Below are 72,089 nucleotides of genomic sequence, written 5' to 3'. Positions count from 1 at the left end.
CGAGTGTATATATATACTCTTAGGGTTTTGCGATAAGGGTTAATTGTTAAGTGTTCTGGAAACATCGAGTGAGAATCTAATTAGGGTTTGATTGTTGGATTGTAGATTCGGAGCGAAAAGGCATTCGGGCTAGGAAAGGGAAAAGTGTATTAGGTGCCAGTAGTTCAACCCTTGTGAAACAGGAAAGCGAATTCAGGAAAGTAACTCTGTTTACCTGTATAAACTGTTTATAGAGAGGATATTGTTCATGCCATGATAGACTATTAAACTTTTATAGTACTTGTGAGCCTGTTATTGATTCTTGAACCTTGATAATGAATTCTTGTACCATACCAGATATTGATTCTTTGAAACACCCTGTTATTATTCTCGTAATGATTTGATATGCTTATTGTTCAAACCCTTGTAATAACCTTGTCGATTCATATTCCATTTACCTACCGATTCCTTTGAATACCCTGAATGTTTGTGATCCTTATAAGAACCTTTATCAATTCCCATGCGTATTGTTGGTTAATCTTTCTTTTGTATACCTTATTCTGTAATGATCCTTAGAACTGTTTTGATTCCCTATCCTATATACCTTTTTTATCTTTTGATCAAGATCATTGATATGGATCTTCGCTTACCTTTGATATAATCACTTTCTTTGAATTCTTGAATTGAACTTAAGAATGATTTTCGACTTGAAAGAGTCTGAATGATTTCATATTCTTGGTAATGATAAAATGAACTTAGTAAGACCTTTCTTTTCCACTACAAAGGTTTTCCAAATGAATCCGTGATGGATCGGATTGAGACGTTCTTGTAGGACTAGTCCATTCATATTAAGAGACTAGCGGGGCTAGTCCAATTTAAGGCTGAAATTATGCCATAGGTACCTTAAAGACCAGATTGAGGTCCTACGGGCTGATCACCCATATTATTTATAAAAGTGAAATTACTCCAATCAAGGGTTCCCTATCATTTAAAAAAGAGAAATTGAATACTTTTATTCAGCAATTGATTCTTTGAAAATGAAATAATTTAAATTGATTTGTGATGAGTTGATTGAGATTTTGTTTGGTATACAGCTTTGAGAACCCTGATTCTATTCTGAAATTGATATCAATCATATAATTGATTTCCAGAGTTAGATATATTCTTGATTTCCTGGTGAGAGATCCTTTGAGATCTAAATGTTGATTTGTGATGAATATCAGATTTCAGCCCATCTTGAGCCTTTATTCCTGAAAGCCCCAAATATTTTTCATAACCCTTTCATAGCCCAAAGACAGAAATCTGCCACCTAGAAATTTTAAAGTAGAATGCCTTAAAAGCCGTAATGTTATATTGTTATTATTTTATCGTAGAACTGTCATTTAGTTACTTGCTGAGTTTTACACTCATATATTATACTTTATTCTAACCATGGCAGTTAAGCAAGAGGATGGCCAAACTTAGGCGCACTGCTCGTAAGAGCGTACCTGGTGGCCCCTACCATGTTGTAAGCTTCCAGATGCCAGAGCAGGTTTATGTGTGAGCAAGCGCTTAGTCGGAATGTTTGTAAAGATACAATGGGTTATCTGTCGGTTCCAAGTCGGAATCGATTGTGTAAATTTGGTATTATTTTGGGTTGTAATTTATATATTATGGTTGGTAGTTGTAATCTCGTCTCAAACTTTATCATGTTAGAACATGTTAGTAGTTAATCGGGGTTTATGCTTATTTATTGTTAGTTTAATGTTATGTGGGTCCTTATTTCCTAACCTCGAGATTGAGGGCGTCGCAAGTTGGTATCAGAGCTACAGGATCTAGTTCCTGAGACAAGTTAGGATAAAAGCATATTTTGGGTATATATATATATATATATATATATATCACGAGAGTGTTCGACTCATATGGAGTTGAGTTAGACTATTAGGTATAGTCTAAGGAAAGTGAATGAGCTAAAGTAGCAACTAGAGTTAGGGTGTGAGTTAGTTGGAAGTTTTATCAACCCTAACGCTATTTCTTGGTTGTTCTTTTATGTTTTCTCTCAGGACCCCAGTAGTGGTAGTGATTCAGATTCAGAGATTAGTTTGACCGGTACCTCCAGTGGACCCAATTCCACCCTCTTTAGAGGAGCATGTGTATGTTAGTTCTGATCCAGAGGAGGATCCATCTGAGAGTAGTGAGATTCCTATGCAGGTATCACCCTTGAGGCCAGAGTCAGAGACCCCATCCCCTGAGCCAGAGTCTGAGATGCCTAATATTGTGCATGTTAGTGTTGGTGGCAAGTTAGCCCAGGATCGAGACTTTGTTTATTCCCGCATTCCTGAGTTGGGAGCTTTGGTGGATAGGTTAATTCGAGAATCTAGGCAGAGGAATTCAGTTGTGGAGGAAGAGTGGAGAGCTAAGATTCAGTTGGTGGAGCAGGTTGCCCAGAGGAGATTAGATGAGGGACCATCCACTAGTGATGCTGATGCTAAGGCCTGGAGGCTGCATAAGATCATTCGTTGGATGTTGGTTGTGTTGAGAGAGATTCTGGATGATTAGATGATAGAGTTGATCAGGTGGGACATTTGGTGGTTGTTTCCTTTCAGCGCCAGTAGGATTGGGATACTTGGTCAGATGTCGGGATCCCTTTTTCAGTTGTTATGTTATATTGTATCTCAGGACTTTGTAGTAGTAGTTGTTAGAAGTTAGGGGTAGATAGGGGGATGTTTTCCAGTTTTTCCTCTATTTAACCCTGTTATACTATTGTACCTTATTTTCGGAACTTGTTGTAATCAAACCTTTATTTATGAACCTTTGGCTGGTTGAATCAACCACATATCTTGTTTCCTATTTTGCACCATGGGAATCTTTATAATTGTTTTGCATACTATATTTTTATACAACCGTGTTTAATCTTTTCATAAGAATTCAACCATGTGCCATGAGAAAACACAACTGATAAGAGAAATTATGAAGTAATAGGATTGCATGTCAAAATTGGGTAAAGCTTAAAACCCGCAAAAGTGATTTCGTAGTAAAATATTGTTATATATATTAATGCCATGCTATCGTATTGATAAATAATTGCTCAATCAGGTTTGTAAGAAATGACCAACTCACCAGATCACCAAGAAGAAGAAATTCAAACCCAAGACCAAGAACTGAACAAAGATACCACTATGATGAGCTGACTTGCTCAGCTTTTGCAACAACCCATAGCCCCTAAAGTTGGAAACTTCAAACACTTTCAGTCTGTTCATCCCTCAGGTTTGTTAGGTTTTCCAGACCCGATAAAATCCCAGTCGTGGTTAAGAGAAATGGAGAAAGCATTTGAGTTAGCAGAAGTTAAGGATGAAAAGAAAGCCCAATATGCGAGTTATTACCTTAAGGACAGGGCGAGTTTCTGGTGGGAATCTTCTAAACCTTTGCTTGAAGAGAAAGATTTATCATGGGAAAAGTTTACTGAGATGTTTCTGGAGAAGTATTTGCCAAGCTATATGCAAGATCAGTTGGAGATGAAGTTTTTGGACCTTAGACAAGAAGATATGTCGGTAGCAGAATATGAGGTGAAATTTTTGGAGTTGTCTAGATTTGTACCTGAATATGTGAATACGGAGGCGAAGAAGGCCAAAAGGTTCCAACAGGGACTTAGTCCATGGATTCGGAGTCATGTGGCACTTCTAGAGATCAAGAACTATGCTACCCTGGTGCAGAAGGCAATGATAGTGGAAAGAGAATATAAAGCTGTAAAAAGAGAAAATGAAAGTAGAAAAAGGAAGTTTGAGAGCCCAGAGCAAGAGCAAGGAAGTTCGAAGTTTAGAGGGAAGTTTGGAAAGAATGGTGGAGGTCAGAACCAAAAGTATCAGAAGTTCAAACCCGGGAACGGAGCTCAGAAGAACCGTTTCCAGAAGGCAGGACAACCGGGAAAGGATAGTAGACCTCAGATTCAAGAGTGTAAAGTTTATGGGAAGAGACACCCGGGAAGGTGTAACAAGCTGGATGTGACCTGTTTTAGGTGTAAGCAGAAAGGGCATTATTCATCCGAGTGCCCAAGTGGAGTAAAGAAGCCTGAATTAACCTGTTTTAAGTGTGGAAAAGTGGGTCATATGGCCAGAAACTGCAAAAATCCTGTTCAAAAGGCCAATGTTCTTAGAATTGCTAGACCGTCGCTTCCCCCAGCACCAACAGCTCAACCTAGAGCTAGAACCTTCAATATGACAATGAAAGATGTTGTGCAAGATCTGGATGTGGTGGCAGGTATGCTCGTTATTAACTCAGTAGAAGTTAAAGTATTAATGGATTCTGGAGCAACTAGATCCTTTATTGCTGAAAGTATTCTTGATAAAGTAAAATGTGTTGCGTACCCTCTTGAACCCAATTTGATTATAGAAGTAGTAAATCAAGAAAAAGTCATTGTTAATAAGGTCTGTCTCGATTGTGATGTGGTTATAGAAGGTCGGCACTTTTCTACTGACGTATTTCCTTTTAAGTTAGGAGAAGTTAACGTTATATTAGGAATGGATTGGTTGTCAAACTACGAGGCGCAAATCAAGTGTAAAAGCAAGCAGGTGAAGTTAAAGACCAAGGATGGTGTTGAAGTGATATTCAAGGGGAAAAGATAAGAGAAAAAGTTTTTAACGGCTATTCAGATAAAGAGATTGTTATGACAAGGATGCGAGGCTTATTTGGCTAACGTCAAAGATGTAGAGAAAGAACCCGTAAGGATTGAGGATATTCCGGTAGCAAGAGATTTTCCCGATGTATTTCCAGATGAATTACTTGGATTACCTCCGGATAGAGAGATCGAGTTTCCGATTGATATGGCAATTGGAACGGAACCAGTATCAAAAGCTCCCTATCGAATGGCACCAGTCGAGATGAAGGAATTAGCAGTGCAATTACAAGAATTATTAGATAAAGGAGTAATACACCCAAGTGTATCCCCGTGGGGTGCACCGGTGTTATTTGTGAAGAAGAAAGATGGAAGTATGAGGTTGTGCATTGACTATCGTGAATTAAATAAGTTGACGATTAAGAATAAGTACCCTCTACCATGAATTGACAACTTGTTTGTTCAGTTAAAAGGAGCTACTTGTTTTTCCAAGATTGATTTAAGATCTGGTATCATTAGCTAAAGATTAAAGCGGAAGATATATCCAAGACAGCATTTCGAACGAGATATGGACATTATGAGTTTTTGGTAATGGTATTCGGTTTAACAAACGCGCCATCCATATTTATGGATCTTATGAACAGAGTGTTCAAGCAGTATTTGGATAAGTTCGTTATAGTGTTTATCGATGATATTTTGATATACTCCAAGACGAAGGAAGACCATATGGAGCATTTGAGGATTTCCTTAGAAATCTTGAGAAAAAAAAGTTATATGCCAAGTTTTCAAAGTGTGAGTTTTGGCTGAAGGAAGTACAGTTTCTTGGACATGTAGTCAATAGAGAAGGAGTCAAAGTAGATCCAGCTAAGATAGAAGCTTTGATAAATTGGGAAAGGCCCAAGACTCCTACGGAGGTCAAAAGTTTTCTAGGATTAGCAGGATACTATAGACGGATTGTGCAAGATTTATCTAAGATTGTTGTCCCATTGACTAAGTTGACAAGGAAGAACGAGAAGTTTGTATGGTCGGATAAGTGCGAGGAAAGTTTCCAAGAATTGAAGAAGCGATTGGTAACCGCCCCAGTTTTAGTGTTACCAGATGAAAAAGGAGAGTATGTGATCTTCAGTGATGCTTCGTATAAAGGATTGGGATGTGTGTTAATGTAACACGGGAAAGTAATAGCGTATGCATCAAGGCAGCTAAAGCCGCATGAACAGAAGTATCCCTCGCATGATTTGGAATTAGCAGCGATTGTGTTTGCTCTTAAAATTTAGAGACATTATTTATATGGGGAAAAGTGCGAGATCTATACAGATTATAAGAGTTAAAGTATATTTTCACGCAGAATGAGTTGAATATGAGACATAGAAGATGGTTAGAATTGATCAAAGATTACGACTGTACGATAAATTATCATCCTGGAAAGGTGAATGTGGTAGCAGATGCTTTAAGTCGCAAGGAAAGATTTAATATGTTAACTTCATTAGAGGAATTGATCAAGGATTTTGAAAAGATGGAAATAGAGGTGCAGACTCCAGAATTTGGAGGGTATGCAATGTCATTTTAACCTGAAATTTTGGAAAAGATTCAATATTGTCAAGAGCAAGTGATGAACCGCGAAAAAGATAAGTTGACAGGAGAGGAAGTTAAAGCTCAAAAGGATTGAAAAGAAATATATCGCGTTAACTCACGCATTTGGATACCTAACATTGTGGAGCTAAAGCATGAGATTTTGCACGAAGCGCATAACTCAAGATTTTTAATTCACCCTGGAAATATAAAAATGTACAAGGACTTAAAAGGGAATTATTGGTGGCCAAACATGAAAAAGGAAATCGCTAAATGGATAAGAAAGTGTTATACGTGCCAAAGAGTAAAAGCGGAACATCAGCGACCGAGTGGATTGCTTCAACTACTAGACATACCAGAATGGAAATGGGAACATATCACGATGGATTTCGTGGTAGGATTGCCAAAGACCAAGTCTAATCATGATACGATTTGGGTGATAGTCGATCGACTGACGAAATCAGCACATTTCTTGCCTATCAACGAAAGATTTTCATTGGAAAAGTTGGTCAAGTTGTATTTGGACGAGATTATGATATGACACGGAGTTCCAGTATCTATCGTGTCTGATAGAGATCCGAGATTTAAATCGAGATTTTGGCACCAATTTCATGATCATTTGGGGACTAAGTTGAAAATGAGTACGGCATATCATCCGCAAATTGACGGACAAAGTGAAAGGACAATTCAAATGATCGAGGATATGTTGCGAACCTGTGTAATAGATTTCAAAGGAAATTGGGATGATCATTTTCCATTGATTGATTTTTCCTACAATAACAGTTATCACGCGAGTATTGGCATGCCGCCTTATAAAGCGTTGTATGGAAGAAAATGCAGATCCCCTACATACTGGGACGAGATTGGTGAGCGCGGACTAATTGGGCCAGAACTAGTTCAACAAATGAAAGAGAAAGTGGAAATGATTCATAAGAGATTAATTTCTGCTCAAGATCGACAAAAGAAGTACGCGGATCGAGACCGAACCGATATGCAATTCGAGCCTGGGGACAAAGTGTTGATAAAGATATCTCCCTAGAAAGGTTTATCCCGATTTTGGAAGAAATGAAAATTGAGTCCTAGATATATTGGACCATTCGAAGTACTTAGACAAGTTGGAAAGGTGGCTTATGAATTAGCGTTACCTCCGCAGATGTAACATCTTCATAACGTGTTTCACGTTTCTCTTCTAAAGAAATATAATGTTGATACAAGCCATGTAATCGAATTAAAACCAGTGGAAATTCAGCAAGATATGTCATATGTGGAGCAACCAGTGCGAATCTTAAATCGTAAAGAGAAGACGCTCAGAAATAAAGTTGTACCTTTAGTTAGAGTACTGTGGAGAAATCCTAAAGTAGAGGAGTCAACCTGGGAATTAGAAAGTGAAATGCAAGAAAATTATCCCCATCTATTTGCTTAGACTAGATTTTGGGGATAGAATCCTTTTAAGGGGGTAGATTGTAACGACTGGGAATTTCGCGACGTGATTAAGTGAATAAAGTATGATTATGTGGTGTATTTATAAATTATGTGATTTAATAAAGGGTTAAATGATTTTTTTTGGTTAATTGTCTTCATTGTATATTAGTAACTGCAAACGTAAAATGACCCGTTCTAGTTTGATGAGTCGGCTTAGGGGATAAGCTGTGTTGTCAGGCCGTCAGGTAGAACGGAACCCGTCCTAAAAGGGGATTAAAGTGTTTTAATATGAACTATGTGCTATTATGTGAATTAGGGATGTTTAAGTGAATATTATATTCCAGTGATGTAACATTTGATATAAAGGATAGATCGTGAAAGCATAGCAGAAAACGCTCAGCGCCGGGCCGTCAAACAGGACGCGATCCGTTACACGAAAAAAAAGGGAAATAATAATAATAATAACAAAAAGGGGAAATTTTGTGAATGATTATGAGTTGTGATGTGTGAATATATGTGTTTGCCTGTCTGTATGCATGACTACGTGATCTGGATAATTTTAATTGATTTTATAGAATTGATTTGATTTAATTAATGTATATTTAACCTTTATTCATTTTTATAAAATCATCTGAGTATGTTCGAGGTGTGAAAGTTGTAGTGTTATTTTCAAAATAGTCTCAGAGACTTTACAAAAATGATAGATGAAATTATTTAATGATCGATGTATTTTAAAATGATTTTATCGAGCCATAATTCCATTTTGAGCGCAATCTTGTAAAATCCGTATTAAATGAACCATACGCTCAAAAATTATTTTTAAAAATATCGTTGGAAAGCTAATTTAGAACTCTATATATTAAAATTAATATTCCTTTTATTTTCATCTTTCTGAGAGAGCTATGTAATATTTAATTTCATTTTTAAGCTTAGGAATAAAAAGAAGAGAAAAGAAGAAAGAAACTTTGCAAATTACTAAAGTACCCCTGCCCCTTATTATATAATCTCACCCTCCCCTTTCTTTTTCTGTCTTCACCCGTCCACTCTCTCTTTCTCCTCTCTCACTTTCTCCCATCTCTTTTTTTCTCTCTCCCACTTTCGAAGCTCTCTCTCTTTTTTTCTCTCGGTACAACCATCTTCTCTCATTGATTTCTATGGATTCATCCATAAAACTTCATGCTTATTCCATATATATACTTTAAATCATGTGCATGTGTGTGTGGGTGCTTGCATGCGTGTTTGCGTGTATGTTTGTGTTCGGTGCCGAGCCGAGAGCTCAACTCTTGATTCCTTTGAGTGTTCGACTTGAAATGTTGTCAATTTCGTGATAAATATGAGTTGCATGTGTTAGTTGCTGTGTTTTTTGGGTTAAAAATCGGAGGTTCAAGGTTGGAAACCCCCGAATGGGGACACCACCGTGAAACCACCGCCACCGGTGATGAACTCCGGTGAACCGGTGGTGAGTAATGATGTATAAACTGAACTCTAGAATATTGAAACTTGATTTTTGATAGTTGCATGTGGTGTTTTCGATAAAACCGAATGGATTCTTGATTTTTAAAAGAATTAAGTTGATTTTTATGGATGTGAATGACTTGTTAATGATTGTTCTTAGAATTGTTTTAATTTTATTAATTTGTGAACTTAGTTTGATAGATGCATGTGATGGTATTGTTCAAGGTGCAAATTTGGTTAGTTTTGTTCAAAAGAAAGTGATACTAAGAATTGATCTTGCTAAATTGGATTTAAAATAAGTTTAATTTGTGAAATTATCTTTGCATGTTGTTGTATTTGATTGAGGCCGAATGGTGCATTGTTTTGGTGACTTGATTGATTCGAAGTTGGTGATTAATAGGTGTTATGGAGTTGTCCTTTGAATTTAAGTTATAAAGAGGCTTGGATGTTAAATTAGAATCGTGCATGTAAAGATATATGAGTGCATGTTAAGATAATAAGGAATTATAGAATATATTGTTTAGTTCGGTTCGAATTTTGTGAATTAAAAGGAGAGAATTATTGAATTGATTATAGTTTGAGTATTTAAAAATCTTTTGATTTGATTAAATGATTTTAATTCGAATTTTAACTATTGTAAAGGAGGTTTTTGATTTAAGAGTATTCGGTTTTTGATTCTAGAATCTAGTTAAATTAGTGCATGATGATGTAGTTCATACGTTTGTTTCGAAATGTTGATAAAAAGAGAAGGGTTGAGTTGTTTGTTATTGAGTCATGCAAATTGAGATTATTTACTAAAGTATGAAGTTTACAGTATATAAGTACACTTTATTAAGTGTTGTATGTTATGGTTTTGTCGTAATGTATGTGATTCAATGGTTCATTGATTTGAAGTACGACTATATGGTATATCGTGCTACATGAATATGATCGAGTATATATATATATATATATATATATATATATTCTTAGGGTTTTGCGATAAGGGTTAATTGTTAAGCGTTCTGGGAACGTCGAGTGAGAATTTAATTAGGGTTTGATTGTTGGATTGTAGATTCGGAGCGAAAAGGCATTCGGGCTAGGCAAGGGAAAAGTGTACTAGGTGGCAGTAGTTCAACCCTTGTGAAACAGGAAAGCGAATTCTGGCAAGTAACTCTTTTTACTTGTATAAACTGTTTATAGAGAGGATATTGTTCATGCCATAATAGACTATTGAACTTTTATAGCACTTGTCAGCCTGTTATTGATTCTTGAACCATGATAATGAATTCTTGTACCATACCAGTTATTGATTCTTTAAACACCCTGTTATTATTCTCGTAACGATTTGATATGCTTATTGTTTAAACCCTTGTAATAACCTTGTAGATTCATATTCCACTTACATACTGATTCCTTTAAATACCCTGAATGTTTGTGATCCTTATAAGAACCTTTATCAATTCTCATGCGTATTGTTCGTTAATCTTTCTTTTGTATACCTTATTTTGTAATAATCCTTAGAACTGTTTTGATTCCCTATCCTATATACCCTTTTTATCTTTTGATCAAGATCCTTGGTATGGATCTTTGCTTACCTTTGATACGATCACTTTCTTTGAATTCTTGAATTGAACTTAAGAATGATTTTCGACTTAAAAGAGTCCGAATGATTTCATAATCTTGGTAATAATAAAATGAACTTAGTAAGACCTTTCTTTTCCAACACAAAGGTTTTCCAAATGAATTCCTGATGGATTGGATTGAGACGTAAGAGACTAGTGGGACAAGTCCAGTCATATTAAGAGACTAGCGGGGCTAGTCCAATCTAAGGCTGAAATTATGCCATAGGTACCTTAAAGACCAGATTGAGGTCGGTATGGGCTGATCACCCGTATTATTTATAAAAGTGAAAGTAGTCCAATCAAGGGTTCCCTATCATTTAATAAAGAGAAATTGAATACTTTTATTGAGATATTGTTTGGTATACAGCTTTGAGAACCCTGATTCTATTTTTAAATTGATATCAATCATATAGTTGATTTTCAGAGTTATATATATTCTTGCTTTCCTGGTGAGAGATCCTTTGAGATCCAAATGTTGATTTGTGATGAATGTCGACTTTCACCCCATCTTGAGCCTTAATTCCTGAAATCCCAAATCTTTTTCATAACCTTTTTATAGCCCAAAGACAGAAATCTGCCACCTAGAAATTTTAAAGTAGAATGCCTTAGAATCCGTAATGTTATATTGTTATTATTGTATCGTAGAACTGTCATTTAGTTACTTGCTGAGTTTTATACTCATATATTATACTTTGTTCTAACCATGGCAGTTAAGCAAGAGGATGGCCAGACTTAGGTGCACTGCTCGTAAGAGCGTACCTGGTGGCCCCTACCGTGTTGTAAGCTTCCAGATGCCAGAGCAGGTTTATGTGTGAGCAAGCGCTTAGTCAGAATATTTGTAAAGATACAATGGATTATCTGTCGGTTCCAAGTCGGAATAGATTGTGAAAATTTGGTATTATTTTGGGTTGTAATTTATATATTATGGTTGGTAGTTGTAATCTTGTCTCAAACTTTATCCTGTTAGATCATGTTAGTAGTTAATCGGGGTTTATGCTTATTTATTGTTAGTTTAATATTGTATGGGTCCTCATTTCCTATCCCCGAGATTGAGGGCGTCACATTAAATCATTTACCCAACTAAAATAATTTTCATTATAATCAATCATCGCTACCAATTTATTAGTATACTCAAAATGTGTCTATTATACTCCTTTGCAATTAAATAAGTTCTTCTTTTCAAATTCTCATCATCATCTAATTTTAAATATATTACCAAGATTTTATCACTATTTATTAGTCAAATTTCTAAAATTATTCATCACTCACATTTCATATAAATATATTTCAAATCTCCAAAAAATAACATCTTATTCATTTTAATATTATTTCTTCTCTCTCCCTCTAGTTCTCTCTCCTAGCTTTTTTGTTATTTCACAATCTCTCCCTACCACTGTCTCTCTCTTTCTCATTCATTCTCTCTCTCCAAATTTATGTCTTGTCTCTCCTTTCTCCCCTTCTCCTTCACTCACTTCACCAAAAATTACACACACATTACAAAACATAAGTCACACATACTTTGTATACACATGCATACATAACACACACTCTCACCAGACATCACCACCATCAACCCATATCTCCTTCAATCAATCCAATGATCACCTAGGTCTACTCCTCCCCAGCACAATTCCTTTTACCCTTTTCTCACATCCGATACCAACACAACAACATATAATAAAGTTCCCCAAAACTAAAGGTCCGGCCTCTTTTATTAAAGTCCCAAAATTATTTAAGCCCCATTTTAATTATCTCTCATCACACTGAAATATATTATTCAATACCAATAATTAGCATGTTATCTTATTTAGATAATGAAATACATCACAACATTAGCAATTTTAACAAGTAAATCAAAATATGAGTGATAATTCTACATTAGAACACTATTTATAAATAAATTTAAGGATTAAATAAAATAATGGAGTTTAGAATTTACCTGGGTTTTGATCTCTAATGGCCTTAAATCAATATGAACACCCGTGATCCTTGATCAAATAATTCTCTTCTTCCGTTTAATCCCTCTCTATATATGTTTCTCTCTTTGTGATTGGGAATTGAAATGAGGCATTGGGGTTTTTAATTAGAAAAATAGCTTATATATATATATATATTAGCAAAATATCTTCATTCTAGAAACTTCTACAAAAATATCTATCATCTAGAATCTTCTACAAAAATCTACAACACTTCTCTTATAAACGAAGTTAATTCACTATTTAGATTATAATCATAAAATCCCTAAAAAAAATTGTTATTTAACTAATCTAATTTAATAATAATAATAATAATAATAATAATAATAATAATAATAACAATAATAACAGTAATAAAAATAATAATTTATTTGATAATGTAGCAATTTTATCGAATAAAAACAAGTAAAGGGAATTTTGATAGGAGATCAAGATTAAGAGATTGAATTAATAAAGTCTACAAATGAGGTATTTGGTAAGTAAAAATTATTTATATTTTTAATATCTCTAAAATTACAAATAATGACTTACAAAATATTTATTTAATGATCCAAGTCCTTTCCTAATTTACACAGAGCTTCCCTAAAAAGCTTCCCTTTTCATATTTTCTTAAATAAAAGAGTAGAATATATCATTGTTAAAGAAAATCTATGTTATTCAATTATTCAATAAGAGCAATCAAATATACCATTTTCGGGAACTAAATAACCATTAAATATTTTATTCACAAAATGATGCATTAACACCATATTTATTTCAAAAAAATAAGGACAAATTTATAGGAGTAACTTTCCATATTTTCATTTAAGGACAAGCTTTCCTAGAAAACTTTCTTTTATATTTATCCAATAATAATATATTAACTATTTCTATGAATAACAATATATATAAAAAAATTATTATAGATATCACCAAATTTTCGTTAACAATTATGATAACCAAATTTCGACTCGTATTTACGTAGTCAAGCTTTTCATGAATATTAAAAAAACAAATATGCAAATAATAATAAATATTATATTTATTATAATAATAACACCGATTTTCACCGATTTTCAAGAATAAGGAAATATTCATAAAAATGATCGTAATAATATTAATAAGAATCAGAAGACTAACAATATATATTATGATATATCCGTGAAGCATCAATTCTTCTACTAAATAATTATCAAATAATAAATTTTGGCATGTCCATTACTAAAGAAATTATATTTTAAGAATAATCAAATAAATCACATTATATCAGCGAGCAACTTACTAAAGTTCTCTTTTTACGCTCGTAATCACCTAGAGTCGTGAAGAAAATTATGCAAACCATGGTAAATATTTACGTGAAATTTGGCGGGTGTTACACTTTCAACTCTAATAATTCAGTCACGAATAAATCAATCGCCAAGTAACACAAAACACCCTAGATTCATCTTCTCCATCGAGAAACCGACGAAGTCGAAGCGAAGCCGGCGGTTTTCCGGCCGAGCTTCGTTCCCGGCGATAACATCACCAAACTCAACCATTTATATCTCAAATCAAGGCTTGAATTCATGTGAATTTATACATATACTCATATCAATCAACCAAGCTATAATCAGTCCCGAAAATTAAAACAACCAACAATCATCAGAGATTAAAACCCAAAATTCAAAAATTATAATCAAATATCAAAAATTCGATTTGATTATCCTTTATTGAAACTGATGGTAGGAATTGATAGAGCTCAACATAAGCTTCAGTTTGATTACTAATACTCCAAAAATAAACACCTAAATCACCTTTAACAATCGATTCAATCTCAAGAACTTCAAAACCCTAGCCCCCAAATTGTATTTTTCCGATATTTTGTTTTGTAATTATCTGAAAAAAATATATAAAATAAAATAATATTTCAGCTATTTATATTTCTTGGAAAATAAATACACCAAAATCAATTAAGGGTTTTTTATCCCTTAATTAAAATAATTAGGCCCAAAAATAATAATTACAGGGAATAATTTTTAATCAAGTAAAAATAAAATTAATGCTAAAAATCCTCAAAAATTATGAATAATCTAAAAATACAAAAATAATAGATATTTAAAATATGTATCATTTTATAAAAATAAAAAAATATATGAATTTTGTGGCCTTGGACATCCCAGTGGGGTCCTGGTCCGTTGATTTTTAAGAAACCGAAACAATTCCTAAATTAACAGAAAACCCCCGAAAACTCATATTATGCATGCAAACGCATACAAAACAAAATAAAACAAGTACCTCGATAAAGACGCCAATAAACACGCATCTGGATCGCGGATTCTTTCATATAAATGCATTTTGAACACGTAAAGAGTATTCGAAAAATACTCTGGTCCTTATGGGACCACACATACATCAACTACATGTTAAATCATGTCAAGACATATTTTTAAATAATATTAAACACATAATAATTCATTTAACACGTACCAAAATAGCCATAAAATACTATTTTTAATGTTTTTAAATCTCACCCTATGCCCGGGTGAACACGGTTAAAATACCAAATAATATATTTGTCACAGATAAAATATTGAGGCGAGTAAAATATCCACTCGATCCCCAAGACTGGAATATACACTCTGTTTTACCGATATCGATAAAATGATCGGCTTTCAGATAAGTATTTTTGTAAAAAAATTAGATCCTTTCACAACACTGACAAAAATTGACATCAACTATCAATTAGCATATTAAGCCATTTAATGACACGAACCCATTAAGCAGGAATAAAATATCCAGAATTTTATTCCTTTCAAATCAGAAAAGCACATAAATATATCCAAATAATAAAAATAATAATTATGAAAATATGGTATATCACATATACATCTTGATTGGTTATTCATTACTTCATTTACTGAACTCCCTATCTGTAATACTTTAAATTAAATTATTTCACTGACACTGGAAGTATTTTGACATTTTATTCTTCATGGAAGCTTGAGTATATTAATGAACTTCTTCCCATGACCTGGTTACGGACTTAGAGCCTTAATTTCATCTTTTGATTCTTTGTATTTATCCAGTCTTCCACTTCAGGGTTCCTGTGCTTAACAGTTTTATATTATTTATATGTTTCTATTTCATGTTGAGTTATAATTTCTCGATTACACATTTCGTTACATTATTCTTTACAATCTCCCCATATTTGTTTATTAGTGTTCGATAAGCAAACCCTAAGGATAACTCAACTAACTATAAGAAAAAGTACAATCTGAAAATAGATAATGATATTAAATGAATTCTAGATTACATATACAATTCCATATTTCTTAAATTACAAATTACAAAGGAGTGTTCCACTAGCCTGAACAGATAATCTAAGTCCTCTTTGTCTTTGTCTTCTTTAGCCTTTTGCCTTGACTACCTTCTCCTTCATGAGTGGATTGAGTCTGAACATACTTTCTCTTGGTAGCTTTCTTTCTAGGGTCTTTTAATTCTGAAAGAGATGTTCCTTTGCTTTAATTCTTTAACTCATTCATTCTTTCTTGAACACAATCACGGGTTTCTATTTCAAGTTCATTTAGTAGTGGTGGATTATTCATTTCATGGAGCATCATCTGAAAATATCTGACTTTGAAAACTTTAGGAATAAGTTCAAACAACAATATAGATCTTCTTGACATTACAAAGACAATTATCCTTTTAGTATGTCCTCGTACTCTCTTGGTATTATTGACAGATTCTTCTTTCAACACCTCGTCAAGTATCTCCATGATAGGAATCAGTGCAATCTTGTCAATTTTGCATGTGGAGACTTTGACATCTAATAAGGCTTGCTTGATTGGGTCTGATTCACTTACTCTGAAGTCTTTGATCTTAATCTTCTTTTTTTATCTCAAAGACTAGATCCCCTTCATCATCTATGCTGATAATAAGTTCATTATCTTTCAAAAGATCAATTTCTGCATCTCCCTTAATGTACTCCATCTCATGATATACTCTGTTCAGCTTCTTCATGACTTTCTCTGAGTCTCTAAGCATTTTTTCATTCAACTTATAAGCATATAGCACTTCAACAGCTTTGACATCTGCTTCAGATCTTGCCACTCCTGGAGCTTCCAGTTTTGCTCTTTTGCTTCTTCATTAACTTTCCAGAAAAGTAAGTTGTTGATAACGAATGAGTTTCAGGTGATCATCAGATACTGAGATATTCTATATATTTCCATCTGTAAACCTCTTGATCACAAAGGGATGAAGGAATGCTTGAGAAGACACATCCATCATCATTTTCCGAAGCTTGTCTCTAAGATATTTATTCTCATTTAATGTCAACCATAGAATCTTCGAGAGGTTGATAGTGACTTGACAGTCACATGCGTTGATTGTATGTAAATGGAATGTGGCAGCCTATTTGCAGGGTTTAGAGAACAAAGAAGCATTTCTATTTCCATGCTAAACTGAACATATTCAAAGATGCTGGAAAGAGAAGTGAAGTAGCATGAAGTTAGACTAGAAACATTTTGTCTTATTTATTTGTCTTATTATCATGTAACTTGGTGATATATAAACCAAGTATAGCAAGTTGAAAAAAAAATACAAGTTAGTAAGCAATTACCAGAGAAATAGATAAGGCAAAATCTGTAAAGAATTTCTCTGTTCTTGTAGTTCAACTTTTAAGCAGCTGTGTACATTTTATAACACAAAGTTCTCTACTTAATATATATCTCTGGTGGAAAAGTTCAATCCACCAGAAAGTTTTTAAATACTTGTATTTATATGCTTTGAGTTTTGATTTCTATTTTACTTTCATTATGCACTATTGCAAAATCAAACACAGTTATTTATTTGTACAAGAACTGTTCTTGAAATCTAAAAAGAAGCCAGAATTCCATTCAACCCCCCTTCTATTATTCTTGTTTAGATTGATTGGGAATAACAAATTGATTTTGTGGTTAATTATTATTATTGTATAATAGTGATTTGGAACGTAAAGAAACTCGTTCCAGTTTGATGAGTCAGCTTAGGGATTAAGCTATGTTGTCGGGCCGTCAAGTTGAACGGAACCCGTATTAAAAAGGGATGAAAATATTTAAAAGTGTGAATGTGAAATATATGTGATGATCCTACGTGTTTACATGTTGTTTGATGTGTGCATGATCGAATTCGAGATATTTTTTATTTTTAAATGTTTTTAAAATGGATTTTAAGGATTTTATTGATCTTAAACCATTTTTATAAAATTATAAAAATGTGATCAAGGTATTAAATTTACTTTGTTGCTTTCAAAATAGTCCAAGGGACTTTTTAAAAATAGTAGTTGAATTTATTTTGAGGACTTGAGATTTTAAAATGATTTTATAGAGTTTAATTCTATTATTTGGATTTATTTGTAAAATCCATAACAAATTATTTATTTGTTCAAAAATTTATTTGAAAACATTAGTTAAGAGCTAATTTTATGTTCTTTATTCTCTAAACAAGAATGGATTCATTATCGGATTTGTTAGATAATCGTATTTTATTACTATCGATTAATGCATTAGAGAATTAAAAAAGAGAAAAGGAAATTCAGAATTTTATTAGCAAATTACTCAATTTCCCTTCTTAGAAATTATATAAACACCCCACTCCCCTCTTTTCTTTCTTCCTTCCCCACCGCCTCTCTCTTCTCTCTTTTTCTCTCTCACTCTCGGCTTCACTCTCTCTCTCTCGGTACACTCTCTCTCTTCAAACTCTCTACAATCTTTCAACCATTTTTTAATTCTAAAACCATATATATGTATATTTTTTCTTCTTGTATGCATATATGCGGATGCATGTCATTATTTTTGAGTTTTGGAGAAACCCCAAGTTGGGTTGTTTGTTGCTTTGGTTCGGTTTTAAAGAATTCAAGAAGGGGTTTGATTTTTCCTCATGGTTTTGATGATGATTCTATGATTGCATGCTTTTTTTAGTATCAAAATTTGGTTTAAGGTGGAAATACGGTTGGAAACCCCGAAACGGGGCACCACCGAGTTGTGCCGCCGTCGGCGGTGAACCTATGGTGAGCCGACGGGGACGATGATGTACATTAGTCTGATAAAACATACAAAATCTTGTTTTTAAGTTGGTTTCCTTGCATGCATGTAACGTCTTAGTATGATCAACTTATTTTTAGTTTCAATTTTGAAAGAAAATAGTGTAAATATTTGGAATATGGGCTAAATCGAAATGGATTTGTGATTTGTAGCCTTGCATGTCGAATTGTTTAATTCCGTATTGATTCTTAAGGTTTCATTCGCTTTTGGCATTAGCTAGGTTCGGATTTTTTATAAAATCGTAAGGGGAAATGATTTCTTTTCAAAGATAGTTGATGCAGTAGTTTTAAATGTTGCATGTGACTTTGTACAATTTTCTCTTGATGTTGGGGTTCGAATTTTTATTATAAAAAGAGGGTAATGGTTGCTTGTCAAGAGTAATTGATGTTAAAGTGGTTTAAGGGTCTTTTGATTATATGGTTTATATTCGAATTTGTGGGTTTATAAGAAAAGGAATTAGTTGATTTGGTTGACGAGTTATACGAATTGCGATCATTGCTAAAGTATAGAGTTTTGATAATAAGAGTATTGGATTCTATGTGCTATGTGAGAGTATTTGTGATTATACTTAAGTATAATATGGGTGTTTTTGGGGTAATTGTTAGACTTTCTAAGAAATGTTGAGAGTGATCGAGTATCTAATTAGAGGTTTTGTGTTGGATTGTAGATTCGGATAGCAGAGGAATTCAGGCTAGGAAAGGGAAGGATATTCTTGATGGCAGTAGCCCAGTATCCGTCAAGAAGGAAAGCAATTTAAGGCAAGTAACTCTGCCTTCTCACATAACTTGAATATTGAGAGGAAATTATCGATTCCATGATAAAGTAGTGACTTTTATTACAATTGTGATTTGCCTGTTATTGATTCTGAGAAACCCTGATATTGTTTCTTATGATAACTTGATATCAAACCCTGTTCGACCCTTTATAGTAACCCTGTTGATTTGTACCATGTTCTCTTATTATTCCTTTTGTTATCTTATGATCTCGTAACCCCTAAAAGAACCTTTATGAATTCCCTTATATAATGTCTTGATAATTTTCGATTCTTCAATAACCTACGAACCCTGGCATGTGTTAATCTTTGAAACTATTCCAACTTGGAACTAGTACACCCTGTTTATCATTTGATACAGTTCCTGAGTATTGATCCCTATTTACGTTTGATTTGTTCATTTTCCTTGGAATCTTAATTTGAACTTAAGAATGATTTTCGACTTGAATGAGTCCAAATGATTTCACATTCTTGGTAATGTTAATATGAATTTAGTTAACTCTTTTCTTTCTTCCAACACAAAGATTTTCCAAATGAATTCCTAAAGGATTGGATAGAGACGTAAGAGGCTAGTGGGACTAGTCCAGTCACGTAAGAGGCTAGCGGGGCTAGTCCAATATAAGGCTATAATGCCATATGTACCATAACGACCAGATGGAGGTCGGTACGGGCTGATCACCTGTATTATATTTAAAGGATAGATATTCCAATCAAGGGTTACTTTATAATCTGTAAAGAAGAAAATATTTATATTCTTTGAGCAGTTTGCTCCTTTTTCTTTATAAATGAAGTAAAATGAAATGGAACAACTCGAGTCTTTGTTTTGGTTGTAATGTTGTGAACCCTGTCGCTTTACGCTAATGATAAGTTTCAAAGTTTGATTGATTTTTTCCTTCTGTTGAGAAACACTTTAAAGTCCTGCTAATGATTTGTGATAAATGTCGGCTTTCACCTAGGGGTGTACACGGATCGGGTTGGGCGGGTTGGGAGAATTTAGCAACCCAACCCAATTAATTCAGGTTTTCAAAATTTCAACCCAACCCAAACCGTTTATATTTGTAACCCAAACCAATTTGTATACTTCGGTTTGGTTTGGTTTGGATCGGTTTGATCGGTTTATTAAATATATAAAATTATAATAAAAAATTATAATAAAACATAAGGTTTTAAAGTTTAAAACACTTGAAAATAGTTCAACACAATATTACAATCCTCCATATTGAATAGTCTTAAACATCTAATTTTCGACATCAAAAGTACTAATAATATTGCTTACGCTTTATATATTGGAATGAATCATAAATGCAAAAAATATAACACTAATCAAACATCTATTGTTGTTACGAAATGAACTATGAACACGGAGGTTATAAGTTACATTTAGAGTTAGAGATATATGGATCTATGTAAATGGCCTAAACATAATTTTGGATTAACTTATTAGCATGTACATATATATTTTAATCGGGTTGGGTTGGATTGGTTTAAAATTATCGAAAACCATATCCAACCCAATTAAATCGGGTTGACATTTTTTCAACCCAACTATATATCGGGTTGAAAAAAATCGGTTTGGTTCGGCCGAAATAGGATCGGTTCGGTTTGGATTGGTCGGGTTGGCCAAACCGTGTACACCCCTACTTTCACCCTATCCCGAGCCTTGATTCTTGAAAGCCCAAACCTTTCTTTATAGTCTTTTCATAGTCAAAGATAGAGAATTGCCACCTAGAGTTTAAAAGTAGAATGCCTCAAATACTGCTATTATTAATATTATTGATTTATAGAACTGTTATATAGTTACTTGCTGAGCTTTTGTGCTAATTTATTTGCTTTGATCTAACCATGAAAGTTAAGCAAGAAGATGGCCAGACTTAGGTGCACCGCTTTTATAGAGTTTAAAAGTGGAATGCCTCAAATACAGCTATTGTTAATTTTATTGATTTATAGAACTGTTATATAATTACTTGCTGAGCTTTTGTAGCAGTGTGTGTGAGCAAGCGTGTTAGTTGGAAGGAACGTATAAGTTGGATCAGATACAATGGGTTATCTTTCGGTTCCATGTCGAAATCGAATAAATTTGAATTTAATATTTTTTTGGGTTGTAATATATTTATTCTGGTTAGTAGTTGTAATATTGTCTCAAACATAATCATGTTTAGATTCTGTTATTATTTAATCGAGGTTTATTATATCTCTTATTATTATTAGTTTAATGGTGTGTGGGTCCTCATTTCCCAACCCCGGAATTGAGGGTGTCACAATTATCCCGAGGGAGATGGAGATACTCATTCAAATCATCATCAGTGATTCTAATTGTGTCATCACCAATGAAGAAAAAGAAACCTAGCTTATCGTCATCTGATGTGTCTTTAGTTGTAGTGTGTACATAACTGAGGAGCTCACCATTTAATTGACATTAGAAATCAAAGCATAGTGCACAATCGAGTGCTCGCTCGAGAAACGGATCCATTTATCAAAATCACCCATTTAACCTGTATCGTGTTCTATTACCGAGACATAATTTGTTTTTAGTATGTTAATATTATCCGCCATTTTAAAAATAAAAAATGAGAATAACATTTTGATCATAAAACAAATTAATCATGCACTTAAATTGAAACTAGAAATTAAAAACAACTCACACAAATAAACGGAACAAATATTTGAGATAAACCATAGAGAGCAAAGGAGTCTAATAACTAATTTTAAAATTAACAATTAATTAACCAAACACGAACTTAAGTATAAGAAACCACGGTTTTGGATCTCTTTGAATCCTCGGTAAATTAAAAGAAATTACTATCAATCTGATGTCCTTTTTATGGGCTTCAAGAATCAATAAATTTTATAGATTTTGGCAGAGTTTTGTTAGGGTATCAATCGATTAAAAAAATTCAATACTCTTTTTCTCTCTTGTGACTGAGTCCTGTGTGTATGTGTTGGAATGAAAAAGAGATTAAGTTATATATATATATATATATACACAATCAACAGACAAAAAATACCCTAAGGAGCTAAATTGCGACTAAAAAGGAGTGAAGGGTCTTCCTTTAACTTGCGACCCCTGTTCGATTTTATACAGGGGAAGGAAGTTGTAAGTAAACAAGTTAGAAATTTTGTCACTTCTAACTTGCGACTAGAGGGAAGAAGTGAGGTACTTAGAATAAATTCCAAGTTGCTAAGCAGCGATAATATCTCCCTCTACCTACTAACTCGCGACCACAAGTAAATAAAAAGAAATTACTAAGTCCTGACTGTTCCTCTAGTTGCCACTTAGAATTATATAAAATATAAATTCTAAGTTGCGACCCTAACATCATTAGTTGGTACTAAACAAAAATTAACATGTTCCATAAAATTTTATTTTGATTAATATTTTATTAATCCTTTTTCATAAATAAAATAGACCAATAAATTTAAAATAAATTATGTGCTGCTGTTATATCAAATTTATGATTTTTTTAAAATATTAATTTATTTAAAATCCATTAAAATTGATTGTTCACAATTTTTATGTCTATGAAATTAATAATATTAAAATTAAAGAATATTTAAAATAATATTCCTCAACTAGTTTATGTCTATGAAATTAATAATCTTTAATGTTTAATCGGGTTTGAAATAAATAATCGTTGGAGTATACTCCTCCCATAATAAAGGAATAGGTATATAATATTTATTATTCGAACAATAAAATATAGTTGAGGGAATATGATCGTTGGAAAGTCGTTTTAATAAAAGTTCGAGGTATTTTAATATTTCGTAAGTGGATGTTGAGTCCCTTTAAACGTACTATTATGGACTTGTAATCGTCCTATAATATCACCGGAATGATTCCCGGGTTTTTATCTTGAAATCCCGACCGACTCTCGGTCTTATTATATTATATTACGCTTATAGCGGAATTAAACATTTCACGATATATACTTATCGTAGAACATTGCTATATCATGCAAAATTCAATAATTACGTATCATGGAAAACATGGTACTTATGCAAAGATAATAAAACAATCATTTCACAACACAACAGTAAATGGAGTTGGGTTCGTAAACTTGCCTGGGTATCTCGAGTTGGAGGATGTTCTAGGTTCCGCTCGAAATCCTATTAATCATAAACACAATTCGTTAGGTCCTGTTCTAATTTACGGCGACTCGCATTCATGCGCTACTTATTATGCACCCTCTCAACTTGTACTACCCTTATTATTCCTTTAATTCCTTATTCACATCATGGTCGCTTCATTTCGCTAAGTATCTTAGGTTCATTTTCATTATCACCGTCGGCTCCGCTTATGAATTCTGCGGTTTCTACTCGCGCCGTCTCGGCTCCGATATTTTTATCAAATTTAAAAATAATTATTTTCACTTGAAATTTTTATGGCAGTTAGTAAACTCAATAAGTTACTCTCTTTAAAAATTTCATGATTTATGAATACTTTTAAGTCGATCCTTTATATTTTCAAAGTTCGTAATTCGTAGCAGTTTTTTTCGCGTATATCACTTTTAGTAAAACGGCCATAACTTTTGATCCGTAAATCGGAATCAAGCGATTCAAGCGCCTAAACGATCCTTATAAAATTTTCTATCATAATAAAGGGTTATTTTTAAAGAAACTACAGTTTAAATCTTTGGGACTTTCTGCAGAAATTTAAAATTAAGATTTGTTTGTTTTAACGGAATTACATTTACGATCGGGGTTTCGTTTACGCCCTAACTCTTAACACAACCACCAACAATTATCATCTCATCATCAACACACAAACTTCTCTCAAGAACATCATGTTCTTGAGGCAACAACAATCAATCTCACATCTACTTAACTAAACATCAAGATTTCAACAATACTACTAAATGGATCTTGAAAATGAATCTTAAATGAAGTTGGGCAAAAAAATTTTACCTTTCTTAAAAGCTTGAGATGTGTTCTTGAGGATGGTGGAGTCTTGGAAGTTCTTGGTGTGATTTTTGGAACCTAAAACCACCATTGAAATCAAGAAACCAAAGAAGTGTTACTATTCATACTATTCACTAGTAACTTTCTTGATTTTATTTCACCCATCAAACCTTGATAAAAAGAGATGAAAGAAATTTTCTTACCTTATTTTGGTTGTTAGGAAGCTTGAGAATTAATGGAATGATTTTACCAGGGCTAGAACTTGAGATTTTGAATTGGATTTCCTTCCTTTTATTGAAATAGTAGAATGGGAACAATGAAGGGGGAGAGAGTTTTATGCTTGCTTCCTTGGTTGCTTTTAGGAAATGAGATTGGTGATATCTTATATTGATTTGATATTCTCCTAGTTTGTATCCTAGGATTTTATTCTTATTGCAAATCTTGGGGACAAATCCAAGTAGCTTGCTAGCCTCTCACAAGCTACTATTCATACTATTCACTAGTAACTTTCTTGATTTTATTTCACCCATCAAACCTTGATAAAAAGAGATGAAAGAATTTTTTTACCTTAGTTTGGTTGTTAGGAAGCTTGATAATTAATGGGATGATTTTACCATGGCTAGAACTTGAGATTTTGAATTGGATTTCCTTCCTTTTCTTGAAATAGCCGAATGGGAACAATGAGGGTGGGGGGAGTTTTATGCTTGCTTCCTTGGTTTCTTCTAGGAAATGAGATTGGTGATATCTTATATTGATTTAATATTCTAATAGTTTGTATCCTAGGATTTTATTCTTGTTGCAAATCTTGGGGACAAATCCAAGTAGCTTGCTAGCCTACAAGCTAAACTACATGTGCTAGCTTCCTTAGCAAACTATTTGGATAGCTTGCTTGATCATCCTAAGTTTAGCTCACTATTTGATAAAGTAATCATGGTTACTTTATTACCATGGTTAGTTAGTGCGTTACATTTATTTAATCGTTTACGTGTTCGCTCGGTCGCTTAAGCATTTTCGTAATACTTACTCGTAAATAGTTCGCGACGTAATTCCTTTCGTATTTATTCCTTATATTTTGAATTATCATACTTGAATATAAATCTGTAGGGTCTTAATCTTGTAATTATATTGTGATTCCCGTAATCCTCGATGATTCGTAAATATGGTCATTTTTCAAAGTTCGTTTTCTTCGAAAACTAATAGCGTTTACATACACTTATTTGGTACGTATAATCATAATATTAACTTTGAATCTTATTTTCTCATGCACAACATAGTGTGGGATAAAAAGTTTTTCCTCGTCTATCAGGGTTACTATTCATTTAGTGTTTTACGAGGTTTCAAAAGTTCAAGTTATTACAGTGTGGTCGCAAAAGTTTTTAATAAACCGCAAGGTTACTATTCCTAAAGGTCTTTTACTGATGTCAAAAATTTGGGTTCTTACAGATGGTAAGCTGTTGGAGATGATTCTTGAGATGGGCTGGGTTCCTTTTTGTGAGGCTTCCGCTGCTGTGCCCATGAGTGTTGTGTGGGAGTTCTATGCTAATACAAAGGCAGAAAAGAATGGCTTCACGGTGGTTAGGGGGATGACTGTAGAGTACAGTGATGATGCCATTAAGAGGATGATTGAGTAGCCCACGAGGAAGCCTGTCCAGGACACTTGGAACGATAAGACTCCTGAGGACTTCAACTTGGATCTGATCATTGCGACTCTGTGTGTGCCTAATACTCACTGGAAGTTCAATAGGGGCACTATTGATTACTCCACGTTCCCTGCGTCGTGCATGAACAGGTTTGCACGGGCTTGGAACTCGTTTATTTATGCTAACATCATGCCATCTTCGCATGTGCATGAGATTACTGTGGAGCGTGCTCTTCTGCTATGGGGTATTCTTTAGAGCGATTACATTGATTTGGAGATGGTGCTTATCAGGGGATTTTGAGATTCTTGAGAGGAGGTACTATAGGTGCTATTCTGTATGCGTCCGTAGTGACGAAGCTGTGCATGGCAGTTGGTGTTCATTGGCCCGCACATGAGCAGTTGCAGCTTCCCAGTACTCCTATCGACAGATGTACGCTGTTGAGCATGCAAGAGTGGGGAGGAGGAAAGCCCGATCTTAAGGGGCTTGGTTATTCGTTTGCTCATCTGCCAGGAGGTGTACCCATGGATCAGATGTATGCGGGTGGTACGCAGCAAGTGAGTAAGGCAGCTTAGAGAGCTCAGTTAGGAGAGGAGGTCGGTTCATCACAGCAGCAGCAGCAGGAGGCTGGAGCAGATGTTGGAGCTGGGTTGAGTTCGACGCAGTATATGCATTTAGCGCGGAGGATGGATGCGATTCACAACATCCATAGTCGGTTTACACATGATCTCACCCAGGCACTTAGGACAGCTTTTAGAGCCACCGGTGTTGACATCCAGTGGCCAGTAGTGAGGATTCTGTGTTTCCACCTCCTGATACACCTAACACTCCACCCGTTGAGGGTGAGGATTCTGATTTGCAATAGGTATGCCTAAATTCCTTACTATTACCTTCACTGAGGACAGTAAATATTTTAAGTTTGGGGGTAGTAGTTGAAGGTATATCTTTTGTGTGAGTCACATATAGTTTGAGATGATTTTCTGCAATCAGGGAGGGATGGTAAGTTGTTGGAGATGATTCTGGAGATGGGTTGGGTTGCTTTTTTCGAGACACCCGCTACTGTGCCCATGCGTGTGGTTCATAATTTTTACGCGAATGTGAAGGCGGAGAAGAATGGGTTTACTGTGGTGAGGGGGTTGACTGTGGAGTATAGTGTTGAGGCGATTCGGAGGGTGATTGAGCAGCCCGAGAGGAGGCCAGATCAGGATAACTGGAATGAGAAGATGGGGGATGACTTTAATTTGGATTTAATCGTTGCTACATTGTGTGTGCCTGAGACTCACTGGAAGTTCAAGAAGGGCACGAACTAGTATGCCACTTTCCCTGCCTCATGCATGAATAGGTTTGCACGTGCATGAAATTCCTTTATTTGTGCCAATATCATGCCATCTTCTCACGTGCATGATGTCACTATTAAGCGTGCACGGTTGTTGTGGGGGATTCTTCAGGGAGACTATGTGGATCTCGGGATGGTAATTCATCAGGGTATTCTGAGGTTCTTGCGAGGGAGTACTACGGGTTCTATACCCTATGCGTCCATTGTGACGAAGCTGTGTGTGGCGGTTGGAATTTATTGGCCCGCACACGAGCAGCTGCACCTTCCTAGTTCCCCGATTGATAGTTTGACGTTGTTGAGTATGCAGGAGTGGTATGGTGGTAAGCCCGATCCTAAGGGGCTTGGTTATTCTTATGACCATCTGCCAGGTGGACGTCCAGCACCTCAGGCATATGCTGGTGGGACGACTCAGGTGAGCAGGGCAGCTTGGAGAGCTGAGTTGGTGAGGCTGGTCCTTCAAGGCAGCAACAGCAACCAGAGGAAGCACAGGCAGTGCTGGTATGAGTTCTGTGGCGACTGAGAATTTTGCGACGTAATTAAGTGAATAAAGTGTGATTTATGTGCCGTGATTATAAATTATGTGATTAAGTGATGATTAATTATCTTTATTGTATATTAGTATCTGGGAGCGTAAATAGAAGCGTTCAAATTTAAAGAGTCAGCTTAGGAGTTAAGCTGTGTTGTCGGGCCGTCAGGTAGAACGGAACCCGTCCTAAAAAGGGATTAAAGTATTTAAAATGTGAAATATGTGTTATTATGTGAAATGAAATGTTTGAGTAAAGTATTACGTTCTAGTGATGTGTTGGTTGGTAAAGGTAATTGTGAACCGTAATTGAAATGCTGAGCGTCAGGCCGTCAGGTAGAACGTGACCCGGTACGCATAAAGAGGAATAATAATAATAAAAAGGGAAAAATTTTATGACCAGACATGAGTTGTGATGTGTGAGTATATGTGCTTGCTTGTCTGTATGCGTGATTACGTGATCTGTTAATATTTTTACGGATTTAAGGGAATTATTTGATTTAAATAAGGTTTATTTAACCTTTACACATTTTTATAAAATTATCTGAGTAAGCTAAATGCATGGAATTTTTTTTTGTTATCTTCGAAATAGTCCTAGAGACTTTCTAAAAATGATAGACGGATTTATTTTATGACTGTTGCGTTTTAAAATGATTTTTATGTGTTAAAATGCTACTTTTAGCGTGAACTTGTAAAAATCATATAAAATCAACCGTACGCTCAAAAGTTTATTATGTGTAATAGTTGGAAAGCTAATTTCGAGATTTACGTCTTAAAATTATCATTCGCAATAATTTTCAACATTTTGAGAGAGATATATTTAATATTCAATTTTTATTTCATTGGAGTAAAAAGAGAAAGGAAATCAAATCAAAAGGGGATTAGTAATTTACTAAACTACCCCTGCCCCCTATTATATATAACTCATTTCTTTCCCCCCTTTCTTTTCTTCTCTTCCCGTGGCACTTCTCTCTCTCTCTCTCTCGATCACTCTTCTCTTCTCTCGATTCTCTCTCAATCTCCCTTCTTTCTCTTGCATGCAACAACAAAAACTCATCCAAATTCAAAGATTTTATCATCCTTAGTCTTCATTTTTGATATACTACTCAAACACCACTTGCATGTAAGTGTTTATGTAAGTTTCATAGTTCCATCTCCATGGTTGTGTTCAAGGAAATGTGATTTCTTGATATATGATCATAAGAGAAGTTTAAAGTGATTTTATGGTTTAAAACTCAAGAGGAGACCCGTTATGGGCACTCTTAAGTTCGACCACCACCGGCCATGATCCAAGGAGAGCTGGTGGGATTTTAAGAAAATGATGTGCTAGTTGAAATAATGTGATTTTTGAGCTTTATGCACTTTAAAACTTGTATGTAGCCTTTGCATGTCTTGGTTTCTTGAAAAGTTCAAATAGGGTTTTGTATTTCTTTTGAAATTTAAGTGTGTTGATTGATAAAAGGATTTTTATGATTGTTTTAAAAGTATTTGGATTTGTGTAGTTGATTGGATACTTGAGAAATCAAAATTTAAGGGTTGCATGTTGAGGTTTTGGTTCGGCTTTTGTACTAATAAAAAAGGAATTGGATTTTGTGACTTGATCTTGGTGTAAACTAAGTTTAATTAGTAAGAAATGAGATTTGCATGCTGGTTTAAAAGAGGAATTAGTGATGCATGTCATTGTTTGGTTCTTGATTTGTGATTTATGATTATAGCCGAATGAAAAATGGGTCTAAAATAGATTGGTTTGATGCTAAGTGAATGCATACATGATTTAATAGACATAAAAATTGTGAACAATACTACTAAATGGATCTTGAAAATGAATCTTAAATGAAGTTGGGCCAAAAAATTTTACCTTTCTTAAAAGCTTGAGATGTGTTCTTGAGGATGGTGGAGTCTTGGAAGTTCTTGGTGTGATTTTTGGAACCTAAAACCACCATTGAAATCAAGAAACCAAAGAAGTGTTACTATTCATACTATTCACTAGTAACTTTCTTGATTTTATTTCACCCATCAAACCTTGATAAAAAGAGATGAAAGACATTTTCTTACCTTATTTTGGTTGTTAGGAAGCTTGAGAATTAATGGAATGATTTTACCAGGGCTAGAACTTGAGATTTTGAATTGGATTTCCTTCCTTTTATTGAAATAGTAGAATGGGAACAATGAAGGGGGAGAGAGTTTTATGCTTGCTTCCTTGGTTGCTTTTAGGAAATGAGATTGGTGATATCTTATATTGATTTGATATTCTCCTAGTTTGTATCCTAGGATTTTATTCTTATTGCAAATCTTGGGGACAAATCCAAGTAGCTTGCTAGCCTCTTACAAGCTACTATTCATACTATTCACTAGTAACTTTCTTGATTTTATTTCACCCATCAAACCTTGATAAAAGGAGATGAAAGAATTTTTTTACCTTAGTTTGGTTGTTAGGAAGCTTGATAATTAATGGGATGATTTTACCATGGCTAGAACTTGAGATTTTGAATTGGATTTCCTTCCTTTTCTTGAAATAGCCGAATGGGAACAATGAGGGTGGGGGGAGTTTTATGCTTGCTTCCTTGGTTTCTTCTAGGAAATGAGATTGGTGATATCTTATATTGATTTAATATTCTAATAGTTTGTATCCTAGGATTTTATTCTTGTTGCAAATCTTGGGGACAAATCCAAGTAGCTTGCTAGCCTACAAGCTAAACTACATGTGCTAGCTTCCTTAGCAAACTATTTGGATAGCTTGCTTGATCATCCTAAGTTTAGCTCACTATTTGATAAAGTAATCATGGTTACTTTATTACCATGGTTAGTTAGTGCGTTACATTTATTTAATCGTTTACGTGTTCGCTCGGTCGCTTAAGCATTTTCGTAATACTTACTCGTAAATAGTTCGCGACGTAATTCCTTTCGTATTTATTCCTTATATTTTGAATTATCATACTTGAATATAAATCTGTAGGGTCTTAATCTTGTAATTATATTGTGATTCCCGTAATCCTCGATGAGTCGTAAATACGGTCGCTTTTCAAAGTTCGTTTTCTTCGAAAACTAATAGCGTTTACATACACTCATTTGGTACGTATAATCATAATATCAACTCCGAAACTCATTTTCTCATGCACTACATTGTGTGGGCTCAAAAGTTTTTCCCGTTCGTCAGGCTTACTATTTATTAAACGATTTATAAGGTCTTCAAAAATTCGAGTTATTACATGAATCTTCCAGACTGTACTTCTTGAGAAGTTCTCTGATGTACTTCGATTGACAAATGAATATACCATCTTTCTTTTGACTCACTTATAATCCAAGAAATTAGTTCAACTCTCCTATCATACTCATTTCATACTTACTCTGCATTAGCTTAGAAAATCTCTTGCAAAGATCATCATTAGTAAAGACAAATATAATGTCATCAACATATACTTGAACTAATATCATATCAAATTTATGCATTTTATGAAATAGAGTTTTATCTACAACACCTCAAGTAAAACTATTTTCAAGTACAAATTCTGAGAGAGTGCCATACCATGTCCTTGGTGCTTGCTTGAGTCCATAGAGGGCTTTGAATAGAAAGTATACAAAGTATGCCAGATTTGGACCTTCAAAACCTGGAGGTTGTTCCATATACACTTCTTCTTCTAACTTCCCATTCAGGAACGCACTCTTCATATCCATTTGATAAACTTTAAAGTCTGAATGTGCTGCGAATGCCAGAAACATCCTGATTGCCTCAAGCCTAGCTACTGGTGCATAGATTTCATCATAATATATACCCTCTTCTTGAGAGTAACCTTTAGCTACCAGTCTAGCCTTGTTTCTCGTTACAATGCCATCTTCATCTAAATTATTTCCGAATACCCACTTGGTGTCAATTACTGACTTGTCTTCTGATCGGGATACCAGCTTCCATATCATATGCCTTTCAAACTGATTGAGCTGTTCTTGCATAGCAATAACCCAATCTTGATCTTCAAGTGCCTCATCCACTTTCTTAGGTTCCATTTCTCAGAGAAACCCTGAAAAGTGACATTCATTCGGTGTGGCATGTCTAGTTCTCACTCTTTTGCCAAGATAACCAATGATCAGTTAAAAGGGATGGTCTCTGTTCCAAATTCTTTGTCTGGGCAGATAAGATCTTGATATTTCTCCTTGTTCAACATGATGTTGAGTGTGAACTAGAGATCCTCTTTCTGCTCCCCCTAGGTTGCTGCCACCGTGACTTGATAATTCTGATCTTTGAGTAGTAGTTCTTGTAGGGTTCCTGTATGATTATCATACCCACCATTACCACCACTTGATTCAGGATCATCATTTCCACGTAATGTAGCACGAGCAATCTCAGGTTCTTCTTCATCCAAAGGATCATCTGAATGATTTTCAAATTCCATAGATTCAGAATCCTTTTCTCTTTACAGGCTTGCTAACTTGGTGTCGTCGAACGTTACATTAAGGCTTTCAGTCACCTTCTGATCAGCAATCATATAAACCTTGTAAGATTTAGATTCCAGAAAGTAGCCAAGAAATATTCCTTCTTCTGCCTTAGCATCAAACATTCCCAGATGCTCATTTCCTTCTTTAAGCATAAAGCATTTAGCCCCAAACACATAAAAGTATTTCAGTGTTGGTCTCTTGTCAGCCTAATCTCATAAGGAGTCTTGTCATGATCTTTATTAATCAGGGTACGATTTTGAGTGTAACATGTTGTGTTGACAGCTTCAGCCTAGAAGTAGGTAGGAAGTCATGATTCACTTAGCATGGTCCTTGCTGCTTCAACCAAGGTACGATTCTTCCTTTCTACTACCTCATTCTGTTATGGAGTCCTTGGTACTGAATACTGTCTCGAAATACCTTTCATTGCAGTTGTAACATCTTGTCTTGTTCTTGTCTACCTAGATTGACTTGTAGCCTCCTCTGGAGTTTGACCATGATGAGTAGCTTCCTTTCTGAAATCTCCTAGATGAACCTCTTGATTTGTAGTTGGGTTTTCTTCTGAATCTAACATGACTAAATTTTGCAGCAATGTATGCCATAGATTTATCCTCCAACTCTTCAAGTTCTTCCTGAGTATAGAACTCACTTTCATCCTCTGGCTCACCATGAGAAATTTCAGCTACAACAAATTCCTTGATTGTTGAGGAGGGTGCAACCTTGAATTCTTGAGTTTCAGGTTCACGAGCAACAACTGCAGTGGTTTTTGCAAGTGTCGTACTCTTACTGTCAACAGAACCAGGGCCATAGATAATAGCTCTCTGCTCTTTTTCCAATCCATGGGTTCTCAGCTTTCCATAAATCACATCAAGGGATATAGTAATAAAATCAGCTCTTTCCCTGATTGATGTGTTCTTTTGTTCCAAGTGAACTGGTAGAGTCGGCATAAACTTTTCGTTAGACTCTCGTATTGGATAAACTTTCCCTTGTAGCTTCAATTCTCTTAACAATCTTGCATATCTTTCAAAGAGTGAAGACAGTGTTTCTCCGGGTTGAAGTTTAAATGCTTCATACTGAGTCGTCAGAATATCCATCTTGTTTTCTTTGACTTATTTTGTACCTTCCATCAATGACTCAATGGTTTCCTACATATCCTTTGCACTATTACTCCCTAGAAGTTGATGACTCATATCATTGTCACTCGATTCGACTATTATAAGTTGAAGGCTTGTGTCCAGATTTATCAACTCCTTGTCAGTCTCCGTAAATTTAGACGAATCCCTGGGAGTGAATCTAGAAGGAATCTTTACACCAACTGGGGTAGTCGATTCAGCAACTACTTCCACTGGAACATAAGGGCCATTCAGTAATATCCCAATATATAATGGATTCGAAGCATTCATAAACAACATCATATTTTTTTCCAAAGGTTATAATTATCTATGTCAAATGGGGGAACCTTGATACTTCTAATTCTTTGGTTGTTCATCATCTTGGCGGAATTAAAATTATTTAAAATAAAAAATTACAAAAAAGGATAATTTTTGAAAATTAATAAATTTCAAGAAATTTTTTAAGAACTTGTTTTTTTCTCCGGATCTTTATATGTATGTCAATCAACAAGCTCTAATACCAATTGTTAGTCCCAAAGGATCATAGAAGGGGGAAGACGATAACTACAATCTTTTTTGATACAAGTTCAAGTTCTTCATTATATATACAGAATCAAAATAGACTCAAAACAATTCGAGTAATATATTGTTTTATTAATATAAACCTTGAGGTTGGTACAATCTAATCAATTTAATGATTAGCAATAATAAATTCGACAGCACAACGATATCTTCACAAGCTTAATAAATGAAGTCTTTAATGGAGCTCTCGTAAAGACACGGCTGTTGTTGAGGAAGATAACTAAATGAATTTACATTCATTCTTCTTGTTTGTAGTCTTCAATTTCTTTGGACAAGTGGCATGATTATATCCACATAATTTAATTCCATTGCTTCCGTTATTTAATAAATACAAACAAGTAAATTACTGGCAACCAGAGGGAATTATGTTACTTTCTTCCTTACTTGTGATCACAAGATGACCATGTTGCCTTGGACAAATATCTATGATATGTTACTGGCGACCACAAGGCCAAGGACTCCTCCTAGACTTACTTGCGACCACAGAGAGAGAAGTTTCCTTAGAATATTTTTGTTTTACTGGCGACTACAAAGGAACAATATTGACTTCACCATTTTCCTTGCACTAACTTCTAACATGCGACCATAAGAAAACTTTCTTGGCTTTAGAATCAATTCTTTCTTGCGACCATTAACAAGAGACAATTCATCTCTTACTTGTGACCACTAGTGTAACCATATGACTTAGCATATTTTCTCTTTTTGTCTTTTAGTAATTGTATCAATAACAATCCTTCTGTATAAATGAATTAATTCCTTTCTGATATGTAGATGCTTGGTGCACTGGTCTGGTTCATCAACAACTAACATGAATTCATTTAATTCAATTTCTTCTGCACTTCTGATACATCTTGATTGATTATTCACTATTTCATTCACTGAACCCTGATCTGTGATACCTCAAATCAAATCATGTCACTGACACTGGAAGTCCATTGGCATTTTATTCTTCATGAAGGCTTGAACATATTAATAAACTTCTTCCCATGACCTGGTTACGGACTTAGATCATTAATTCCATCTTTTGATTCTTCGTATTTATCCAGTCTTCCACTTCAGGGTTCATGTGCTTCACAGTTTAATATTACTTATATGTTTCTATTTCATGTTGAATTATAATTCCTAGATTACATAGAAACTAAAGAGGTTAAAAAGATATATTGCGCGATGTATGAAGTTACGGATCCTTTTGAATGAGAAGTTAACAACTCAGTCGTCTATCATTGATTAAACAAAAATTTACTCTAAACTGGTTTGCCTAAACGTATACTTATCGATTTTCCTTTGCAATTATAATCTAATATTGATATATATCAATTTCACATCATTATGTAAAAAATATTTATTTATTATTATTGAAACAAAAAGAGAGCTGATACTTGCACACCCCAAATTGATTGTTGCACACCCTTTTATTCTCTTTTACCATTTTGTCCTTAATTTTGTTTAGTAGTTTCAAATTTCATTTCAATTTTTATAAAATAAATTAAATCACAATAAATTCTTGAATTAAATTTTGACCGACAATATTTAACTAACTTTTCTAGTCAGAAATCCTACTATTTTGTAATTCTTGAAGTTAAACTTAATTATTAAATTAATCATCAGTTTGATCATTAGTATCAACATAATATATTAAAGTAAAAATAGTATTCATCCATTTTTTACATATCTCGTTTATGTCATATTGCATATATTCTTGCAAAATTTACGTTTCTCTAGATTAATCGTTAACCGGCTATATATCTTTATTAAATCTTAAAAATAATTAATTTTTCTTTTACATTTGTAGTGTTTATTATCATTATAAATTATATTTAATAAAATTGTATCGTAATAATATTTACTAAAGATAAGCCTATACAAAACAAATATAATGTATAAATATAAAAATCAGTTAGAATTTAAATATAAGAAATATATGAATATAATTGATCAAATCCTTGAATGCAAGGACATAATGAACAATATGTTGACAGAGGAATTCGGTAGCAACAAAATTTGAAGTTTATGGCCGGAAACAAGATCTATGAAGGCGGTTCTTCATCGAAAAAAGTGAATAGTGTTTGATGGTTGTGTTTAATGGTGACTGAGATTGCTTAGGGTTGGTGGTGTCTCTTTTTGTGCTCTCAGCTTCTGACCCCTTATAATTTGTCTACATATCCCTATTTATAGGGAATAAAGCCAACGTATTTCTTGAGTAACAAGAAACCTGATGGGCTTAGATTTCTCATCCTGAGACCCAGTCGGAAACCTATTGGAAACTGTCTTCTACTAGCTTTAGGAATGTCCGCTGCCACGGCTTCGAAACTTCGCGAATAAAGCATCTCCCCAGCCAAGGATAACACTCCACTACCAGTTGTTTCTCTAGTCCGTGGACGCAGATATAGCCATGGTTTATCCCAAATATTGGATGCATCATTGTCCCCCGAATAAGGAGCCCCTACCAGATGCAGGATAAGTGATCCCAAATTTTTGGGTACAAAGTGCAGGATACTCCGAAGTCTCCCAACGAGTACACCCGGTGACTACAGAGACAGAGTTCTCGAAGCACACACCAAAGTTTACCCCACATCCACAATGAGGACACTTATTAACTACAAAAGGAGGCCTTCCGTTCAAGTATACTCCAAGAAAGCCTCATGACCTATATTTCAGGGCGTGGCCTTTACATTTTGGGAGAGAGGTAAATCCTAATTTTGACTAGATTTAGGTATTTTTATCCTAATTTCATTCAATTGACCCGACTTCAATCGGGTAACTTATCAAATTTTGGATATAACACAATATAAGATAAAGTGAGGGTAGTTTAATCAAATAAATAAAAATGTACAACAATCAATTTAGGGTATGTATATCCATCGCCCTAGAAAACAGAGACTTGATGCAGCACCATAGTCAATAATTTAAATTTAAAAAGAAGGCCTTTATATAGACCAATTGTGCAAGTTGCAATGTAATTTTTCACACAATCAATAGTCCACTTACACTTTTTTAATAGAAGCACTTGTCGTCTTAGCTCAGTTGGTAGAGCGCGTGACTTTTAATCCTGTGGTCTTGGGTTCAAGTCCCACAGACGGCGCTTTTTAAAAATTTTAATACTAGAAATATAAATAGTTAAGAAAAACAGATCTACATGCGGGGGTATCTTTCAGTTGTGGGCCTAAAGAAATGAAGAGTAAACAAAATTAAGGTTTTGTTTGGTCGCTGATCCTTTCTACTTTGGGCCTTTCAACCGTGTCTCTAACCTTCTCAGCCCTTACGTCTCTAACAATACTATATTATTATCAACCAAATTGTAACAGATATGTCTAAAAAAAATTAAATAATTTCATGTTTTTTAGCTATAAAATAATTGCATGTGATAGTAAAAGAAAATCATAGATATGTACGGGTTGGATACGAACAAACAGGTGAACAACAAACTGCGCAGTAGAAAAACAAATGCAACTGAAACATGAAACTCAGGTGTACAGACATAACCAATACCTGAAACATGAATCTCATGGTGCAGGTGTGCAGACATAACCAATACCTAATTACCTATATATAATATATACAATAGCGTTATGATAATAAAATATTTTATTTACTCTTAAAATATAACTACTGATTATTGAACAGAGACTAATGATTATTCTTAGAGTTAATTAAAAAAATAATATAATAACAACAATGACAAATTCAATTAGGTCGTTCAAATAGAACTCTATTACCATATATTTTGACGTCATATTAAAACTATATAATGGCTCTACAGCCTCCAAGTTTGTTTTGATATATGGGCACACCCATATATTTAACTTACTCTCAAAGAGGAAATGTGTTGACCAATTTTAATAAACCCCGCAGAAAAAACATAGCCAATATTTAACTTACTCTCAAAGAGGAAACGTGTTAACCAATTTTAATAACCCCGTAAAAAAAGCATAGTTATATATGGGATGCTTGACCAAAGAAAATAGGTACGCAGCTAAAATCTTTAATTTATTTGAGGGAAACATCACAAGACAATTAACAAATAATTAGACATCTAAATGAACAATTAGCCAAGATGATTAAAGTATATACAACTTCACCTTGGCATAATTAAGTAGTTAAAACCTAAATATTACAATTAAGATTAGAATACCATGCTGTAACTAATTAAGCCTTATTCATCATCTTCTTAAACTCCTCAAAGTTAACATTACCATCACCGTCAACATCAACTGAACTAACCATCTTCTTACAATCCTTCAACGAGCACTTCTCTCCTAATTTCTTCAACACCGCGTGCAACTCATTAACCGAGATAAGCCCGTTCTTGTCAAGATCATACAAGTCAAACGCATCTTGAAGATCTTTGTTAGCCGTGTCATCAGAACCACCAAGATGAAAATCAGAGAACTCCTTGAGATCAATAACCCCGTCACCGTCTGTGTCGATTTCAGACATTATTCGTTCAAGTTCATCGCGAGGAGCGTTGGTGCCGAGAGCACGTAGAATAGACCCCAGCTCGATCAAGTCAATCTTGCCATCACCATTAGTGTCGAATTTGTTGAACACTTTCTTAACTTCTTCCATGTCACCTGCAACAACACCGTTGATCTTTGCCATGTCTAAACTAAATCCTACAAAGAGATGTGTAGTTATGCTCGTGCTCTTGCATGCCGCCTAGAGATGGAAGGAGATATATATATAGAGACATGGAAAATATTTAAAATAATGAGCGAGTGGTGCTGGCAGTTAGGTTTTACGCGGTGCTGGCAGTTAGGTTTTACGCGTTCGAACGCGTTAAATTAAGGTTTTAGTTATATGTCACGCGTATCCCTTTACTTAGTTGTACCAAACCAAGATAATTACTCCTACTTAAAAAAATTACCAAAGTGCAGATTCTCACGCTATGACGTTGCGAATCATTCCTTACACAAGACACCAAGTATAATAAAGGAGTAACTTTTAATACCTTTTGTAATAGTTTTGAGTTAAAAAAAAAAAAACGAATATTTTGGTGTATACCTAGAGCACATGTTAAGAATTTGTAATCGATAAGTTATCAAAATTTTATTAGTAGAGAATTTATTAATAATGATGGTCCCTTGCATATACAAAAATACCTGCGTACATAAAAATATCCACCGATTAAAATTTTCAAATTTTGACAACTCATCGAACACGCATTCTTAGAACGTGTCCTTTGACACATACTGAAAAACCCGAAAAACGAATCTTAAAAATCCGAAACTTTATTTTATAAAGGAAAATTTTATAGAATTGGTGTTAAATCAATCACGAATAAATATGCGTTGACAACATTTAACGGAGAGTGAGTGCGGTAGTCTCTTAACTCTGTTTGTATATACTGTGATTTTCTAAATAAATGAGAAAGCAGAGTGAAGAGCCGAGAAGCGGAGAAGGGAGTAACTGTTGATTGGTGTGAAAAGCTAATGAGCTAGGGATAGAGACGTCTCCCAGCCCTACACTGTGTGGTTTCAGTTACATCAAATCCTAACCATGAAAACAATAACAAGTGGTCTTCTCTTCATTACATACATTAAACACAGACAACGATTTCTCTTCCGTTTTGTTCACATCTACAATTTTGCTAGTATTATATGTTTCATTTCCAACTTTACTCTGTTTCTTGTTCCTTTCCACATAGATCATATATTATTAACCATAAAATGTCTTAGGAGGCTACCTAACAAATTGCAGCATTATAGAATGTTGTTACTAAAATAACTAGTAACAATGTTGTCAAGAAACAAGAATATTGAGAGTAGAGTTACGTAAACTAAATTCTTATTTAGTTTATGAAGTCGACCTACTAATGATTCTGATTCGAAGAACGGAAATTTTTATTTAGATTATCATAAATGAATATGCAGGACACCGTCCTTCGGTTGCTCCTTGCAGCAAAACTCATTACATCGTTACAATTCTAATAGCAACTAATAAAGTATCCGTATATCATAAGTTCTATCACCACGTTGAAAACCCTAAAATCAAACAAAATTTGACGAGCCAGTATGCAATCAGAATCACTCTCCATCATTTGAATAATTATGGCAGTATCCAAAGTTTTAAAACCATTTTACTTAAATTACTATCACTATTGATAATAATCTCCTTAACACGTTGTAAAAGCAGTGCAAATTGTATAACCACAGGTAGTTCGATGGTGGATGCAAATCTTATGTGCACTAGGGGTGACATATTTCATACATCTGCTGCAATTTTATTCATTGGCATTACAATTTTAAAGTAATTTTTTAAAGTGGGTTCGCAAGAGATATGTGCAAGTGAATGGATTGATGTTTCAGGAATATATGTTTACAAAGGAGGGATACAAAGAGAGAGTGCGCGAGAGAGAGGGAAATGCTGAGGGGGGTAAAAATAAAAGGGTGTGATGATTACTTTAGTTGTTTGCGGTAGTTTGGTGGACTGTTTGTGATTGGGCATTTCTTCGGACTAAAATGGAATGATTAAGGGGCGACTCGGATGCATCATATGTATGGGAACCGGAAATGGGAGTGTATGAGAACGAGAGTTAATGGGGAGGGAATGGAATGAAACCCAAAAGTCTATAATGGACTTGATTTACCAACCTAGAGAAAATGAAATTCTCATTCCGCACCATTAAATTGCATAATCCAAACACTATTATTTAAGTTTCGATTCCGGTTAACCAGGCACATGAAACATGAACCAAACACCCCTTGTCATTCATGTGGGATAGTAGCTGTTTATGATTTTACACACAGAGGTAATTCAGGCCTGATTTTTCCTGGTAATTTTTTATTAACACAAACCCGGCCTGAATTCCACAACCCCAGCCCAAATTCGTATATTTTCGTGTCAGGTTTTGGGTCATTTTAAATTTTGTCACCCTTAGTTTTTGCAGATCAAGTCATCAAGCTCAGCAATAACCAATAAATTACTTGCTAACATGATGTGTGAATATATATAAACAGACCCTTGAACCCTTTATTTGAAGGGATGGGATGAAATTTGGGGGGAATGAAATGAATTTGGTAGTAATGTACTTGGTAGTAATGTACTCTATAAGAGCAAGTCCTATGCAATGCTATAAGTGGGGCCATTTTCATAATTTGAAACCAAATGCTAAAAATTTCAACTCCAAAGGAGTTCTATCCTTGAATGCAAATATGCATGTTTGGTTCTAAATTTGAAACCAAATATGCATTTATGCATCCATGCCACATCATCAAATAATCATAAATTACATGTATATCGGTAAACTTTAATTAAGATACAGAAGGGAAAGACAAAAATGAGTTAAATTTGGAATTATTTGGTTTCAAAATGCAACTAGCATTGGAGTTGAAGTTCTATTATAGCACCAAAAAACATTTTTTGATGTCAAATTATAGCAATGACTATAATCATTTTGCATTGGACTTGCTCTGAGGTTAATACTGATAACTTTATTTCTTCCTATAATTTATTTATACAAGTTTCAACTAGATACGATCTCACCAATCTAGAGATGAGAATTTCTTCCTACTTTCAACTCATCTCCTACACAAACCTCATCATCAATACACACACTTCTCTACCCCCTGTAATTTTATTAACAAAGTTCTATTCCATCTTTTCCATTCCAGCCCCTTCTTATTATTTCTAAATAAACAGACTTTGAAAGTCTACCATGTTCAACTCATAATAATGTGTTGTTCAGCTTTCAAAGGATAAGTTAGCAAGAAAGGTAATATCGCAAACAAAGAAAAGACAGTTCTAAGGATTAATTTACCAGTGGAGATGTGTCTGCACTACTTTAGTATCATATTAATAGGACACAAGTCACCCAACAGATTAATACGTGTATATTTATGGGGCGAAGCGATAAATAAACTTAAAACCACATTTTTGACTAGAAAGTAGGCCCATACTCTACTGGTGGTAGCAACAGCTAAGCTTTACTGAAGCGTGACCTTATTTCTCACTAATTTGAAAACCTTGCATTCTCCGCTTCTATATTAGGGAAAGACTATGTAGAACAAATCCTAACACTAGTAGAACTGCATTTTTGACTAATTTGCTTTTGTCCATGCCAGATCAGACATACATATGCTCATTACAGAGGGAAAATCTAGTTGGAAAAACCAACAAAAGAAAGCACAGCCTGCACAGCGTAAGAGTACGTTGTAGCATTTCCTATAAGAAACTAATTGTAAGGGAAATCATCACATCATAGCTCAAAAGACATTAATAAGCAGCCTCACTCTATTTGACATAATCAAACTGCTAAATGTTTGTGGGTAACTTTTATAGAAGGAAGAAGGGCTACAGATTTACGCTATGAAGGCTTAAAAGTTTTAGACAAATTCCGACCTTTTTAATGAAGTTTCCACTTTCTTAACAGTTGATCATAAACTGGTTCCTTTCCTGCTTTGGAGAGACCCTGCTTTAACTTTGACAATGTGGAGGAGTTCAACTTGATTTTCCGATCAATCATATCCTCAGCGTACTTTACTGCTTCAGGGAGCCTCTTGCGATCACGAAGGCCAACAATCAACATATTTCCTGCTTCCTCCAGATCTGTATCATAGTTCTCAAGCATACACTTCCAAATTTTGATAGCAGTATAAAGATCGCCACAATCCACATAGACCCTAATGGCGGAACTGCAATTTTCATGGGTCGGCACACACTCATTCTGTGTCATCTCTACGAATAAAGGGGAGGCCTCTTTTAGACGTTTTAACTTAATCAAGAAGTGTAATAACACATTATAAGTTTGACCGTCAGGGAAAGCCCCATTATAAACCATACGATCCATCAATCCCAAAGCCAAATCAATATCATTGACATAACAGTGTAAGGCAATCATAGAATTATACATCTCAGTATCTGCCTCACACTTATTTCTATCAACCATTGCCTCCCAGAGCAACTCAGCAGCTTTAGCATCACCTTTCTTCACACAATTCTTCAACGCAACCTTCAAAAACTTAATTCCAGGACAACATCCCCTACTCTGCATTGTATCAAAAATTCTAAAAGCCTCCCGCATCCCATCAGGTCCCTTAAGCAAAGTACTAAGATACGAGTCATAAGCCGGCACATTGTTAGGATCCCACCCAATATCCAACACCATCTCCCCAAAAGTCCTCCTAGCATTATTCACATCCTTCTCATTCTCCCACCCCTCCAACAAAATCGCATACGTATCCGCATCCAACCTCACCTTCCCCTTAACACCATCAAGAAACTCCCTCGCCTCAATCGCCTTCCCTTCCCTACAAATAGCACTAATCAACGAATTCAACGCCACAATATCACATGAAACACCATACTGCTCCATAACCTCAAAAGTCATAACCGCCTCCCCAACCCGACCCGCAATAACATAACTACTAAAAACCGACGCAAACGTAGCCAACGAAAGCAACCCTTCTTTCCTCATCGACTTAATCGCATCCCACATTGCCTCAAACAAACAATTCTTCCCCAACAAATCAACAACTAAATTCCAAGAATAAGGACTATGCGAATCATTCAACTGATACCCAGCCCATCGAAAGAACTTAACCGATGGCCCGGGAAATGCATACGACAATTTAAGGACCTGTTCGACATCTTCCTGAAAAACCCTAACACCGGTATCATCAAGTACTTTTTCAATAGTTAAAGAGGGGGTGTTTGAAATAATTTCGCAGAGTAATTTAACTTTAGGAGACAAATTGGGTGTGTCTAAATAAGAAGCGAAAGAGGGACGCTTACCCAGTTTGTGTTTTGAGTCGTGTGAAGGAGAACGGTGTCGTTTTTTAGAATCGACTCTTGAAGACGATGACGATGAGCCTTCTCTTCCCTTTCTGTCCCCGCCCATTTGGATTTAATTGAAGGTGTTTTTGAACTGAGAAACCCTAGGTTTTACAGCCAATTTGAAGGGGGGTGTTTGTAGGTGATGCAATCCTGTGTTGTATATTGACATACATTTAAACCTCATAAATTAATACTCGATGAATTAATAACATCGTTAAATTAATAATTTCTTATAATCCCGAACCGGAACCTTTAGATTAATAATTCTCTAAATTTATATGATAATATTTTTTATTAATACATATAAGTCTCATATAATTTATAAATTAATAATTACATATTACATCAAAATTATAAATTTTTATGATGCACTTTTATAGTAAGTCTTAATTGTAACCTGCTTCTTTTTAAAATTAATGTCGCCTTATAGTTCATCTTCAATCTTTCTTAATGCATTATGGAGTTATGGCGTACGATGTTCATATTAGAAGAGAAAATTAAGTAATGTAATTGTTGCTTTAAGTACATCTTTTCGTGAGACTAGCTTCAATTGTATATTTAGTTAAATAAAGTCCCTTTTATTGTTGTGGTAAAAGATAGGGCTCTGCCTTGAACCATTTTGAGAACTTCAGGACATTACATAATTTAATTAAATAAGTGAATCCTTTCAATTTACTTAAATTCATAAATATTTCTTAATATTATTTTAAGTATTCAATAGATGAAAATAAATTATTATTCTGAGAATTGTATATGTTATAAAATTTTAAATAATATATCTCGATAAATTAATAAATTATTAATATATCGATAAATTAATACATTATTAATTTATCGATATATTAATATTTCGATTAATTAATAATTTTTCATGGTCCCAGAGCTATTAATTTATCGAGGTTTTACTGTATTTAAGGTTATTCGACTTGTGCATTTTATTTATTAAATTTATAGTATCTCGAATGAGATTAGTTAAAATGATATAAAATATCAATTATCTAAAATTTATTGAATCAGTAAGCGATTCTACGTTAACGGAGGTGGCTATAATAATTGGCTATATTTTAAAAACACTTATTAACCTTTTGGCCCATGAAGTTTATGTACTTGTATCTATAAGCCCCCGAATTCTGCGGACGTACTCATTGACCCCAGAGTATGTATTTTCATAACTTTTAGGCCCTAACCCCGATATTATCATAAAAACGTTATATATCGGATGGGCAAAGCTGTCTTTTCACATAAGGTCTGTGACGTTTCAAGTTTGATATACTTTTTGAACCCTAAACAGTGCCTCTTTGGGATATTTGAGAGCTCGGATTGGTAATCACCGATGATTAAAAACTCTCGGTGGTGGATTATTGAATCATTCAATGGTGGGTAGTGATGAGAGCTCTGGCGGTATTTCTCTTACCCTTATATTGTGTTTTAATCGCCCATATTGTAAATTGTGATATGTTTTTTGTTGTATCGATTATTGTATCGATTATTAATGTTTAAGTTTTAAACTGTGATTATTAATGTATCGATATATGTTTAATCTTGAATTTTGATTACCCATTTGTTGTTTGTGTGCTTGTTTAACATGAAATGCATGTATTGATTTGTTTGTGAGGGTTAACATATTATTTGTGTATTGAAGGTGAGGATGTTATTAGTATGTCTTTGTTTCATCGGGGAAGTTAAAGAGATTATACAGAGCTCTCATCACTACGCGCCATATGTTAGGCAATGTTGGCGATTAAAATATGCGATTAAAACAACACAATTGATTTCCCATATGTTAGGTAATGAATACAACACAGAGGGGGTGAATGTGTTTTTGGATATTTTAAGCTTTTTGAACTGTTATGGATATGGTGAATAAAGCAATCTAATTTGTAGAGATAAAGTGTTTTAACAGAAATGATAAAACATGCACATAAACACACTATCTTCAAAATTCACTTAATTTTATATTAAAATCAAGTATGTCTTGCTACAAATTTATGGGTTCTTTGTTGATAAAGAACTCCGTTTTTATCTTAAGAGAGTTACAAGAACTTCTAGATCTATCTGTTACTTCTAAAACAAAGGACCAATATTTACTTTATAGATTAGTAAACACGGGTTTTACACAGCATGCAATAACATGTATTAAACCCTATTTTAAGTTATCTAAAGCTTTCCATTTCTGTCTTAGTGTATCTTTGCAAATCGTGCATGACTCTTACTTTATTTTGTCAATTAATCTTGGCCTTAAAACTTGTACTCTTCAAGCTGCTTTTGTAGACTTTTCAAATCAGTGATTGATTTATTTGTTGATTGATATTCTTGGAACTTTAACTGGTCGGCATTCTGTACTTGAGGTTTATATCGAGATCTCCAGTTTGAACTATAGAGAACTGACATCTCGATAAGTATAATGGCTTATTGAGATCTCTTAGTTCTCTACAAGTGTTTTGACTCATCGAGGTCTCTAAGTTCTCGAATGAACTTGGCTTGTCGAGATCTTTGAGTTCTCGAATATGAACTTGGCTTGTCGAGGTCTCTATGCAACAATGTATGGTTATCGCTCAATGCTAAGACAAATAATAAATTGGGTTTTTATTAAACTAAGAGATTATACTAAATAACATTAAATAAGAGAATTGAGGTTGAATTACTATATATGGCAAACATGGGATTCTAACTTCATTAAATACTTCATTCAATAGCCTTATTGTTCTTAACCTTAGCATGTAATGGCGATGGCACTAATCAGATAACACAAAACTAGTAAACGCCAACTTTAGTTGTACGAATACCCTACTACCAAGCATCCACAAAAGAGATAAAAGTTGAATAGACACCAATTATGCTTAGTCCTTATATGTATATAAGAATTAAAAATATAACGGTTTAATGCGCAAGTTATCTATCGTGATTATATAGGGTAAGTAAGATGGTTAAAATTACCTACGAATCATGTATAATAAATACATGAACCTATGCTAGCATGGCAAGTTCTAAACATCTATATTCACTGTCGCTTTAATAGAGATTAACACACTATCTTATATGTTAGCTACGCACATAAGACGAATAAACACAACCAATACTAGGATATCAATCAATCACCACACACCAAGATATCGAAAAATTAATTATTGAAATCCATAAGTAAATCCGCTAGAATCCCATGATAACGATTAGCCCATAATTGAACTCATCGTCATCATGGGTTCCAATGAAAGCATGATATAAAACAAGGTTTTAATAAACTGAATAATAATCAAAGTACGAATAAAAAAAGTGTAGGTTCAACAAGAATAAAAACGAGCATCCAAAGTTACAACTATTTTCAAAGAATCACAAGTAGAAAACAAGATCTTCTTTTTCGGAGTTGTTTTGTACTTCTAGGTCTTCTCCTTGATCTCCCAGTCTTCCCGGATGATGAAAACCCTTTTTTAAGTATATATAAGCCCCTAGTGGACCTGTACCCTTAAAATTATCAAATTCCACTAAAAAAAAAAGTTTTTTCAGCGAAATCAGCCGCGCATCAGTATGCAGTCGCGTGCGGGTCTGACGCGGCCGCGTGTCGGTATGCGGTCGCGTGCACTTCTAACGCGGCCGCGTGGGCGGCTTCTGGAAAATTCTGATGAATCTTATTTTGGCCATAACTTGAGTTCTACTCGTCAGAATTAGGCGATTCAACTGCCCACGCGAAGCTAACAAGATTCTATACAACTTGACAATGGCCTTGGTTTCCAAATCTTATCACTTTTCATCATATTTCTTTTAAAATCTCCTTTATTTATTTAACTGATACCTGAAATGTAATAACACAAAAACACATCAAAATACCAACAACTTGAGTCCAAAACACCAATTTAATCTTGTAATAAAGCGTTCCAAGTGGATATAAAATCTACTTATCACACCCCCAAACTTGAATCGATGTTTGTCCTCAAGCATAAACAGACTCAAAACTACAAAACAAACCTAATGCATGAATGCAACTACGTGAATGCAACTAAATGATAATGCAATCGATCCCCTCAGAATAACCATAACCAAATGAATAAGCCAATGCCTCTAAGAATGCAATGACTTAAAATAGAGATCAAATAAATCCCACAAACCAACTCACAAACCAGAAACGTGCGTGTGTGGAATGCTTAACAGATATCTCTTGATACTAGATCAATAACCATAACTTATCTATCATCGAAACAATCAAAAGTTTATAAACAGAATAGACAATAAACGTATTTTGACTCACAACACCTCCTTTCTACTAGAGTTATACAAGGATTCACACTATTATTGAACACATAACAAAGATGCTTATTTGACCGTGCAATGAATGAGGTCCCAAAAGACTTATGCAATAATACTCATGTAGCGAGGGTTAGGTTAGCGGATCCCAGACTATAAAATCCTTAGGTCACTAGGCACAAAGTCCCCTAGAACTTAATAACTCGAGTATTAAAGAGCTCACTTTTGATCAATTATGCATAAACACATACTTTTTTTCTTTTTTTCTCTTTTTTCTTTTTTTTTCTTTTTTTTCTTTTTTTTCAATAATTTCTGAATGAGTGCGTTTCGCTCCATCTCATTCAACCCTATACTACTCATAAAAATATGAGCCGACTACTAGAATTTAACGCCTAGCCTTACAACAACTAGCAATGAAATCCAAGTTTTTCTCCAAATAAAAAAAAATCAGTGTTTTTACGTCATTACGAGAACATCACAAATTCTAAATATAACCAAGTGATTAAATCTCAACAACAAACAAGTATGATCATGATCTAGATCAAAAGCAACCCTATAAGACTTTGTGAAAATATTTGTTTCTAGCATGCAAATCAATTCATTAGGACTTAAACATCCCTCTATTCGTCATCACCACACTCAAATCAACATCAATTTATCAAATATCATAGTTCATCTTAAGGGATCATGCTAAATATGCATGCAAATACAACTATATGAAATCACATAAAAATAAACAAATATGTCCTAAATGAACAATCATGCAAAAATATGAATGAACTACAACTAAACATACAATATGAATCTATATGGACACACACACTACTAATTATTACATTATCACCCCCAAACTTAAAATTTTCAATGTCCTCATTGAAGGTAATAATACGGATTTCAGGCAGACCTGATTAGCGGGAGAGTCACCCTCGTCGGGTGGAGGATCAGGTGGCCAATTAACCTCGCCACCAGTGTCTCGAACAACAGTACCGAAAGCGTGTGTCAAATCTTCAGCAAAATATCGGTGGATGACATGCATGGCCTCCACACGCCTACTCAATCTTCTATACTATGCATCACCAACACCAGTCCTATCAACTACCTGCTGCACATGAGAAGAACCCTTTATAGGCATTGGAGGGTTCGTTCGGCTACCCTCTACATCATCAAAGATATATCCCAAGCCCTTATCATGTGGTGAACCTAAGAATTTAAAATTCAAGTGATCTGGTATTCGGTTGAGCTCAAGTGTGGGAGCTTTTTGAATAAATGGTTCAGAACGCTCCTGAGAAATTTTCAGCTCTGCTAACCCAAGAGAATCAAATGGCATATCCAACTTCCTCATCCACGGACGTTCATTCAAAACTTGCAGTTGCTCTGCTCCTTGTCATTAATAACTGATTTCCCCATTAAGGATCTCTCTAAGGTCTCTGACTTTAGCAATTGCTCAAGTTCCGAATTCACGACAGAGTCTACCCACTCTACTTTAAAGCACTCCTCTTTAGTTGTGGGTAACTTTATTTCCTTGAACACATTAAAAGTGACCTTTTGATCGTAAACCTTCATCGAAAGCTCTCCTTTTTGCACATCGATCATAGTTCGGCCTATAACCAGAATGGTCTTCCCAAGATAATGGGAATCTTCTTATCTTTCTCGAAATTAAGAATTACAAATTTAGGAGGGAAGATGAGTTTATCCACCTTGACCAAGACATCCTCCACTATACCTCGTGGATAAGCGATGGAACGGTCAGCTGGTTGCAATGACATGTATGTTGGTTTCGGATCAGGAAGACCAAGCTTCTTAAAGATAGATAAGGGCATCAGATTGATGCTAGCTCCTAAATCACATAAACACTTGTCGAACGACAAGTTTCCGATGGTGCAAGGAATAGTGAAGCTTCCAGGATCTTTAAGCTTCGGAGGTAACTTCTGTTGCAGCACAACACTGCATTCCTCCGTTAGAGCAAAAGTCTCTAAGGCATCTGTTCAAGCAGTGAAAGGTATTTTGATATGAAGTTTCTTGAACACCTCCAAAAACTTCTCAAACTGCTTATCCAGCTTTTTCTTCTGTAGCCTCTTAGGAAAATGAGTGGAGCATAGATCTGTTTCTCCCCTGTATTACCCTAAGGAGGAGTGTGTTCCACAGTAGTCTTCATTGGTTCCACATCTGCTTCCTTCTGCACTTCTTCTTCAGCCATAACTGTATTTTCTGAAACTTGAGATTTTTCAGGCTCTTCATTTTGCTGAATTTGGGGGCTTGCGACCTTTCCAGACCTTAAGGGATGGCGTTCACCTATTCTTCAACTTCCCTCTTGCCTGGATTTGTTTCTGTATCACTAGGAAGCGTTCCAGGTGGTCGATTCGATAAGGCATTAGCAATTTGCCCTATTTGGTTCTCCAGAGTCTTGATAGAAACAGCCTGGCTTTGGCATATAAGAGCCTGGTTTTTGCACATAACCCGCAACTCCTCCAATTCAGATTTTTCATTCGAAGATAGACATGCACCAAGAGTTTGTTGTTTTGGTGTAATTTGTTGCTGAAAACCAGGAGGGTTGAATAGCTTATTTCCAAACTGCTGGAACGGCTGTTGCATCGCACTCTGATTGTTGTTCCAGCTGAAGTTAGGATGATTCCAGTTGTCAGGATGATAAGTGTCTGGAACTGGTTGCTGCGATCTCTGAAAGTTGCTCACAAACTGAGCTGAGTCACTAGATATAGCGCATTGCTCCGTCACATGCGGGCCTGCACACAGCTCACAAACACTAATTATCTGCTTAACACCATAGTTAGCCAGAGAATCGATCTTCATAGACAACATCTTTAGTTGAACAGTGATAGTCGTAGCTATATTCACTTCAAAAACTCCTGCTACCTTGCCCCGTGGACATCTCTGGGTTGGATACTGATATTCATTAGCAGCCATCAGTTCAATTAGATCATAAGTTTCCTCATAGCTCTTTGCCCATAATGCTCCGCCTGATGCTGCATCGAGCATGGGTCTGGACTGTGCTCCCAACCCATTGTAAAAATAATTGATGATCATCCAATCAAGCATTCCATGATGAGGACACTTCCTAAGCATCTCCTTGTAGCGCTCCCAAGCTTCGCATGGTGATTCTCCCGTTTGCTGTGCAAATTGAGTAATAGCATTCCTGAGTGCAGCTGTCTTCGCTACAGGGAAGAATTTAGTAAGAAACTTATAAGCAAGATCCTCCCAAGTAGTAATCGAACCAGCTAGTAGAGAGTGTAACCAGCTCTTAGCCTTATCCCTCAGAGATAATGGGAACAGTCTCAGGTTCACAGCATCTTCAGAAACACCGTTGAACTTGAAGGTGTCGCAGATCTCAATGAAATCCCTAATGTGTATATTGGGATCTTCCGTTAAAGAACCCCCAAACTGGATTGAATTCTGCACCCATTGAATTTTGTCAGGCTTGATCTCAAAGGTATTAGCTGTGATAGCTGGCCTGATAATGCTAGATTGAATGTCATTGATCTTGGGTTGAGAAAAATCCATCAAGGCTTTCGTTCGTGCTGCTGGATCTCCCATTGTAATGAGTACCTGAAACACAAACAAATAAACCATGAAAGTAAAAGAATCCGAGTCAGTGAACTTTAACGACCACTGATGACAAGCACATAAACTAAAAATTAACGCCAAAAACTTGTTAGGGCAAAAACACGCACTAATATTCATGTAAGTATACGCGTTCGCAAGTAGTATAAGATATAAATCAGATTCGTTCCCAGAGAGACTGGTTTAGGTTAAGTTCAATTTATGCAACTATGCAACAATGTATGGTTATAACTCAATGCTAAGACAAATAACAAATTGGATTTTTATTAAACTAAGAAATTATATTAAATAATATTAACTAAGAGAATTGAGGTTGAATTACTATATATGACAAACATGGATTCTAACTTCATTAAATACTTCATTCAATAGCTTTATTGTACTTAACCTTAGCATGTAATGGTGATGACACTAATCAGATAATATGAAACTAGTAAACACCAACTTTCGTTATACGAATACCCTACTACCAAGCATCCACAAAAGAGATAGAAGTTGAATAGACACCAATTGTGCTTAGTCTTTATATGTCTATAAGAATTGAAAACATAACGGTTTAATGCGCAAGTTATCTATCGTGATTACATAGGGAAGGTAAGATGGTTAAAATTACATACGAATCATGCATAACAAATACATGAACCTATGTTAGCATGGAAGTTCTAAAGCTCTATATTCACTATCGATTCAATAGAGATTAACACGTTATCTTATATGTTAGCTACGCATATAAGACGAATAAGCACAACCAATACTAGGATATCAATCAATCACCACACACCAAGATATCGAAACAAATTAATTATTGAAATCCATAAGTAAATCCGCTAGAATCCCATGATAACGATTAGCCCATAATTGAACTCATCATCATCATGGGTTCCAATGAAAGCATGGTATAAAACAAGGTCTTAATAAACTGAATAATAATCAAAGTACGAATAAAAAAAAGTCTAGGTTCAAGAAGAATGAAAACGAGCAACCAAAGTTACAACTATTTTCAAAGAATCACAAGTAGAAAATAAGATCTTCTTTTTCGGAGTTGTTTTGTGCTTCTAGGTCTTCTCCTTGATCTCCCAATCTTCCCGGATGATGAAAACCCTTTTTTTAAGTATATATAAGCCCCTAGTGGACCTGTACCCTTAAAATTATCAAATTCCACTCAAAAAAAAAGTTTTTTCAGCGAAATCAGCCGCGTATCAGCATGCGGTCGCGTGTGGGTCAGACGCGGTCGCGTGTCGGCATGCGGCCGCGTGCAATTCTGACGCGGCCACGTGGGCGGCTTCTGGAAAATTCTAATGAATCTTATTTTGGCCATAACTTGAGTTCTACTCGTCAGAATTAGGCGATTTAACTGCCCTTGCGAAGCTAACGAGATTCTCTACAACTTGACAATGGCCTTGGATTCCAAATCTGATCACTTTTCATAATATTTCCTTTAAAAGATCCTTTCTTTATTTAACTAGATACCTGAAATGCAATAACTCAAAAACACATCAAAATACCAACAACTTGAGTTCAAAACACCAATTTAAGCTTGTAATAAAGTGTTCCAAGTGGATATAAAATCCACTTATCAGTCTCCAAGTCTTTGCATGTAGAATTAACTTGTCGATATCTCTAATCTTCATATCTTCATTTTGACTTGTCGATATCTCTGAGTTCTCTAATGCATAAATGACTTGTCGATATCTCCAATATTCATATCTTCATTTTGGCTTGTCAATATCTCTGAGACTTCTCTACAAGCTATTTTGGACTTCTCGATAAGCCATACTAGAGTTCTCGAATGACTTCTCTCTATGACTTGATATGTGACTTGTAGATTTCTTGACTTAGAATGTTTTTCTCAAAACAGATTTATTCAACTCCAAGCTTCTTCACACTTTCTTTGAGGCATGATCTTCATGATCTTCTTCCAGAGTTTATTCTTAGGCTTGATACTGTTTACAGAAAAATATTCCAGTCTAATCTATTGACACTTTTACAGACTCAAGTAATACAATACAAAATGCAAACTTAGATTATCATACAACTTACTTAGGGCTGTCAATTTGACTTAGTCTTGTTATAGTGCATGCATGTGTTGTACAACAATCTCCCCCAATTTGTGAGAAGATTGTTTATCACAAATTCATTCCTGGTAACAAGACTAACCCCAAGTTACAATGAACAATAGAACATTACATAAGAATTGACAGAAATACAACTTTTATACATTTAGTGATTTCTTGAGTTTAAAAGATACAGTCATCAGAAAAATTTCTCATTTCCGGTTTTTTTTCTAATGAGGTCCTTTAACTCTACAAGAAATTCCAGTTTCTCTATGATTGGAGTCCCTCTTAGAGATTCTACAAGCTTGAGCTTATCATCTAATGGATAACTGTCCAAGAAACCAACCGTAATTCTTGAGAATCTGCCAACCTTGATGTTTAGAAATTGTCTATCCTTGGTAATTCTGCTCATCCCCTTTGCCTTGAGTTCTTCAGATCTTTGTATAAATATTTCTATCTTCTCAATATACTTTCTTTTTCTCTCCTCACTTTCAGCCTTCTATCTTGCTCTTCTTTCTTCCCTTTCTACCAACCATTCAGCCAAAACAGATCTTCATGCCTTAGTTGCAGTATCCTTGTCCTTCGATAAGCTTATCACCCTTTTGATCTCTGTGGGTGAAAATGTGTCCATTAAGTTTCTGCCAAGAAATGTGAAGGTTCCATCCTAATAGTAGATTCTTACTTCCCTTAGTGTTATAACCCAAACTCTGACCATTTCTTCAGCTAATTGTTGAAAGTAGTCTTTATCTGAGGTGCACCAGTTCAGAGGTAGAAAATCACTTTGATTGAAACAGTTCCAGATGGCCCTCTCAGTAACTTGTATTTTCTTTGGTTTTCTCCCAACAGATTTGTAATGAATTTTGGTTGGTAGCTTAACAGAAGATAGGTTCGAGATTTTCTTCAGAGATGTTTGGCATGAGGTGATTGGTATTTTCAGTAAGGTTTTGGCAGTTTGCTTGTACAAGAATTTGGGCTTAGATGTATAAGGTGGTTTAGTGTTTGAGTTTGTTGGCTTAGTAGGTTGAGCTTGGTTGATTTGGATTTGTAGGGTTTGTTTTGTGGTTCTAAACCATCTTCCTTCTTCTTCTTTCTTCTTTCATCACTCTTCTTCTTGTCATCCCCCTTCTTCTCATCTTGTTTCTTCTCTTTGAAAGAGATATGTCCTAAGTCCAATCATGTATGGGGATTTAGGAATAACTTTTATGTAATCTGTTTTGATTTCATTGATATTAATAAAAGACTTGTTTTGTTTTTATTGCGGGCTCTATCTATTTAAATATTTAAATAAGATATACCACAGTTTAGAGTAAAGCTTTTTATGGATTGTGATGAGATCATAATAATGAGACCTAAAAGATGATAACTTTAAACTTAAATAGTTCCTGGTCGTAGGATTACTAACTGGTAATTAATAATCCGTAAAGATCGGTACATACTATGCTTGATTCATTATGAAGGATGTCTGTTCTCATAGATATTTGTGTGGTGACACTATAGCTAGTATGTAGGTGCTTATTATAGAATAAGTTCACTGAACATGACTCACACAGCTGAACAACTGATGGAGTTCACTCACGTGTCAGCAGTTGTTCACATAGTGATAGTTGTACAAGTATCCTTGGACTTGAGGTCATCATAGTCATCTTGTGTACACTGAACTATGTTTTGGTTTAGTTCTTAGTCTCAAGGGACAATTATAAAGACTCTACCTGGTATAGGAATTTGTACACGAAGATAGTGTATGATCAATAAAGGATCTACCCCTTCCAGTGTAGGAAGAGAATGTTCAATGCTGATCCACTTATGTTAGTTCAGGAATCTCTGGCCAGAGTGAATGAAATTAGAAAGGAGTTTCTAATTTATATTAAATAGAACTAAGCATAGTGAATGGGAAAGCAAGTGATTAAATAAGATAGGCTTGACACAAGTTCCATGCCTTGTATTTAATCGTGACATTACAGGGTAGAAGTAATTAATTATACGGTAACTACTCACTGAATAGGTTCTTGGTATTCTAAGCAGTGAATTCGTATTATCCGGATAGTCGGGATATGCTGAGAAGTATCCCTCACGATATGGAATAAATATGATTAATTAATTAATCATATTTAATGAATTAGAGAATTTATATAAATAATGATAAAATAGTTTTATTATTATTTATTTCTACTACCGGCTTAATATTGAACCTACAGGGTCACACCATAAAAGAGAATGATTTAATGGTAGAGGAATTAATTAATAATGGCTGATAATTATTTATTTATGAAATAAATAATTAATTGGCAAATTTAATAATTGATTAAATGAGATTTAATAGATTATAAATTAATTAAGAAAAGGTTCTTAATATTATTAATTAAGAATTTAATTTTTGGAAATTAAATCAAGTGAGAGAATTATTTCTAAAGAGTTTAGAAAAAGGATTAATAATTAAAAGGTGTTTTAATTATTAGTGAGAATAATAAAGGGTTAATAATAATAATATTTTATGGGAAAATTTTCAGCTGAAATTTTTTTCTATAAATATACTATTATAAACCCTATTTTTGCCTCAACCAAAAAGATTTACAAAACCCTAATTCTCTCCATCTCCTCCTCCTTCATTACATCGTTTTCTTGGTGGATACCGGTGGAGTGCTTCACACTTGAGGAGCAGCTGCTAAGAATCTCCGTTCATCGTTCTTGGATCGCTTTTAAAGACCTCCATCTTTCCATTAACGTAAAGTTTCTTAAGGTAAACACACTGAACTACGAATTAAATATTATTTTTTCGCATGGATCCTGCGGAGGGTTTCGGTTTTTTTTTTAAGATTAAATTTACGTTTTCGCTGCGTTTATGTGCTAAAAACCCTTCAATGGCATCAGAGCTACTTGTGAAAAATTTTTAATTCATTTATGTGTTTAACTGTTTTCGATATATGAGCATGTACGTGATTCGCAATGATTTGATGTTGATATAATATGCTTATATATGTATGGTTTTGAATATATGATATTCAAGTGAGTTGTATAATCATAAGATGATTATGTAATCCGTATATATACTGATATATACATGATTTATGTTTGTTCTAATTATGAGAATCATATTAGATACGGATTCTGAATTGGCTGCTGCAGATTTGCTGAAATCTGGGTCTGGTGTCCTATTTACGCAAACGAATACACTATTCCATAGGTAAACGAGCGTCTGAACAAAACTGATAGCTAAAACTATCAACGACTCGTCTGTAAGGCGTTTGACGTCGTTTACTGCCTGTAAACAATGATTCTTGTTTTTCTGATTTGATTCTGATTTTTCTGATTTTTGTCATATTTTCTTTTTATGATTAGATCGGGGATAATATGATATGTTAAGATCAGATTATGTGTTTTAACATGCTTTTATGTGTTGTATGAGCATGGTGGATGGTTATGGCCTTTCGACCTTAGTGTAATGGTTTTAGTTTTGGTTTTAAATACGACTTGCATGTTGTCAATCTTTGTAATCATAAATCTCGAATGTAACTCGAGTTATTCTTGTAAGTTCATTAGATTAGTTTTACTTTCAATCATGTAATGTAATTGAAGACTCAAAAAGGCTATCCAATGGAGGTGATACAAAGAAGAAGACGAGGCATACAAGAAGTCTAAACAAAGAAGAAGACTTATGTAATAAGTAGTTGTATTTATTTTTATCACCATATTAGATTGACCTTGATCTTTATCATGAGCTTGATAAAGATCACATAGGATGGGGCCATAACCAAACACATTTACTTTATTGCACTTTACATTTACTTGTTTATTTAATTTTATATATGAGATATATGCATATGTTTACCATGCGATGATAGATTTAGGTGAACTTAAATCAATATAAGGCGTGCTCTAGAAAATCTAGAATAGGAATTATTTCTTGTCTTAACAATAAATATTATGAATACGATCATGAGATTCTTGTGTTTATGAAACACATAATTGAATATGAATTTTTAATATTGAGAGAAAGGATGATTCTGTCAACAACGGATTTCTATCTGTAAGAAAGGGTTATTAAGTGATGCCTCTTGACAATACTCCACCCGATCTGGGAATCATCTGATTATCGATTATTGATTTGAAATATTTAATTTAAAAGGAAGAATCTCTTTATAATATGATTATGATTGTAATGTAATATAATCCCTCTAAAATTAAATAATATCAAGTAGTAATTGGCCAATGACACAACGGGCTTGTGTCGGTCATAGTCTTCCAACATGGTAGAAAGTGGTTCTTATTTTTAAATCATTGTCATTTCGTGCTACAGCCGAGGGCTTTGATTTCGAAATAAGAAATACTTGTCTATTACATAGAGATGTGTACATTGAATTAGAATCTAAAGGTCGGTACGTGCTACAGTCGTGGGCCATTGGAGACTGATTCAATTGTACAAAATGTTGGGTTAAACTTGACTTAAAATATTGAGTTTGCCGTTCCACAGCCGTGACTCAATTATTCAAGAGGCTAAACTTATATTAGGGAATAACATAAGATGTAATTGACAAGAGTTGTCTGCCTATTGAACATCACATGACGTTTCGTGCCACAGCCGAGGTTGTGTGATGGAATGTAGGATCCCTATTCCCACTAGCATTATGAATGCTTAATTTTCACTTAGGGGGTTGAAAAAAATTAGATAAACTAGTGGGAGACACTTATGAATAAAGACCCGATTCATATAGTGTTTTGAAATGAAATTGAATATTTGCTAAGTGTTGTTATGTGTTTATCATTTACAGATTTACTATATTCGTCATGTCTTCTGCACTATCACTCCGGAGCATACTAGATGCTCAAAAGTTGACTGGTCCTAATTTAGCTGTTTGTTTTCACTGTAACAAGTTGGGGCACTGGAAGAGGAACTGCAAGGTTTACCTTGCAGAATTGAAGAAGAAGAAGGGTAGTAAGACTACCGCTTCTGATTCAGGCATGTTCATGATCGAAGTTAATATGTCACTAGGTCAAATTTCTACTTGGGTATTAGATACCGCCTGTGGTTCTCATATTTGCAATTCGTTGAAAAAGATGAGGTGATTCTACGTATGGGTAATGGAGCAAGGGTTGCGGCCATATCTGTAGGATCATTTAGTTTACATATGCCTGCGGGCAAGACTATTATTTTGAATAATTGTTATTACGTTCCCTCTATTGTGAGGAATATTGTTTCTATTCCTTTGTTGGATGTGGATGATTTTTCATTTATTATTAAGAATAATGAATGTTCTATCCTTAGAGATAATGTTCTTTTTGGACGTGGCATTTTAAATAATGGTCTGTATGTATGTGACGTAGAGCATGATTTACTTCAGATTGAACAAACTAATAAAAGAAAACGAGATGATGAAAATCTGACCCATTTATGGCACTGTAGGCTAGGTCATATTAGTGAAAATAGACTACGGACATTGCATAAGGAAGGGTTACTTGACCCCTTTGATTTTGAATCATATCCTACATGCGAGTCTTGTCTATTGGGTAAAATGACCAAATCTCCATTTAGTGGACATGGAGAGAGGGCTGCAGATTTGCTAGGATTGGTACACACAGATGTATGTGGACCAATGTCAACGCAAGCAACGGGTGGATTTTCGTACTTCATTACTTTCATAGATGATAGATCTAGATTCGGATATGTGTATTTGATGAAACACAAGTCTGAAGCCTTTGAAAAGTTCAAAGAATATAAACATAAAGTGGAGAAACAAACCAAACACAGTATTATAACTCTTCGATCAGATCGAGGTGGTGAATACTTGAATGGAGAGTTTCTAGATTATCTCAAAGAAAATGGTATAGTCTCCCAATGGACTCCTCCATATACTCCACAGTTAAATGGGGTATCTGAAAGGAGAAATCAAACTTTGTTAGACATGGTTCGGTTCATGATGAGCTATGCGAATCTTCCAGTATTCCTATGGGGTTATGCATTGGAAACCTCAGCATATTTATTGAATAAGGTGCCTTCCAAATATGTTCCTCAAACACCATATGAGATATGGAAAGAAAGGAAACCGAGTCTTAAACACGTTAAGATTTGGGGATGTCCAGCTTATGTCAAGAAAGTTGACCCAGATAAGCTGGAATCTCGATTTGTAAAATGTAATTTTGTGGGATATCCTAAAGAGACTTTGGGGTATTACTTTTACACCGATCATCGGGTGTTTGTCTCCAGACATGCTACCTTCTTGGAAAAGGAGTTTATCCTTGAAGGAAACAGTGGGAGCAAAATTGAACTTGATGAAATTCAAAAAGCACAAACTACTACGGATCAAGTGGAAACACCTGTTCAGGCTGAACAACCTTGTGTGGAACAGCCCATTCGTAGGACAGGGAGAGTGTCTCGCCAACCTGAGAGGTATTATGGCCTTATCATTAAGAATGACAATGAGTTGTCAATCATTGATGATGATGACCCTGTAACCTATAATGAGGCTATGAGTAGTGTTGACTCAGAGAAATGGCATAGTGCCATGAAATCCGAAATGGAATCTATGTATACCAACCAAGTATGGACTCTGGTTGAGGCGCCTGAAGGTGTTAAGCCTATTGGGTGCAAGTGGGTATACAAAAGAAAGATTGGAGCAGATGGCCAGGTGGAGACCTATAAGGCTAGGCTCGTGGTAAAAGGATTCAAACAAAGGCAAGGGATTGACTTTGATGAAACTTTTTCGCCTGTAGCCCTGTTAAAATCAATTCGGACTTTGCTTGTGATTGCTGCTTACTACGACTATGAGATCTGGAAAATGGACGTGAAAATGGCCTTCCTCAATGGGGAACTTGAGGAGGAAGTGTATATGACACAGCCAGAGGGTTTTCTTTCCAAGGGAAATGAACACCTAGTGTGTAAGCTGCTACGAACCATATATGGTTTAAGGCAAGCTTCTCGTAGATGGAACATCCATTTTGATGAGACAATCAAAGAGTTTGGTTTTATCAAAAACATAGATGAACCATGTGTCTACAAGAAGGTTAGTGGGAGCGTGGTAACATTTCTTGTATTGTATGTGGATGACATACTTCTTATAGGAAATGATATACCGATGCTACAATCAGTCAAAGTATGGCTATCAAAGAACTTCACCATGAAGGACTTGGGAGAAGCATCCTACATTCTCGGTATGAAGATCTATAGAGATAGATCTAGAAGAATGATAGGTCTTACCCAGGGTACATACATCCATAAAGTGCTTAAAAGGTTTAGCATGGAAAACTCCAAAAGAGGTCTGATACCGATGAGCCATGGAGTGTCCCTTTCCGAAAAAATGTCTCCTAAGACACCTGAGGAAAGAGAGCGTATGAGTAAGATTCCTTATGCTTCAGCAATAGGATCTATCATGTACGCGATGTTGTGTACAAGGCCTGATGTTGCTTATTCAATTAGTGTGACGAGCAGATATCAGTCCAATCCAGGTGAAGACCACTGGAAAGCAGTGAAAAACATCCTTAAGTACTTGCGAAGAACTCAGGACATTTTTCTTGTTTTTGGTGGTGAATCTGAGTTAAAAATAGGGGAGATGTCAACGTCGAGAGAGTTGACACACATAACAACATAGCAGACCCACTCACAAAGCCACTTTCTCAGAGTCACTTTGATCGTCATAAAGACAAGATGGGTATTAGATACCAGAGTGATTGGCTTTAGTACAAGTGGGAGATTGAAAGAGATATGTCCTAAGTCCAATCATGTATGAGGATTTAGGAATAACTTTTATGTAATCTGTTTTGATTTCATTGATATTAATAAAAGACTTGTTTTGTTTTTATTGCGGGCTCTATCTATTTAAATATTTAAATAAGATATACCACAGTTTAGAGTAAAGCTTTTTATGGATTGTGATGAGATCATAATAATGAGACCTAAAAGATGATAACTCTAAACTTAAATAGTTCCTGGTCGTAGGATTACTAACTGGTAATTAATAATCCACAAAGATCGGTACATACTATGCTTGCTTTATTATGAAGGATGTATGTTCTCATAGACATTTGTGTGGTGACACTATTGCTAGTATGTAGGTGCTTATTATAGAATAAGTTCACTGAACATGACTCACACAGCTGAACAACTGATGGAGTTCACTCACGTGTCAGCAGTTGTTCACATAGTGATAGTTGTACAAGTATCCTTAGACTTGAGGTCATCATAGTCATCTTGTGTACACTGAACTATGCTTTGGTTTAGTTCTTAGTCTCAAGGGACAATTATAAGGGCTCTACTGGGTATAGGAATTTGTACACGAAGATAGTGTATGATCAATAAAGGATCTACCCCTTCCAGTGTAGGAAGAGAATGTTCAATGCTGATCCACTTATGTTAGTTCAGGAATCTCTGGCCAGAGTGAATGAAATTAGAAAGGAGTTTCTAATTTATATTAAATAGAACTAAGCATAGTGAATGAGAAAGCAAGTGATTAAATAAGATAGGCTTGACACAAGTTCCATGCCTTGTATTTAATCGTGACATTGTAGGGTAGAAGGAATTAATTGTACGGTAACTACTCACTGAATAGGTTCTTGGTATTCTAAGCAGTGAATTCGTATTATCCGGATAGTCGCGATATGCTGAGAAGTATCCCTCACGATGTAGAATAAATATGATTAATTAATTAATCATATTTAATGAATTAGAGAATTTAAATAAATAATGATAAAATAGTTTTATTATTATTTATTTCTACTACCGGCTTAATATTGAACCTACAGGGTCACACCATAAAAGAGAATGATTTAATGGTGGAGGAATTAATTAATAATGGTTGATAATTATTTATTAATGAAATAAATAATTAATTGGCAAATTTAATAATTGATTAAATGAGATTCAATTGATTATAAATTAATTAAGAAAAGGTTCTTAATATTATTAATTAAGAATTTAATTTTTGGAAATTAAATCAAGTGAGAGAATTATTTTTAAAGAGTTTAGAAAAAGGATTAATAATTAAAAGGTGTTTTAATTATTAGTGAGAATAATAAAGGGTTAATAATAATAATATTTTATGGGAAAAATTTCAGCTGAAAATTTTGCCTATAAATATACTATTATAAACCCTATTTCTGCCTCAACCAAAAAGATTTACAAAACCCTAATTCTCTCCATCTCCTCCTCCTTCATTACATCGTTTTCTTGGTGGATACCGGTGGAGTGCTTCACACTTGAGGAGCAGCTGCTAAGGATCTCCGTTCATCGTTCTTGGATCGCTATTAAAGACCTCCATCTTTCCATTAACGTAAAGCTTCTTAAGGTAAACACACTGAACTACGAATTAAATATTATTTTTTCGCATGGATCCTGCGGAGGGTTTCGGTTTTTTTTAAGATTAAATTTACGTTTTCGCTGCGTTTATGTGCTAAAAACCCTTCACTCTTTGCTACCATTTGCTCTAGAAGTTTGAATTGGATTTGAGCCAGAAGGTGGTTGATCATCCTTCCTCTGCTCATCATCATCCTTGTCATCCTTTAAGTTGTATTGTGAAGTTGGCAACATGATTTCTGTATTTTGAAGATATCTTCTCAAAATTCTAATCATCTCCTCATCTTCAAGTGACTTGTTTACCTTGGCTTTGAGATCAGATTCAAGAGTCATTATCAATTTTCCATTACTTCTTACACAATTGTTTGGCACTGTGAAGAATTTGCATTTTCTGGATTGTGAACAGAGGTAGGCAATTCATTTGCTTGGATAAAGATAGGCTTCAGGAAAAGCAGCTATCTGAGCATTTTTAAGTTCCTTTAGCAGTTGGGTGTCCTCTAGAATTACCGTATATACTTTATCAATCACTACATCCAGCTCAGATGCTCTCAATTTTTGAAGATTGGAGAAAGACACATGTAGACATCTGTCCAGGCCACAGTCATTCACATTTGCAACAATTCTCTTTTGTAGGTTACATAATTTCCATGAAGAGACACTATTAAGACTAACAGAAGTTCATTAAATTCTTGATCTTGACAAGGTCCTTCTACAGTTTTTAGATATCTGTCTTTCCCAACATCTTTGTATAATTGAGCTTTAGAAGAGCTTTGACCAGTGTTTGGTGATGTCAGTTTGCCAGTCTCCTTCAATTTACCAGCATCCTTAGATTATTGAATCATAGCTTCTATCTCCCCCTTAGTCTTGTTGGCAGGCATGAGTAGGGGAGTTGGTAATTCTGGCCTCACAGCCTCAGGAAGTGCAGGCAATGGAATGTTGAGTTTTTGTTGAGCAAGATTAAAGTTGTACGTATAACTCAACAATAATGGTTTGGATAAATCAACATAGAACAAGGACTTTGAAACAATCTTTGTTTCACTAGAATCGGTACAAATTATTTATTGGGCATATACACAAAAGGTTTTGTTAGCTATAGTGAAGAAGACGTCAGAATTGATCTGTATGAAGTTCATTAATATGTTCAGGCATCGGAGGAATAAGGTTGGATTCATTCGAAGCAGTTATCAGAATCAGTGTGAAGACCTCAAGGATTCCTACTGAAGTTGGTTATATTTGGTAGAAGACTTAACAATGGTTTGTACGGGTATAATACAAAGGCCTGAGAGCGGAACTAGTCGTCTGTGAACCAGACTCGTGCACTAGACCGCAGTGATCCGTGAAAGAAAACGGGGTATTATTTTTAGAAATACTGTTAAGTGGTTTTTGCACTCAATGAGACTGGAAATATTTTGAAGTGCGAAAACCCGGAGATTAGAAGGCTTGAAGATACAGAGGAGTACAACCCGATGACTTACAGGATTTAATTTTAATCAATGATTAATTTCTTATTATATGAATAAATGGAAATTAATTCATTTATTTATTTAATTTTATATCACAATTGATTTTAAAATAAAAAAATTAAAATTTGACTTTTAATAAAATGAATAAATGAAACTAAAATCATTTATTTATTTAATTTAATATCAATATTTAACTTTGGAAAAATAAAATTAATATTTGAATTTTAAATAAATAAATAAATTAATTAAATCAAATTTTATTTATTTATTTATTTCATAGTCAAAGTTATATTTTAATTGTTTCTGAACAAAATTCTTTCAGTCTGCCAGATTTTATACAAGCATACGTTTGGTTTCTTTAAGCAAAGAAATCAATTAACACAGGTTATTTGATTGAAAGTATATTGGCAGTTGTGTTGTGATTATGCAAAGGATTGGAAGGTGGTGTCGCGGGACCCATGTGCAAAATCAACGGAAGCACGAATTTCAGTTTTTAAACAAAAGAAATGAAGTACATAAATTTAGAAATGGACAGTGTTTTTGGTTGTTGCTCCTTTCCCCACGCGCGCATGGCGCACAATCTTCCTCCTCTGTCTTTCATGTCGTGCGTTCTTCAATCCCTCTCATGGCTACGTGTGTTGTTCGAAAAAGAAAAGAAACTCATAAAATTGGCAGTGTGGTATACACGTCGCAACATAGCAATCAAACAATTGATCACAGGTTAATGGTCGCAACTTGTGACTTTTACTGTAGAAATTAAGGCAATTAACTCCTTGGTAATTCAGAGTCGCAGAATAGGGATTTTAACACAAATACAAGGCAAGTCTCCTCCTAGCTAATTTTCAAGTCGCAAGTTAGAATATGTGTCAAGGCATTGCACCTACTCCTCTGTTACACATCACGTCACAGCTTACAGAATTTACAAGTCGCAAGTTATATATTCTGGTCGCAGGTTAGAAGGAAGATGATGTAGTCGCAAGTTACAAGTCATGCAAGCTGTAGAAATTCAAATACATGGACTTGAATTTGAAACTTATCTTCTTCCTATCTCCTTCACAATCTACAATCTATATAATCAAATTTGCAGCCTATTGGTAAAAAACTTCTCAGCACATTCAAGAAACGAAGCTCTGCAGAAATTTACTCTTGGAGAATTTTTTGATTTCATTTAATAAAATTAAGGAGAGAATTGGTGCCCAATTTGATTTACACCACATCCCAGTCTTACATATTGTAATACTCATTATTTATAGCCTCTTTATGTGTATTGATTATCATTTGGTAAAGGAGTTATGGATTTTTAGAGTGATAAAAAGAACCCTAGATTGATAGAACATTGCATTGGTTCTTTTTATATTTGTTGCTCCGTATATTTGTATTTGGATTTGTAAGCAAACCTTCGGGTATGTATCCTTTTTAATAAAAAGAATATTTACCCAAAGTCTCTTTGTGTGTTTATTTCATTTTAATTTTGATATACCGCTGTAATTAATTTAAGAAAATGAAGAACATACATTCACCCCTCCTCTGTATGTACCTTTTGGACCTAACAATTGGTATCAGAGCCTACTAATCGATATACAAATCAGATCTGTAAGATTAGTAAGTTCTGTGTTGGTTTTGGTTATTGCGGAGTCAGGGAGCGCTTTCGGTGTGTAGAACTGATTTGGATTAATTTGTGGTCGTAGTGTTCTTGATTGTTGTGGATTAGTTGATTAATTGGTATTGGTGGATTTTGACTGTTTGGGTTATTGTATTTTGAGACATATTGCAGAATTTTCTCAGATCTGAAAGTATGACCACTCGTACAGTTAATGGCATCAAGGTTCCTTCCTTCAACAATGTCAGTGAAAACATCTGTAAATTGTGGAAGAAAAAGATCATTCTGTTTATTTCAGTAGTTAACCGGGATTACAAGGGAATTTTAGAGAGTGGTCCATTTGTACCAAGAAAGGACATTTCTATAACTACAGATTCAAATAGTAGAGTTCCTCAAGAGTTTATCCCAAAGGATCCGTCTGAATACACTGATAGGGATAAGGAATTAGTTTATTTGGATGCAACTCTTCGATCAATTTTAGTTGAGTCAATGGATTCCAATATGCATCATCGGATTAAGGATTGTGTTAGTGCTAAACACATGTGGGAAACCATTGAAGCTATAGTGGAGGGAACTGAAGACAAGAACAGATTGAATTTTCTGATGTCTGAGTACAAGGAGTTTAACTCTCTTTCCGGTGAAAGTATCAAACAGTTGCTTGGAAGGTACACCCGACTTCTGGATGAGATGAGTACACTTGGAAAGAAATACTCACAGAAATAGATAAACAGAAAGTTTATTCTTACCATGCACGGTCATTAAAAAATAAAGTGTCATCCAATAGTGAAGGACTGGACTTCAACACAATGTTATTGGATGAGCTTTATGACAAGTTGAAGACCTATGAAGCTAAGGAAAAGCAGAGAAATGTCAACCATGGGTCTGAGACAGTGAACAACAGGAACAAGACCATAAATGAATCAACATGTCCTGTAGCAGAGGAATACATAATTCCTGAAGAAAATGTTGAAGGATCACTGACTTCGAAAGCTTCTACAAGTGGATCAAATCAGACTGGAAATGAAGAAGCTATAGATGACTATTATACTTTGGAAGAAATTGAGAAATTAGAAGATCAAACTATGTTTGAGATGGATTCTAAATTTAGTGCAATTAAATTTAGAAGAAATTCCAAATATAAGGTTAAGTCATCTAGTGGAGACATTCAAGATCTTGAAGATGGAGAATCTATAGAGTCAGTATCCAGTGAATGCTACAAAGAACAGTTGATTGAAGGAAACACACATAAATTGTGTGATGATGAAGAAAAGGGACACTCTAATAGTGAACTGGAAGAGTCCATACAAGCAAATAAGAAAGAAGCTTGTCTGAGAAGGAATGAAGATGGACAGAAGAAGTATTAGGACAAAGAATTAGTCAGTGATAAAAAGCACTGGAATGGTACAGATGTAGAGGAATAAGAATGCAATGATCCAATATCAATGGAAACCTCTTCATCACAGGTATCTTCTAAGACCACTACTAACATATCCTGGAATGATTGCAAATATTATGATAAGGATAGAAGAGTCGAATTATTTCAACTTCATGCTATTGTTATCAGCTTTAAAGGGGAAATAAATAGAATAAAATCTAAGAATAGATTGATGCTCACTAGACAAGAAGAACTAGGCCTAATTATCGTTGAATTAAATAATCTTAAGAAATGTAATGAATGCCTAGAGAACATTGTCAAAGCCAGTGAGGATTTAGATGTTGTCCGTAGGAGTCAGATAGCTGAGTTAGTATCTAAGTTAAAAGGTTATCAAGACTCTGCTATTAGTGTAAAGGAAATTATTGACAACCAAATCAGTGGATCCATAATTGACATTGGATCCAGTGATGTTGGACAGAAATATGTGATAGAATCAGAGAGTGTTGATAATGGTAAATCAAACTCTTCAAACATATCACAAGCTTCTGAAAAGGCCAATAATTTTTTATACAAAAAGGCTACTCCTGATTCTTTCAATGAAGATGAGGTGCTTGTTGAGGATTATGTCTCTAGTGATGGAGAGTCAACTGTAGAGTCATATGAGGAGTCAACTTCTAGTGATGAACCTAAAACTCACTTAGATGATAGAGATGTTCACAAGGCTAATAGGAAAAACAGACGCAATAGAAATGGGAAGTTAGGTGTTAGCATTAAAAATGAAGATCAGCTAAAACCTAATTCTTCTAGGAAGTTATGCTTTAAATGTAATTCTGCTTCGCATCTTGCATATGCATGTATTGCGAGTAAAGTAGATAAAGGTAAAATTCATAATAAGCATAACATGCCTACCATGCCTAGTTCTCATTCATCATGTCATAAATCTAAATGTATGACATGTGCTTTTAATACCTTGTCGTCTTATCTTAACTTGATGCATTTTCCATCCACTACTTGTAAGCATAATGATAAGAACATGAGTAGAAAGCATGATAGGGAAAAGAATGTCAGTCCTCCTAAGGTTAGGAAGGAAACTCCTACTTGGAAACCTAAAGGCATTCTAAAGGCTTCTAAAGAAAAGAAGGAGTCGGTCGATGAGAAATAAAAGCATGTTAAATTTGCATCTGATATTGCTCAAATTATGAATCTCTCTAAGTCCCTTGGACCCAATTTAATTTGGGTACCAAAGAAAACTTGATCCATAATATAGACAGGGCAAGCAAAAGTAAAGCAAACAATATTAGATGTTTAATAGACAAGAGTTCGAGGATAGAGCCCTGCTATCAGAAGTGGACAAGTGAGTTGGCTCAGTAGTAACCTTTGGAGATGACAACAAAAGAATCACCACGGCATATGGTGTGAAATCAAGAATGTCATCTTTCACTCAATATTTAAATGCATATGTTGTTGAATATTTGTTGCAGTTATTTGTTGATTTTTTACTTTAATAGTTTGATTGATGGACCTTGAAGCAATTCAACTTTATTATTTGCTCCATAAGTCAAATTGTTAAAGTATTAGCAGCATCACACCTCTGGTAATTTATTTCAGTGGGTTGTGATGAGATTAGTAGCATCACACCTTTGATAATTTATTTCAGTGGTTTGTGATGAGATTAGTAGTATTACACCTCTGATAATTTACTTCAGTGGTTTGTGATGAGTTTGGCAGCATTACACTATTGAGAATCTTTTCCAGTGGTTAGTGATGAGTTTTGTAGCACTATAACCTTCTGATAAATCTAGTAACAATTCTTGTTGATAGTTTTATCACTAGTTAATGGTGAGTTGTGTAGCACTACATACTTGAATAAATTTATTGACAATTTTTTGTTAATATTTTATCACAAAATAGTGGTGAGATTTTGATCATAGTGAAGTCTGTTAAAATTCTTTTTTCTGAAAAACTCACTAAGGTTAAAAACAGTTGAGTAGCATAGTTGAACATAATTCAAATTTCATGGAGTATGAGTTCATTGTTGAATATCATAATTGGTAGTAGACTTAGTGGATAGTGAATCATGTTTGATTATGAAGTTTTATTTTTGGTCATTATTAACATTTAATGACAGCAAGCTCCCAAGTAATTAGAAGGAAGACAGCTTAGACAATCTAGATATTGAGGATCTTTCTGATGATGAAGACAAACCTGAGGTTGTTCCAAATGAAGATGTAAATACAAATGCTCTTGTCAATGATCACATTTCTAATTCAGACTCTGATGGGAATGGTCTTGAGACAAGCAAATATAGTCAATCTATTTCTGGAACTAGTTCTCAAGATTCAGATTCTGCAGGATAAATTGACAGTGGTGATAGTGGAAATGGTTCGGATACAGTAATGATTGTGGAAACTAGAAGAAGCACAGTCATACCATCTTTGGAACCAATCCACAAGTTTCAGATTCTATAGATCATACTGACAACAACTCAGGAGGAGCAAGAAGAAAATCAAAGATCCGCTAGTCAGACTCAACATAATTCTGAAAATGCTGAGTCATCAAGAGCTAGTCTACCAAGATGTAATAATGGAATAAAAACCATCATTGGCATATGATACTCAGTAATTTTGATACTGGAGTAGAGGCTAGAAAATCAGAAGAAGAAGAACAAGGATCTACTAGTCAGACGCAACTTAATTTTGAAAATGATGAGTCACCAAGAGTTGGTCTACCTAGACGTAAAGAATGGAGTAAATACCATCTTTGGCATGTGGTACTTGGTATTTCTAATACTGGAGTAAGGGCTAGAAGAGCTACTGCAAGCAGTTGAATATATTCTAGTTTTCTATCACAAATGGAACCAAAGGAAGCAGTGAAGCTCTTGGAGATCCATATTGAGTGATTGTTATGCAAGATGAACTCAATCAGTTTGAAGATTAAATTTATGAAGGCTTGTTCTCAGATTCAAGGATAGATCACAATCTTTAATTAGTGAAGATCTTTCCAAGAATGAAAAGAAGCCTGAAGTTGTTTCTGAATATAATAGGGGTTGATCCAGATCCAGATTTTGGTACAAGTTCAAGATCTATTCCCCTCAAAGCACCAAATCTCATATTTGATTCAGCAACAACTCAGGGGAAGCAAATCAAGCAATATTCCACAAATCCAAGTTACTAACATGGGATAGTAAGTTTACATATCTATTTCATTATATATATCCATGTTTTTAAACTTATTTTGAAGCTAACTGATTACCATGCTTTACATATTATATGATAGTGGTAAGTAAGTTAGAGTTTTTGATGCAATATATGAGTTGTTTGAATGTTTACATGCTATATGTTTACTATGATGCAAATACTCATGATATTGATATTTATTTTAGCACACACACATCTCGTTTTGTTTGCACTTTGATTTAAGATCCTGTAATCTCTTTTGTGATTCTATCATAACTCTGATTCATAGGTTTAGATCATGTGCAACTAGCTTGAATACTCTGATTAGTTTTTATGTGATTAAATCATGTTTTCTGAGTAATTATGTATGATGTTTGAGCTTCAGACCCTAGGTAACTCTGACAACAGATTTCTGGGTCACTCTGATTCTTTGTTTATGCTAGAATAACCTTGTCTATCTTGTGCAAGAATAAATATGCAGCATGACTATTGATAGTTGTGATATATTTATGTCAGGAGTAGTTTTAATTGGTTTAGTCTTGTGTTGACTAATCATTTGGTATATACTTGTTGGATATACTCTTGACATAATTAATTGATGTTTTGACTTATATGTTGACCCTATGTGTAACTCTTATGATCTTGTTATGCTTATACTATGTTCTGGATATTAGAACATAATATATTTCTTATACTCTGATTACCTTATGCAAGTCTTATAATTTTGAAACATTTTGAAACAATGTTCACCTCATTTCCTCTATAGTGTTTATCTGTATTGGACAAACTTGAATTGTTTTGAGCTAATGAGATTTGATTGAGTAGCATTGTCAAAAGAATCAGAAAGCATGATCATCTGAGACATCCTTCATTAATCTATATTGTAGTAAGTAAAGGTAAAAGATCTCTGGTTCTGAAATCACTTTATTCTTGATCATAAAATTCTCTGATATTGTACTTCGGATGTTTGTGATCTTCAACACCCTCAGTGGTTTTAGGAACTGACTAAGAGCCTATCAAACCTCATAGGTTCTAACCCAAGTCATTAGAACCAAACACTTCTCAAACAGTATTCCATTACCTTCCTCTGATATATTCCCCATTTTTTGTTTTGGTTCACTAAATTTTATTGAGCTATCAACTTAACGATCAGACAAAATTACCATTTGATATTGGAGTTGTGTTGAGAATGAGGGAGACAGTGCCAAGAAGCACCACACAAGAAAGGAAAGGTCAACCCTACAGCTTTGTCTCTCACAAAGAAGTGGAGTATCTCTAGCCTGAGACAACTGTAAGCCCATATGTATTCTCTCAAAAGAGTATAGAGCTGAAAAAGGCATATAAACAGTTACTAGGTGCATTCTCCCAACAGAATGTTATCTATTAAAAATTCGCCTGTCAGTCAGGGCATCTGTATGAGAGTCACTACCCCTTGATTAAAATGTTTCCAATGCACATGTGAGATTCACACACACAAGGAAGGTGTTGATGTAGCAATCATTGTTAAACCATATTAAGGTCAATGACAATGTTTGAAATCATGGATCATGTTTCTATTCTTTATCTAAGATTTTGAAGGAGAACTTATGATTCTAGAAGTTGCTCGATCTTAATTCTCAGATCCTAGTCTATGAT

The 72,089-nt window shown here is 34.7% G+C and overlaps 3 protein-coding genes and 2 non-coding genes across 5 annotated transcripts; 3 read left to right on the top strand and 2 right to left on the bottom strand.

Annotated features, from left to right (window-relative positions):
• Nucleotides 1-36,929: 36,929 nt before the first annotated feature.
• On the top strand, nt 36,930-37,002 carry TRNAK-UUU (transfer RNA lysine (anticodon UUU)). The gene has a single exon. It is a non-coding gene; the product is annotated as a tRNA-Lys (tRNA).
• An 884-nt stretch (nt 37,003-37,886) lies between these two features.
• Nucleotides 37,887-38,594, bottom strand: LOC141717904 (uncharacterized). Its single transcript, XM_074520142.1, has one exon. It carries the CDS (start codon nt 38,517-38,519, stop codon nt 38,067-38,069), a length of 453 nt encoding a protein of 150 aa, XP_074376243.1. The 5' UTR covers nt 38,520-38,594; the 3' UTR covers nt 37,887-38,066.
• A 3,229-nt stretch (nt 38,595-41,823) lies between these two features.
• Nucleotides 41,824-43,834, bottom strand: LOC141717902 (pentatricopeptide repeat-containing protein At5g15010, mitochondrial-like). The gene has a single exon (XM_074520141.1). The coding sequence runs from the start codon at nt 43,753-43,755 to the stop codon at nt 42,262-42,264; it is 1,494 nt and encodes a 497-aa protein (XP_074376242.1). The 5' UTR covers nt 43,756-43,834; the 3' UTR covers nt 41,824-42,261.
• Nucleotides 43,835-50,982: 7,148 nt separating this feature from the next.
• LOC141722036 (small nucleolar RNA R71) lies at nt 50,983-51,089 on the top strand. The gene has a single exon (XR_012575071.1). It is a non-coding gene; the product is annotated as a small nucleolar RNA R71 (small nucleolar RNA).
• Nucleotides 51,090-66,098: 15,009 nt separating this feature from the next.
• Nucleotides 66,099-66,626, top strand: LOC141718420 (uncharacterized). The gene has a single exon (XM_074520799.1). It carries the CDS (start codon nt 66,099-66,101, stop codon nt 66,624-66,626), a length of 528 nt encoding a protein of 175 aa, XP_074376900.1.
• Nucleotides 66,627-72,089: the final 5,463 nt, after the last annotated feature.

Source organism: Apium graveolens, chromosome 4 (assembly GCF_009905375.1).
Source record: "Apium graveolens cultivar Ventura chromosome 4, ASM990537v1, whole genome shotgun sequence".
Lineage (NCBI taxonomy): Eukaryota > Viridiplantae > Streptophyta > Magnoliopsida > Apiales > Apiaceae > Apium > Apium graveolens.
This window is presented reverse-complemented; position numbering and strand designations above follow the sequence as displayed.

Coding starts and splice junctions, on each gene's coding strand:
- LOC141717904 (XM_074520142.1), bottom strand. CDS start 38,519: ATGGCAAAGATCAACGGTGTTGTTGCAGGTGACATGGAAGAAGTTAAG.
- LOC141717902 (XM_074520141.1), bottom strand. CDS start 43,755: ATGGGCGGGGACAGAAAGGGAAGAGAAGGCTCATCGTCATCGTCTTCA.
- LOC141718420 (XM_074520799.1), top strand. CDS start 66,099: ATGACCACTCGTACAGTTAATGGCATCAAGGTTCCTTCCTTCAACAAT.